Raw genomic sequence first — 70,374 nt, 5'->3', positions numbered from 1 at the left:
CTCTAGGTTTTTCCGAACGAACATCTTGTAATATCTTTGTGTATATATATGTTATTAAATGGAAACGTGACCTTTTGCATGATATGTGTTGTATGTATGTATTATATATATATGTATGTGAGTCGAGACCACGACTCGAGACCACTCGGTCTCGAGTGGGCCTCTTGGGCCGTAACCGGTTTGAGCCGAAACCCCTTAGCCAATTTCAAAACCTTGTATATAAATCCCAACTTCCCCTCATTCTCCATTCTTTAGTTACCAACACACACACACCTTCTCTCTCACTAGAAACCCCAAACAACACCCCATTCTCTTCCAACTTTCGGTTCAAGTTCGGATCTCACAAGGAAACACGGTCAAGATCATCATCACTCGGACACTCCATCTTCTCGGTTCCTTTCCTTTGTTTCGGCTCCTTCCTCACAACCGGTTAGTGTTATTTTTATGTGTATAGGATTTATGTGTATTGAATGAACTAGAAAGTACTTAGTTAGTAATGTTATGCATGATTTTTCGGATGACTTGTGAGTTTCACCATATGTGTAAACCATGATATGATGCTTGATAAAATGTGCAAAGTGACTAGTTGAATGTGTAAACTAAATGGTAGCTTAGAGTATTTAGGGCCAACCTAACTATGTTTCATTGTTTCTTGCAAAATGGCCTTGTTAAACATAAGATTTTGGTTCAAAAATGCATGGTTATGTTAAGATGAAAACCCTAAAAATGATGAATATAGGATGAACTTGTTGAATATGGTTTGAAGATTTCAAAAAGGGCAATGTTTGATCTATTTTTATTAATGGTCAGATTAGGAAAACTGTTAGTTGAAACCTTATTGGCTATTACTTGATTTGGGCCTGATTACATAGTACAATTTAGCCTGATGTATCTGAATCAACACGTGAACAAGAAAAGGACAGCATTGCGACTCGAGACCACACGGTTGCGACTCGCAACCACAGCGTGACAACTCGAGACCACACGGTTGCGACTCGCAACCACAGCGTGACAACTCGAGACCACACGGTTGCGACTCGCAACCACAGCATGACAAGACGAGACCTCCTGGTTGCGACTCGAGACCACCTGGTTGCGACTGGGCTGTCCACCTTGGTTATTGGGCCATAATGTGTGTAATATGGGCTACCTGTTGACTGGACTATGTGTTGCTGTTTGATTGTGTAAATATTAGGGCCGGCCCAATAACCCTATGACTGTTTGTATGCATGCAACGTGTTAGTTATGTGTAGATTATACGTGAATGCTTGTATACCAAACCTGACCTACTGGTGACCATGCTAGGACGTGGTGACCAGCGTGTTTGACAAAGTAACCTAATCTGCCGAGCAACCCAAGGTGAGTTCACACACTAAAAGCATGCGTCCCGTGGAGGGACACGGACCAACTACCAACTTTGGGAAAACACTTTTGAACCATTACTTCCGGGGGAAAACAGAATGGGTAATTACTATCTCCGGGGGAGATACGTTTGGATATTATTTATGAATCACAACTAGCCATGCTAAACGAAACTCTATCACTTTAAGTCCCTGCTTACAGTACCGATTAATCGCCGGGGGCGAACGGGTTATTAGTTGATAGCGCTATTAGGTTTGACAACCTCACACCGTGACCGGGGGAGACCGGGCGTGAACTAGTAGACCTTGCAACATGGTCAATGACGATAGACATTGACTCGGGGCACAACAACTTTCCGTCAACAGTTTCGGTATCTACAGTTTAGTGAGCTTACAGATGGGGTAGCTCCCCACAACGTGATTATAAATGCTTTATCTAAACAACTTAAGTTTTTGGTAAACTAAAACTGGACAACTAGTGAACTCACTCAGCATTTTTGTTGACCCCCTTACTGCATGCTTTGCAGGTAACCAGTGACTCAGGAGCTGCTGCTTGGGGATGTGTAGTGTTCGTCAAAACCCGTGTGTTGGGTTTAACTATCTTGAACTAAGAACTATCTTTAAAACTATTTGGTTTATGCTTCCGCTGTTTTGTTTAAACTAATTATCGAACTTAAACTACGATGTTGCTAACTACTTTGGGTAGCAAATATTTCTACTATTAATCAATGCTCAGTATAATTAGTGGCTGGATCCTGGTCGGTCACGCCTCCAAGCGGTGGTGTTCCGCATGTGGTTTTTTGGGGGTGTGACAGTAACTTCGATGCTGTTGAACCACTCCAGCATTGCAGTCACCCCATCACTGCCCGTGAAAGGCTTAGGGTTGCAAGAGATAAAGTGTTTGTAGTTGAAGCTCACAGGCTTAGGTTTGTCTGCTTTAGAGTCGACAGAGGAGGGAGGAGTGTTTGATCCTGGATTTCAGTGACAATCTTGGGAACAATGTGTGCAATCTGGTCGGCCATAAAAGACATCATCTTTTTCTGAGTGTTGGCCTTTGACCTCTTGTGTGGGTTGGAAAGACGACTTGACGACATCTAAAGAATCAGAATAAGGATCGGGTGAGACTCGATCATAGTTTAACCATCATAGTTTCACAAACACGTAGCATAGCATAAAGTTTCGCATGATTGCATAAAAGACTCAAGTTATTTCACACACCCCAAAACGCTCAAGCAAGTGTCACATTGTTTAAATAGCATAAACGTTCAACATGTTTCTCATAGTTTAATCAAGACTCTTACGTAGCATGATACGAATGAGTAAAGCATCATAAATTTAGTTCAATCCTGAGAGGTTATCATTATTGTTTTAGATTGCGGAGATACGTGCGATTCGTGTAAAATTTCAAAACGAACAAAGTATCAAGTATAAAACCACATGTAAATCAAGATAACATAAAATATAGGCTCACAAAACATAGGATGGCTCCGGGTAGAGGAACGTTGACTAACCAAAGTAAATCGAACTTCTTTTGAAATAAGGTAAGGTGCCTTGGCTTACTTAGACAAATACGTCATCGATGTTAGGCCTACGATATTTGTCCTTTTGGTCACTACACATCCTTAATCGATTGGAAAATTCGGATACTTTGGCGAGATGGAAAACCAAAGAGTGGGACTAGTTATCAAGATGCGAATTTCACCTCTAACTTGATAACATCGTACCCTAATATTGTCGGTACTTATCAAAAGATAAGACCTACTAGAGGGTAAATTTCGTGCAAAATACAAACACTGCTGAGCGAAAAGTCATCATCAAAGGCGGGAATCACCCCTGTTTTGATGAGTCATTTCGAGAGTGTTTTCAAAGTATCCAAGTGTGTATTGTGTTAGCCTTAGGAAAGGCATGTAATGTTTAACAGGGAAGTGTTGCTAGGGAGCATGTACGGTAGAACTCATAAGTCTTAAACAACATATAAGAGTCAAGTTTCCTAGAACTATAGACTAGGCAAAGCATTTCTACTTTTCCTAATTCCCTACAGTTATGGCTCTGATACCAATCTGTCACACCCCAACTGATGGCGGAAACATCAGAGCTCGACACTAAGCGAATCAGATTGCTCAAAAGATTCCACAACACTAAATGTTTCGATAATTGATTAATCAAGTTTCATAAACTGTTTAAAACATCAATCACAACTTACAACCACAAATTATCAGATAACATAACCATTCAAACATCGTCAATTTCCTAAATTAACTAAGATGAGTTTCTAAGCATCATCCTAGCTTGTTTTCTTGAATCCCAACTAGTATCAACCTGCAACATGTATTAAAATACTATCAACAAAATGTTGGAGAGCATACAAGTTTGAATACGTAGCATAATAGTTTAAAAGCTCATATCCATCATAAAAACATATAACAAGTTTCACCATGCTAGTTTTACGCAGTCCAAGTGATAGCCCAAGTTTCCAATGCGTTAAATGCCTTTCCCAAAGACTAACGGGAGGTTAAATGTCTCATCCTAACAATACCCCAAAGACTAACAGGGAGGTGCATTACCCCTATAGCGCTACCATTGTTAAGGCAGAACTACACACAAGGATTAAACGTTCGCATAGCATAAAAGTCTCAAGTATCAAGTATCAAGTTTCATGTTTAATGAGGATAGAGTATGTTTAAAATAAGTTTCAAGTTTCCAGTGTCAAGTGTCTTGATATAGAATACATCTTGCATCCCAAAAGTGTTTAAAACAAAAAGGGATCGAGTATACTCATAGTGGGTGCTTAGAACCAAACACTGTTAGATTGGATCGAATGGAGCGTTGGATCAGCCTGCGTGCGGGGAACAGAGCATAAGTCCTCTAAGTGCTAACCCGGTCGGGAACAGAGTGTCGAATGGTGCGAAAATCGAGTAAAAGTGTCTGATAGAATACTTGAGCTGATAGTCATCCGGATGGATGGTCATCCGGCCGGATGACCATTCGAACAGATGGACTCCATCCAATCGGATGGTCATCCGGACGGATGGCCATTCGAACGGATGACCATTCGAACAGTGGTTTAAGTTTGCAAACTGTTAGAGTTTCTAACGTTGTGATCATAGTGTCCTTTAAAACAAACAAGTGTCAACATAATCAGATCATCTGGGCGAATGGTCATCCGACCGGATGGTCATTCGGACAGACGATCAGTGTGTGAAGTTTCGTGAAATTTTCTAAGTTTCGAGTTAACAGAGATGGTGCAACGACGCGTCAAACAACGGAAACGTTCCAAACCCAGCTCGTTCAGTCGGCTGGGAACTACCCCTGCTCGAACCGACGAACTGTGCCTGGTAGTGTTTCATGTTTGGACCCGTCAATCGGTCCGTTTTCCGGTGGAATTCAGTCTTCTAACCAGGATTCGACTAAGGAACGAGTCGAAAGTCTGTTTGAATCCAATTTCACCCATATTTTGTACAAAAGTTAAAGAAAAGTTCGAAAATCAAGTGTAAAACATGATGTTCATCAGATCTGAGCCGGAAACAGGTGAAACTTCGTCAGATCCGGTATAAAAGTGTGAGATTCTTTAGTATTTGTATAAAAGTTGTGAAAATCTGTTAGATCTAGGGCCGTTCTTGCTTAAATGGTGCTTTACAATACTTTGTACCAACTTCTGAGTGGAAACCACCTTCAAGAGACCCCAAATCAGTCGATTTTCATGTAAGTATTGAAGTGTTTGTGTGATTTTGATGAAGAGTCTTGTGTAGAAGTGATAATTGATGAAAGTTGTACAAGAATCGGGGATGAATACTTACGATTTGCCTTGAATCTTGCATAAAATGACTTAGAGTTTGTGTGGTCATATGACAAGGAGTGAAAGGTGAGAATGAGAGCACAGGGGGCCTATTTATAGGTGATAGGGACAGCTAAGGCGGTGCAGTGTGCAAGGGGGTCGGATGTCTATTCGGTAGAATGGTCATCCGATCGGATGTCCATTCGGACAACCGAGCCCCGTTTGCTAGTTTTCCGACTTTGGTTCGTTTTGTGAGCTAGATCAAGTGTTGCGTTGCGTATTATTTTGAGTAACCATTACATGGTATTATTATACAATGACACAAAAGTTTCCGTGTTTCGAGTCTGCGTTTAAACTAGTTTCCCGTTCAATAAGTATCAAGTATCAAAGTTTCTCGTTTAACCATGCATCAAAGTTTCTCGCTCTATAAGTATCAAGTATCAAAGTCTCTTGTTTAATAAGTATCTAGCATCACAAGTGTCAAGCTTCAAGATTCGAGTATCAAAGTATCTCAAGATTCTAGTATCACAAGAGTCAAGTATCACAAGAGTCAAGTATCGGAAGAATCATGATTCATAAAGTTGCGCAAAAGCATCATAGAGTAAAAGTTTCACATAGTTTAACATAGTTTAAGACTCAAATAAGTATTACAGGGACGAGACTTGCCAAAAGATAGAAGTTTCAAAACGCAGGGCGTTACAGTTTACTTTTAGTTACCATGTTTACTTGAAACTTGAACAATCATTAACTCATGACAGAGCCAAGCGCATACGTCGGTGGTATTACTTGAAACATGACGGAATCCCACTCCTGTCACATTTTTTCACATGTATTGGGAGAACACAGTTTTGTGAGGGTTGGGATAACAAGAACTTTAGTTATACTTGTATGGCTAAGAAGTAATATGACAATTCTAAATCTTGGTTGAGTTGGATAAGATGATTGTACCTTATCATTCATCATACATGAGAAATATGGTAGGGCCCTTGTCGCTACATTGATTCTAGTTTAGGGTGAGTGTTCATGTTGGGGACTACATCTATTTAAGGCTTTATTGACAATTGGGATCATATTGTTGAGATCTTCAACAGAAGATTATCGGTTTGGAAAGCAAAAACTTTGTCTATAGGGGGGAGACTTACTTTAATTAACTCTGTTCTTGAGAGTCTCCCGATTTATTACTTTTCTTTATATAAAGCCCCAGTTGGATTAATTAAGATCCTTGAAGGGAAGATGAGAAAGTTTCTTTGGGCGGGGTCTAGTGAAAATAAAAAATTGAACTGGGTTGCTTGGGATAGGGTTACATGGCCCAAGAAAAAAGGGGGATTAGGTATTAACAGACTAAAAGAGGTAAATGAGGCGCTCTTATATAAGTGGGGTTGGAGATATAGGGTCGAAAACCAAAACCTGTGGAGGAAAGTGGTGGAAGCTTGTCATAGTAGAAATAATCAAAGAAGCTTCCTTCTGCTTAATGGAAAATATTCGGGCTGCTGGAATAATATTGTTAAGTTAATTTCCAAAATTAAACTAAATGGGAAGGGTATAAATCGGGCGATTATAGGTAAAGTGGGGAACGGGGATGATATTCGGTTCTGGTTAGACACATGGGTGGGTGATCTTCCTTTCGTGGAAAGATGGCCACATATTTTTGGTTTGGAATCTTTCAAATCTTGCAGGGTTTCAGATAGAATGAGAGCAGAGCAGGGAAATGAAGGCTATAATTGGAAGTGGGTCAGACAACCCGAGTCTATTGCAGAGCTTAAGGAATGGCAAGAATGTCAAGAAGTAATCAACATGGTGAGAATGTCAAATGATAAGGACACATGGCTTTGGAAAGTTGAAAGACAGGATGTTTTCTCGGTTATGGCTGTGAAAAAGGCTATTATTTCTGATAGGGGAAGTAGCAACCTTCCCAAATTCGAATGGAGCAAATGGGTGCCAATTAAATGTAATATTATGGCTTGGAGAGGAAACTTGGATAGACTGGCTACCAGAGTTAATTTGAGAAGAAGGAATGTGGATATTCCCTCGGTTATGTGCCCTTTTTGCGACGAATACGAGGAAACGGTGGAACATTTGTTTACAGCTTGTACGGTGACAATTCGGGTGTGGGCGACTATCAGTGCGTGGTGCAACATTCCGCCGATCTTCGCGTTCGAGTTCAAAGATTTAATGGATATTCATAATTCTATTCAGGGGGGCAAAAAATGAAGAAGATTATTCATGGTTTGGTAATTATTTCTTGCTGGTGCATTTGGAAAGGTAGGAACGAGTTGGTTTTTAAGCAGATCAATAAAAGTCCGCAAGATATTCTGATAGAGATTAAATCGAAAGGATTCATGTGGGTTAAAAATAGGTTTTTTTGTAAATATATTGGTTGGAAGGAGTGGTGTAAATACCCTATGTATATGTTGTAATTTTGCTCTTTGCCCGTTTGGGTCGGGGGTGGTGTTTTGTATTGGCCTTTTGCCCGTTTGGGTCGGAGGTGTATTTTTAATGAAGTTTAATTTTCAAAAAAAATCTATTTAAGGCTTTATTGTATGAATTTTATACACGTGTATATGCACAACATTCGATACTTTAAATTACATTTTTGTTTTAATCTACAAACTTACCAACTTGATAACTTTTTTTTTTTTTGAAAGAAGAACTTCATTAACCAGCAACACCGACCACAAACAAGCGGCGGCAAAACAAAACAGAGAAAAAGAACTCGTTACATATTTACGAAGCTACGCCACTCGGACCAACTAACTTCACTACCTCTAGATCTAGCATTGTACCAAAAAAATCCCAAAGACTTTAACTCCCGGACAATCCCTTCAATCTTCACCTCTTTGTTGTTGAACTTGACATCGTTCCTGGCCTTCCAAATGCACCAACATCCAATTCTCACAATACCTTGAATCACTTCTTTTTTCCTACCTTTTAGACCGCCAACCTCATGCGCTTCAAGAAGGTCTTTAACCGAGAAAGCAAGAATATGAGGAATCTTGCACCAAAGACTCACCACAGACCAAATCGTCGAAGCAACACCGCAAGCGGTGAACAAATGTTCCACCGACTCGTCTTGATCACCACAGAGAACACAAGTAACGTCCCCATTATGTATATTCCTTTTCTTGAGAGCGTCCATTGTAGCCAACTTGTTCAAACCGAGCCTCCAAATAAAAACGCTGCATTTCCGAGGGATCCACTTGCATCTACTTGGGCAGTAAACCGCCGTAGCATTAACGTTCCGGAGCAGCAGCTCCTTAACCGAACTAACCCGAAATTGATTATCCTTGGCTCCATCCCATCTCCAACGATCACTAACTTCAGTAAATTCCACCTTGTGAATGAGATTACATAAACCGATCAGCTCATCAATCTCCTGCCCGAACGCCGGAGGCCTCTTCCAATGCCAAACGTTTCTTAAATTACCGTTGTTAGGAATAATTCTGTCACTGATACGACAATCTTTCTTACATTCAATCTCATACAAACCTGGGAAACGATCTCTCAATGGTCCGCACTCCAGCCAAAAATCAGTCCAAAATTGTAAACTGGTCCCGTTACCGACCTCACCTCTGATATAATCTTTAAACGACTTGCTGTCCAGCGACAAACCGTTCAGCACCTTCACTATATTACCCCAAACCCCTCCCAATGATTTTTTTACTGGGAAAACTTCCCCTCTGTTGTTAGAATTATGCACAGCATCGATCACCTTCACCCATAACTTATCCTTATCCTCTTTGTAACGCCATCCCCATTTTGTAAGCAACGAGATATTAATAATCTTCATCTTACTTAAACCCAATCCACCCTTATCGACAGGAAGAGCAACCCGATCCCAAGCCGCCCAATGCACTTTTTTACTCGCATCACCACCTCCCCAAAGGAAATTCCTAATTTTGGCTTCAATAATTTTTATAATCTGAACCGGAGCTTTATATAACGAGAAATAATAACTCGGAAGACTTTCAAGAACCGCCTTGATCAAAATAATCCTACCTCCCATAGATAACATAACCGCTTTCCACTTCGCTAACCTCGTGTCAATAATATCGATAACAGGTTTCCAACAGGAAATCCTATTCATATTACTACCGACTGAGAGACCGAGATATCTAAAAGGAAAGCTATCAGCTTGACAACCAACAATACTCGCCATGTTATTCAACTCCTCATTGTTGATACCGACCCCAAATAAACTGGACTTAGCAAGATTGATCTTCAAACCGGAACAAAGGTGGAACACCCTAAGAATACGGACCACATTTGAAATGTTACTCCTTGACCACTCCCCCATAATGATCGCGTCATCCGCATAAAACAGATGAGACACCACCGGACCATTCGACGGAGTTTTTATCCCCACCAAACATCCTTCCGAAATCGCCCTATCAATCATAAGGGACAAAGCCTCCATAACAATGATAAACAGGAAAGGAGATAACGGGTCTCCTTGTCTTAAACCTTTAGAGCATTTAAATTCAAACGTCGGAGCACCATTTACTAGCACCGACGATCTAGCCGATTCGACACACCCTTTAACCCACGAGCACCATCTAGGAGGGAAACCCATTTGCTCCAATAACGAGATCAGGAACTTCCAATTTACGTTGTCATAGGCCTTCTCGAAGTCTATCTTTAGGAAGAACACCTTTTTCTTAACCTTCTTACTCCAGTTGTATATCTCGTTAACCACCAACGGGCCGTCCAAAATAAAATTACCTTTCAAAAACGCGGATTGAGATTCCGAGATAACCGACCCAATAACACTTTTTAATCTATTAGCGATAACCTTTGAAACCATCTTACTTACAATCCCAATAAGGTTAATCGGCCTGTAGTTTTTAAGATCCACCGGATCTTTAATCTTGGGGATCAGAGTAATAAAAGACGAGGTACTTCCAATACTGAACGACCCTTGATCAAAGAACCAATCGAATAATCTCACAAAATCCGATTCAAATAAATGCCAAAAAACTTTTAAGAATTTGAAATTGAAGCCATCCGGGCCGGGGGCTTTATCCTCCCCACAGTCCGACAAAGCATTTTTAATTTCTAACAAGGAAAATGGAACCACGATACTGGCCTTGTCCATATCTCCCAGCCGCCGAATACCAGAACAGTCCATATGCGGTCTATCCTCCATTTTTTCCGCAAAAACGTTTCTAAAAAATTTCATAACTTCAAGCTTGACAAGGGCAGGTTTGTCAACCCAAGACGACCCAACCACCAAACCCGGAATACCATTAGAAGCCTTACGCATGTTAACATGAGCGTGAAAAAATTTAGAATTCTCGTCGCCGTCCAATGCCCACTTAGTTCTGGACCTTTGTCTCAAATCTACCATCTTACCTTTCTCTATCTCCATTAGGACTTTTTTATTTTCCAAAAAAGACCATTCTTCATCTTCGGACAAATCTCTGGACTCCATTAAGCTTTCCAGTTGTTCCAGCTCTTCTAACACCCTAATAACCTCTTCCCCTTCTTTCTTTTTCATGACGCTCCTCCATTCTTTGACACCTTTTCTAATAACCGCTAATTTTTGAATCAGCATGGAATCCGGAGGACCCACATAATTAAAGTCAGCTAATGAATTTTCAACCACTTCCTTGTAATCTCCTTTGTCCAACCAGGAATTAAAGACCCTAAAGGGTTTAGCACCGTAATTTCTCAACTGAGTTTTTAATATGACAGGGCCATGGTCTGAATAATTAACAGGCAGAGCTCTGAAGGTCGCGTCAGGCCAGCGGTTAAAGAATTCCGAACAGACCAAAAACCTGTCAAGTTTGCTCCACTTTTTGCCATTGTTCCTAGCACAGGTGAACCTGCAACCTTTCAGATCATATTCTAACAGCCCCGAGTTAAAAATGAAGTCGTTAAAATTACTTGCACACGAGTTGTTGAATCTAGAATTCCTCCGTTCAACGGGATCCCTGACCGAATTAAAGTCTCCACCAACAACACACATACCTGACAGAGACCCTAAATTCGTCGAAAGCTCATTCCAAACGACCTGTTTTTCCCTAACCGATTGCGGCGCATAGACGTTGATCACATTCATCTCAAGGCCACTGCCTTTCAGTTTACCCGTCACAGTAAGAAAATGTCTGTTCTTTATCACAGATAAGCTGTCAAACCGCCCCGTGTCCCAAATGCTGATGATACCACCAGACATGCCCACAGAGCTAACATAATCCATCCCGAAGCTCCCTTTCCCCCATAAACTGCTTATGTTCACACCCGAGAGATCCTCTTTCTTAGATTCTTGAATTAACAAAAAATCAATATCGTGTTCCTGCCTCAAACTCCTAATCCAACCATCTTTTACTCCCCCCCCCCTAACCCACAAGCATTAATAGAAAGGAAGTTCATTTATAAACCACATTATTACCTTCCGTTTCAATCGCCTCCCTAACCAAAGAACTGAAGTTGCCCAACTCGACCCCAATACTCTTTCCGAGAATCACCGTGGCGTTGATTTCATTCAATAAATCCGCTCCATCTTCCTCAGCGGCCACCGAAGTCTCTTCCGTAACAACCGGCAAGGTTTGAGGATGCACCGTAGGAATCTCGCCCCTGACCTTATCCACTCCTGAGCTTGATTTTCCCCTAACCTCGACACCATCGGAGCCAGCATCGGAAACATTCAAATCGAAAGGTCTATTGGTATCAACGCCTAAAAAACCCCCCTCTTCACACCCATTCTGAGACTTATTACAATTGGGTCGGCCCAAAATACCGAAACAATCAAAAGACTCTTCCAACGACACACGGGACCTTTTTTTGGGCCTCACAACTTCTGGGCTAACCGACTTGGACTTGGGCTTATGTTTATCCCTCAGAATATTGAAAGGTTTTTTTCTGGTCACTCCAGTAACTTTAGGAACCGACAGAAAAGGAAAATTCTTATCCTTGTTGACTTGGGAATCCCCAGCTTCAACTGACATAAATACCTCATTATTACCACAGTTATTTTCTTTTACTCTATTACCTTCTCTCTCCTCACACATGGGGATAAATTCTGCATGGGAATTGCCCATATCATAATGAGGCGGCGTTTCTTCTTCCCACGTCTTTCCCGGATGACCCGAACCGGCATCATCCAACTTTTCAGCTTCCGACATACTAGCCACCGGATAGGACTTCGGCGAAGATTCCGACCCCGAGCTAATCGGCTGGTGGATCGAGTACCCCAAACAATCCGGCACCCAAACATCCAGTTCCTCTTCCACCAGGACTCTGAAATTCCTGTTTTTCCATGACACTGAAACCACTTCCTTTATTCTACGCGCTTCTCCTGCTAGGACCCCTACCCTGACAAACGAAAGATCATGATCTTCGTCCAGACCTTTAGGGTAATGTAAAACTTTTCCAAAGAGATCCCCGATTAGAGAGAATACGTCAACATCTAAAAGATGCAGGGGGATGCCAATCAATCTCAACCATGCCACCCTCTCCAAAGGGAGGGACTGACCCTTCCAGACTTCCACCTTGGTAAACCACGGTCCCCAAACTTCCTTGTTATCCAAAAAACTGGTGGCCGAAGCCTCATCAACGAACGAAATGAGAAGAAAAAGCCCTCCCAAATATTGAATTCTGGAATATGATACCTTTGCTATACGAAGAAGTTTATCAAAATCAACCAACGTCTCAATGTTGACCGTTCTAGCCACCACGGAGATCCCGTATAATTCTTTGAACGCCGCCGTTCTATCTGGCACCACCACTACCTTTTTTTCCGAATCTGTCCCAGAAAAACCAGAGGACCTTGGAGAAGATGCCTTTAGATCCGCCGTCTTTTTGAACAAGTCACTGAATGATCGCCCACCACCTCGATTAAAAAAGGCCTGACCCAATCCAGGAACTTGTTGAGCAACACCATTCTGATCTTTATCGACTCCTTTCCCCTTATCATGATACGAGGCCCCAAGCTTATTCGAGTTCTCAGACGCGAACCTAGCAATGTTAACTTAAAGTTTGGATATTCCCATCTTCGTCCCGTTTAAAGACTTTTCCAGTTCCACGGCATCACGAACATCTTTAAAGCTGATGAAACCAAACCTGTTGCCGGCCTTATCCTTCTTCCTGGCGATATACACACCGGAAACCTCTCCGAAACCCTTAACGAACTCCGATACCTCCCACGGAGTACATCCCAACGGCAGATTCGTCACAAAGAATTTTGTGATGGACCCCTTCCCAGAAGAATCGATAGGGAAACCTTTCTTGCGGCGGTGGTGCGGGTCCAGCCATGGACCTCCACCATCTTCAGACTCCATGAAGCAAACCAACCGAAAAAAACCCAACCCGGACGGCGAAAGGAATGAGAGAAGAACACTGAATAGAGATAGAGGTAAGATCAAGACTCACTACCCAGAGGAATCGATCAGACCTCGCACGCTAGACTTTGTTGATCTCCATCGTCGAGCACATCCGGCGAAGCGGAAAAGTCCGGCGACCTTTGGTTTGCTCGAGAGAATCTATTTACCAACTTGATAACTGATGTTTTCCATCTGGAGCATGTTACACATTATTTACTTCCTGAGATGTGAGACCAACATTACAACATTAAATGAATTGGATATAGACAAACCTTCTAAAAGACTTTGGTTTAGCTTTAGTCTTCATGGACACTGAATACTTGGGAGATTTAGACTTTATCATGGGGTTATAGTTGCATATTATGTAATTACCTTAGGGTGTAAGGGGCACTCACCTAAAAGGTGAGTCCCCTCTCTTACGCCCAACCAATCAACTAGTGCCACGTCAACTCCCCTCTTAAACTCCCCTAACACCCCATTTTGATGGCGGCACTCCCCTCTTAGGGGAGTTGGGTTTTTTATTTTTTATTTTTTTGTAAAATTATGCATGTTTATAAATTAAAAAAATATTAATAAAAATAAAAATTAAATAAAAGACATTTCATTAAATTTAAAAAAAAAACATTCAAACTAGAAAAATAAAAATCACATTCAAACCAGAAAATAAAAATTACATTAAAACTAGAAAATTAAAATTTTAGAAATCGCATGGCCACCCGTACTTGTTAGCGATTTCGCGCTTTCGGGCGAGGATGAACGGCAACATACTTGGCGGAGCATCGTCGTGCAGCTTGAGGAATGTTTTCATATCTCGATCGTAATTGTAGTTTTTCATCGTCTCGCGTTGTTCCGATATGAGCTCGCGAGCCTCCGACTCTCTTTTTTTCCTCAATTCGATCGCCTCCAATTCTACCGCTTGCTTCGCTTCTTTCATGGCGGTGTACTCTTTGAATTGTGCCGCCAACTCGGCCGAGCTTCCCTCGGACGATGTAGCTTGACGCTTGTCTCGCCGTTGTGGTCTTTGTGGCGAGGGGTCTTCGTTCATATCCGATATCGAAGGGTCCACGTCAACGGGCTTTCTTTTATGTGCCGAACCTTCACCTTCCTCACCCAAGAATGGGACTTGGGCCCATTTCTCGTGTCTTCGAACGACCTCCCACGCCTCGACATGTTGAAAACCGTTCGGAAATCTATCTTTAAATTCTTTTAACGCGACTTTCATCACGTCGAGATCCTTACATCCGCTTCCTCGTGTGCGATCCTACATATTATAAAATAAGAAAAATATACAATATTAAATAATAAGTGTTAAAAAAATATGAACTTAGAAAAAAAAATTAAAAATATACAATGTTAAAAACATATAATTTTTACCGCTTGTTGGTATAGGCCGTTGAAAAAGTTTATTTTCGTCATCATCGGGTTCCATTTAGACCGTACTTGATGAACGGTTCGGTTACTTCCACCGACAGTTTTGTTAAAATGCTCTAAAATCTTACGCCAAAAACTATCGTGGTTTTGTTGATTGCCCTTCTTTTTGTTGATAGAGCAATGTACCCACGCCTTTGCCAACGCCTCTTCTTCGACCTTTGTCCAATTCGTGCTCTTCGTTTTTCCCTTTTTTTCCCGAGCGTCATCTTCTTCGTTGCCCGCGTCTTCATCCACATTATATTCATCTTCCTCGTCCTCGTCGCCCAAATTTTGAGTTTCGGGCACTACCTCGTCGTCCTCGTCGTCGTAAATAGGTAGAGGACGTTCGACATTTCCTCGTGTAGATGGAACTTGTGGGGCACGAAAAGCATATGGGTCGAAGGCGGGGGATTAAGGAGGAGCGTCCATTGATAACAAATTTTGAAAATAGCCGAAATTGGGTTGTTGGGTGTTGTAAAACGAGGGGTGTGAAGGTTGTTGGAAAAAAAACGGGGGTTGTGAAGTGTATCCGAAAGGGGGTTGTGGTTGAGCACTTGCACCGTTCGAACCACCACGAGACGGTTGCGAGCCCCGTCCCTTAGTTTTTTTCTTGGCCTCGCGGGGTTGGTTCTCCATTGCTCGGTTTGAAGTGGTGTGGTTTGAGAGTATAAAAAATAAAGTGAAGTGGGTGTGGTTGGAGAGTATAAAAAATGTGTGAGTTTGATATGGTTTGAGTATAAAAAAATGGAGTGAATGGGATGGTTATTTATATATGTTTTAAAAAAGTGATTTTTTTTATTTAAAAATATGACCGTTGCAATGTATCCGTTCCTCAATTCTCGTGCAAAACCAGCGGTGAGTCCACACCGCGTTGATGGCGGCGGTGTTCCCGATCGGGGACAAGGGTCACCGAATGGCCTCCCCGCGAACGCCCCGTACACCCTTATAGACTTGACTTTTACTTTGGGGTTCTTAGTTGACCTAGGGTCCTAGACATTGACTATTTATTTTTAAGCTTAGACTTTAGTTTGCGCTCCTTAGGTTTGCCCTAAACATTAGGTTTATCTGTCGTTAATACTCTTCGTCTCTCACATTTTAAGTATTAACACTTTTAGTACAACTCACTAACTCTGTTAAAAATATTCTATTATTTATTGTCTAATGACCAAAATATCTTAGGTAATTAAAAAAAACTTAAATATCTATCTTCTTCCTTACTCCACCATGGCCAATCGCTGCCACCTCGAAACTGATGATGGAACCTTAAATACTTAAAGAGTTAATTGCTGTTTTCGTCCCCGTGGTTTATAAAAAATAACTATTTCAGTCCACTAGTTTAAAAATTGTGATTTCAGTCCCTGTGGTTTCATTTTTGTAACCATTTCAGTCCTTGTGGTTTCACTTTTGTAACCATTTCAATCCATTATTTTGTTAAGTACAGGGAGTGAAATGGTTACGAGGTGGACTGAAATGGTTACGAAAGTGAAACCAAAAGGACTGAAATCGCAATTTTTAAACTAATGGACTGAAATATCGATTTTTGACATACCACAGGGACGAAAATAGTAATTAACTCATACTTAAATATGGAGGTTCTTACTTAAAGACGAAACTCATGAGTTGTAGCTAGGCTTGCATGGCGTGTGACATGTCAAACAATGTTTTGTGGCGGTTGAAAGGGCATTTAACTTGAAGTTGTCCGATGAAGATAATTGTGACGACGGTGTTGTCAGGGGAGCTAAGAAACAACCAATTAGTGCCTTTAACAAGTTCAAAGATTAGAACTTTAGTATCTACTTTTAGTGTCTTAAGACATGATACAATACTACAAAAAGAGAAAACCCAACTCTAATACTAAATCCTAATGGGTTTAACCATGTTGTACGATATCTAATATATAAGGGTGAACGGGGTAGGTGCGGTGTGCCCTTTCACCGCGCGGCAACACCGCTGCCGACCCTTCCCTCACCGCGCGGCAACATGGAAATCGGGGAGTGTTCACCGCTTGTAGGGGAGAGGAGGGAAGAGTAGAGAGAGGGGTTCCAACCAATAACACATTTTTCCTCCTTTTATAAAATAAAGATATGATTCAATTCATTTAGTTTAGTATTGTATTCGTAACAACGCACACATTGATTATGTTGTATTTGTTAAGTGTGAAACACAAGAGATAATGATTAATGAGTAAATACTCACGATTATGTATGTTTGTGCGATTATCTCAAGATCACATGTATAGATTGAAGTTGAAGACTCGGGGAATTTTCTTAATTCAAACCTAATTGTGGGTGGGTGGTTTTACCTTGAATTAATCACCTTTAATAAAAAAGATAATAATGCAAGTAGCGTAGTGTAATATATGAAGAGCGAGCATGTGGATTATGAATGAATTGTGAAAAGAAAAGGACCGAGTCAGTCAGTCGGTCAAACTACGGACCCCAGACGCGGCCACATCGAGTTTCGCTGTTATCCACCACCAAACCAAGTGTCTAAGTCTAAACCCTTCCATATAATAAAGTCAAACTGTGGTTTGGTTTTCTCATGTTCCCATTCACCAATATTCCGTGTCACATTCTTTCTAAAAAACACTCTTACTTACGTACTATTCCATCTATTTAAATTTTTACAATTTGGGAAAATAATTCATGAATTGATATTTGACTTTCATCATTATATTATATAATATACCATACGATCACAATTAAACAAAATAACAACTGCATAAGGTCCGGTCATACTTATGACGTGAGAGGGGGATAAATAAATAACCTCCCTGCCTGCCTATATATATATTGATTTTAATATATAGAATATTGAAGTGCATGCACATCCGATTAATCGAGAATTTATGCGATAAATTTTATTTTATAATAAAAGACTACAAATAATACCACATGTCATTCTCTACTTCAAACTCATAACTTTTATTTATATTTATTTGATAATTTTTTAACATTAATATAAATTAATAACCAATATATAGATATCACTTATTTTTATTCTTATTTTTATCTAAAATTAATAAATAATTTTAATTTTGCAATTTAGACCCTTTGTTTTTTTACTTTTAACCCAAAGTTTTTCATCTTTTGCAATTTAATCCCAACTAGTCCACGATACTTTTCATCTTTCCCAAGTTTTTCGTTTTGTTCTAAATTTTATGAGTTAACGCACCGCAACGTGCGTGTGGGATTCAACATTTTTTCATATATTTTTTCCCGTTTGACTGGCCCGTCGCGTCACATCTATTTTTCTGTGTTTGACAAGTTCGTCCAACACGCGATTCCTGGATGGGCTTAGTTATGTTTTTATATGTTTTACGTTTCGGTTTAATTTCTCAGCAACAAGTGTGCGTGATTCAAAGATTTTACGTTTGTTTTTCGCTCGGCGTTATTTTTTTCCCGTTTTTATTTATTTTTTTTACAAGCTGTACCGATGTTGGTAGTCGCTGACAATGGTATAGTATTGCTACTACTTAACACAGTTTTATGACAACCGCTGCAACGTAGGGACTTAATACTAGTTTAAAATATTGAACCCGAATCTCATACTTAATCATAAAATATCCCTCTTATTAAAAATAAATAAATGTACGTCTTAGCATCATTATACGACATTTAAATCTACAAAAGAAATACTAAAATAAGACTATGGATCGAATCAAATATATATACTGATTAATTAATATTAAACAGGCAGGCATATGTATGTGTATATATTATTGGTCCAGTACCTGGGCCAAAAAGGTGTTGCAAGCCTCTATCTCAATATTGGTATGCAAGAAAATAAAATAAAATAAAAAAGCGATAAAAATTCAAAAGCAATAAAACAAGTGGTTGCTTAATCAATTATTTGAAAATTTCTTTGGAAAGAACCCTTCAATTCAATTCTCTCTCAACTTCATATAAATATAACCACCATATCACTTGTTCTTCATTTCATCCAACCCAACCCAACTTAATTATTTTTCTCTCTTCTCATCAACTCAATTCCAATAGTTAGTTCCTTCCTTCCTAGCTAGCTTGCAGAAGAAGAAATATTATCAATCGATCAATCGATCATGACCGTGAGTAAAACCGCAAAATCATTGTTTCCAAATTGTTTTAAGATCCAAGAGCCAATATCGAATAAACCGAAAAAGAAATCAGCGGTGGCATCGCATAACTCGTTTCCCAGAATATCGTTTACGGATTTAAGCAGCTCTACTCTCTCTGAGGACATATCCAACTCGCTTGCAGGATCTAACCTCCATGTGTTCACGCTGGCTGAGCTTAAGCTAATCACACAGTCCTTTTCTTCATCTAACTTCTTGGGTGAAGGTGGGTTTGGACCGGTTCACAAAGGATTCGTTGATGATAAACTTAGGCCTGGTTTGAAGGCTCAGCCTGTGGCTGTCAAGCTCCTTGACTTGGAAGGCTTACAGGGCCATAGAGAATGGCTGGTACGTAATAACATATAATAAATATAGTACGTACGTTACTAGCTTTGAGATGTATTGATCGATGAGTTTCTGTTATTAATTAATTTGTGACAGACGGAGGTGATATTTCTTGGAGAACTGAGGCACCCTCATTTGGTGAAGCTGATCGGATACTGTTGCGAAGACGAACACAGGCTTCTCGTCTATGAGTACATGCCTCGTGGGAGCTTAGAAAATCAACTCTTTCGAAGTAACTAACTTCCTTATAAATTAACTAGCATATTTTTCACTTTCAATTCAACTCATCGTATCACAGAATAATATATATGCATGCATGATTCATTTAATTCACTACTTGATCGATGTTGAAAAAGTCAATCATATTCGATCTGTTATATAATTGTTGTTTAATTAATACGTGATATATATAAAGTCGCTCTTGTTGTTTCGATCTTAATTAGTTGTAAGATTTTTATGGCTATCTGGATATTGTTTTTATATAGCATGGTGACAAAGCATATGCAATATAATATTTTGTATTTTATATAACAGGTCGTGTAAATGTTAGGAACAAGTAGCTTGAAATGAAATGAGCGTTTTTCTTTAAATGGTTGACTAATATCAAGGACTTGTTCATTTTGTCATGGAAACTTTTTGACTTTTAATTAATTTGTAAGGTAAGGTGGTACAACGGTTTACCCGTTCTAAGACTTGCATCTCATCAAACTCTTAAAAGTCAAATACATGTTATTTTTCAATAACTTCTTAATTAAAAGATATCCACATATATATGAATTTAATTTGTATTTGGAATTAGTAATAAATTCTTGCTTTCTCATTTTCAGGATTTTCGGTTTCACTTCCATGGTCAGTAAGAATGAAAATCGCTTTAGGAGCTGCGAAAGGACTCGCATTTCTTCACGAAGCAAAAAAACCGGTTATATATCGTGATTTTAAAGCATCAAACATTCTTCTAGATTCTGTAAGCATTCATCTTAAAATCAATACTCTCATCTCCATTTGTACGTATTTCTAATAATTCATTACGTACAGGATTACAAAGCAAAACTATCAGACTTTGGACTTGCCAAGGATGGTCCTGAGGGAGATGACACACATGTTTCCACCCGAGTTATGGGCACACACGGCTACGCTGCTCCTGAGTACCTAATGACGGGTCACTTAACAGCCGCAAGTGATGTTTATAGCTTTGGAGTTGTGCTATTGGAGCTTCTGACAGGCAGGAAATCACTGGACAAGAGTCGTCCTAACCGAGAGCAAAACTTAGCTGATTGGGCTAGGCCTCAACTCAAGTGTCCTCGGAAACTCAGCCGAATAATTGACCCAAGACTCGAAGGGATGTACTCAGAATCAGGTGCTGAAAAGGCAGCACAACTGGCTTATCAATGTCTTAGCCATAGGCCTAAAGCAAGACCTAACATGAGCACAGTTGTTAAAACTCTTGAGCCGCTACAAGACTTTAACGAAGTCAACGTCGCACCCTTTGTTTACACGGCTCCAAAACAAGAGCATAACCGTCATCATGACCATGGCCAAAGGCATAGAACGAAATTGCCCTTGTCCCCGCAATCACATTCGGACCCCGGTATAAATCTGAGGACTGGCCCCAATTCTCCAATGCAACAAAGATTTAAGAGAGGATAATAAAACATATACAAAGCTACGCAAATCAGTTCCGGGCTTTTTGTTATTAGGCAAGGTGTCATCAACCTTTGGACTTCTTTTTCCTTCTTTTAATTGATTTTTTGTTCCTTCCTTTTTTCATTATATTAGAGAATTGTATATGAGATGTAAAATTTTAATACCAATCAAATATAAACAATTTCCATATTGATCAGGTTGGAGATATTTCGTACGTCCTATGAGGAGGCTATGAGAGTAACATAACATTGTGACCTAGTGGTCTAGTGGTATGGTATTTACTCTCATAAAAGTGGTGTGAGTTCAGATCCATGCAAATGCAAGGTTAGGTGTATAAAATCCTAGCTCAGGTTCCGCTTGAAGTCTAACTAATCTAAATCTTGAACCGGCCGGATTACTTACAACTTATAAGCCCAATTTAATGTATATACATGTATAATTTTTATAAACAATGAGACCTACAGAAGGGGATAACTAGATAAGTGTACAAAAAATAGTGAAAGTCGTCTAAATCCGAAACTCGTTACCTCACATGTGACATTAAGAGTTCTTACCAACTTTTTCATCGCCATTTTGTGTTTAAATGTTGGATATAATAAATAAATAATAATTAAAAAATATGCTTATATGTAAAAGGAAAAAGAAAGATTAGATCGTGTTGGATTGGTAGGATGAAAATGATGGATATGAATACATTAATCCATATATTTATTTGTATCAACTACTACTCAAACACAATTATAGCATGTACCCGTTTATCTATACATACATGTCAAAAATGGGTGGGTAAACTAGTTGTTATCAGACTAGAAGGTCTGGGGGTCGGCCCTGCCCCGGCGAGCCCCGACACCGCACCCCCACACCGCCCTCCTGTGGTCCATCCCGTCCTCTCCGTCACCGAGCCGACGCCCAAGCTGGGCCACCTTTCTCTCTCTCTTTCATCTTTCTCTCTCCTCTTTCTCTCTCTCTCTAAAATCAAATATTATATTTTTTAATTGTTTTTATAAATAGTGTAGGGCCCATCCTCCACCCTTTTGTTCCATGCCCTTTAGACTCATCCTCACTCTCGATGATGTGGCGGGTAACGTGACGGCCCATCCCCTTGGGGATGAGCCGCACCATACCTACTAACCTCATATTGAACATGGGTGTAAACGGCGTGTGGTTGTATTAAAGTTGTAAAGGGCTTTAAACGCACTGACACACAATACAAGATGTTTATTAAACACACTAGGGGTCAACCTGGGTGACTCAATTTAATTACAGCCAACCTAAAAGCTAATATTTGTATTGGATGTTTGTCTCGTGTTTCATACAAACACATGGACTATTATTTTCCTTTGGTTTAGGTGTCCCAAATGTTACAAGAATAAATAAATAAATATTTATTATTAGAGAAAGCACTGCACATTAAATAAATTTGTACGAGTCCGTAGACATATACGCACCTGGTCCGTCATCCATTTGCATACGTTTCCTATAGTTGGACAAAATCAAAAAGAAAGCTTCGGAGTTGTTGGGCCCCTACGGAAGAAAATAAACAAGATTTTTTTTTCTTCTCTTTTCCAGAAATCATAAAAGTAAAATATTAGGTTGGACATTTTATAGTTTAACTAGAGTTATACGCCGTTACGGGGCTTTAAACCAAATATTTCTTAGTTTAATAACATGTACATATTTATTTCGGTTAGTTATACATGCTACTTATAACACAATATTAAAAAAGATACATCGAGTTAACGAAGTAAAGAAAAACACTATCATAGTTATGATAAAAAAAACTAAAACGATAGCAAGCGTGTAATTTAGAGTTGGGGGCAAAACAATAATTTGTCCGGACCAATTAGCGAGTGCTAGCTGCTGTTTGGCACGAATAAAAACTAAATTGAGTCAAACAAGTAAAATAAAACACGATCGTAGTTTTGCCCAAAAAAACAATGGTAAGGTTGCAATTTTTAGCTGGAGTAAAATCGTAATTTTAAACTGAGGTAAAATAATATTTTGAACTAAGGGTAAAACCATTTTTTTATTTTGAATTGTGGGCAAAACCGTAATTTTTTTTACTAAGGGCAAAATCGTAATTTTTAGCTGGGGAAAAAATTGTTTTGAACTAGGGCGAAATTGTAATTTTAAATTGGGAACCAAATTGTAATTTGGCTGTATTGTAGTTGGGGGCAAAACTATAAATTTAACTAGAGCAAAATCGTATTTTTTAACTGAGGGCAAAATCGTAAATTTAATTTCGAACTGGGGGCAAAATCGTAATTTTAAATTGGGGATAAAATCGTAATTTAGTAGGACTTATAAATAACTAATTTATGCAAATGCAAAAAAAAAAAAAAGTTGGCCGCCACTTTTGGCCAACCAAATGCCTTCGCTATTCCCGCGGACCAGTTTATTTTGTATATATTGTAAAATGTAAAATGGTCCCCCAGTTGACATTACATCTTTTCATTTTCATTACGATGCTTACATAAGTTTTCGAAGATAAATAACTGAATAAAGCATCTTTTAAAACCTTTCATGGTATTACGTAGCTTACATAAATTTTGGAAAATAGATATTTAAAACCTTTCATGGTATTACGTAGCTTACATAAGTTTTGGAAAATAGATAAATAAATAAAGCATCTTTTAAAACCTTTCATAATTCATGGTGGTTCGATAGTTATATATGGGCGAGCCCAAACTCCCAACTATATGTACATGCCATACGGCCATGTATAGTCGTCTTTCAAGCCCTAATGTCCCATATCCTTTAACTAAACCACAAACTTGTTAGTTATTGAGCCTTTAGTTTAAGAGCAATGTCATGAAGGGCCAAGATCCATTGAGAACCACCTCTAGGCTCCAACTATGAGAACTTCTATATCTCTTAACGTTTTTTACTCTCATATTTTGTATTTACTACTAAATAGAACATTTTAAAAAAACCTTAGCATTTTGTATTTACTACCAACTAGAAAGCGTGAAATTACATACAGGTAAGAGGTTTTCGCATTACATATATGTAATTTGTTTTTACGTATGTAAAAGTGTTTAAGTACATGAAAAATTCATTGTTTATGTTTTTTTTATTATGTATATGTAAATTTACGGTAATTTTGTTAAACTATTTTAGTCAGTAGTAAATACATGATTTGAGAAAGAAAATTTAAAAATATGCTTGGAGGATATGAGTTATAATGTTTCTCATAACTAGGGTGATTCTCAAATTATCTATCCCCATTTCATGAAATACTTATCGGCTTTTCTACATTCGCAATTCAACATTCATTTATGACCAAATGAATCTAAGCTAACCTTGAAGTACCAAAAATATTTATCGCTACCTTACAAAATATAGTTATTATTATGACTTCATCATTCAATTGGGTAAGCTATCCTTTGAATTTTAGTATTTTGTTATTTGCTGTATAAAACCCTTATATCATATAAGCGTCGTCTCAATGCGATGTTACACAGGTGTCTTTAAAGCCTCTTGCTTTAACTTGCATGCAATGGTTTAAAGCCCACATCAACATTACTTAATTATTTTTTTTTATTTATATATTTTATTTTCTTAATTTATATGCCAATCTATATCTATCTACCTATATTTATATGATAAAAGAAACCATGTTAGGGACACATGGCATTCTTTGAGGCGGTCTTAATTATTTTTCTAAATATTTATTATGGAAAGTCAATTATTGATAATATTAAATTTAAAATTTAAAATTTGTAGAAGAGATTTTAATGATAAAGACAAAGATAACTGATAATAATATATTAACTATTATAATCATATATTAATTATTAAAATCTAAAAAAATATATTAGCGTTTTAAATGTTTATAAAGATAAACATTTTATTTTATTGGTAGTTTTAATTGTTTTTATATTTTGATGATAAAGATAACTGATAATCACATATTAAAATAAAAATATTTATTTTAATCAACTGTTTCGTTTAAAGGATATACTAGGTTATAACCCCGTGTATTACACGGGGTTGAATAAATAAATTTTATATAGTAAATAATAAAACAATATATCTTTAAAAACTTCATTTATTGTACGGGTTGAATAAATACAATTTTATATATTAAACAATAAAAAATTATATCTATAAGAACCATATTATACGGGTTGAATAAATGTAATTTTATATACCAAATAAAAAAGTTATATCTTTAAAATCCACGTGTAATACACGGGTTGAATAAATGCAATATTGTTTACCAAATAATAAAATAATACATCTTTTAAAAAAACCTCATTTATTACACGGGTTGAATAAATGTAATTTTATATACCAAATGATAAAAAAATTACATCTTTAAAAATATGCACATTACACGGTTTAAATAAATGTATTTTTCTATAATAAATAAAATATATATATATATATATCCTTAAAAACCCCGTGTATTGTATGAATTGAATAAATCTAATTTTATATATCAAATAATAAAAAATTATATCTTAAAAAACCTCATGTATTACATGGGTCGAGTAAATGTTATTTTGTATAGTGAAAATAAAAATATTTAATATATTAATACAAAGTTTGGTTTTCGTGATAAAAATAGATTACTCTGTTGTTGCAAAATTTGTTAACGAAGTCTCAATAAATTTAACCCTTTATTTAAAACTCGTAAATGTGTAAATGATAAATAATATTAGTTAATTTTATTTTAAGTTTCGTAAAATCTATTTGATAGCAAATTAAACAAAACGTTCAAATATAATTAATTCAAATAAATAATATTATAAATGAGAAGGAGATCAAACTAAATAATAATTATCCATAATATATTAAACTAATAATATTTGGTAGAAGAGTTATCTATAATATAAGATATTAACTTAAATAATATTTTGTAGGAGGGTTATCTATTAATTAATTAGAAGAGATTAAATTAAAATAATAATTGATGGCTTAATATGATGACAAGCGTCCATAAAGTGGTTTCTTTTATTATATAGTATAGATTCAATACATTTAGAGTATATATATTTTTTTATACATGTGGTATATTTAGAATCATACTTCTAATAAAGGATCTCATTATCCCGTTTTACACTCTAGTGAAATAATAATATTAAATCATAATATCCAGCTTATCTCTTGTATATTTAATATTTTTTACTAAAATATTTTTTTCTTTTTTTTCTGCCGATTATCCAACATCAGGTAATATGTAAGTTTCTAACCTAATAATAAATAAATAAAAACAGTATAATGTTATAAACCATGTAATACACAACTCTCTAACCTAATAAAAAATAAAGTGAGATGTTACAATAAGTAAATAGTACCTCAAAGCTCATTTTGTTAGAAAACACATCTTGATGACTAAATGCGTTAACGATTACATTATTCGTCTAAGACATGTGTTTATTCAAATCGTGCAATACACGAGTTTTTAAAAGATGCAACTATTTTATTACTTAATATATAAAATTATATTTATTCAACCCGTGTAATACACGGGGTTCTAACCTAGTTTTATTTAAAACAAAATACATAAAATATTACAAAGTCCTTAAAAAAGGCAAAGTTACTTAAAAAATAAACTACTTGAAAATAAAAAAAAAAACTACATATATTTCGCTCGGATTTTTGCCTTACAAGCCTTTAAAATGACTCAGTCCTCCATTCTAAGTTCATGCTCCTTTTCCTTGATCGAGAGGAGCTTATTGAGTCTATGGTCTAACTCGTCCAACCTTGATGGGCCATCCGATGGCGTTGAAGAAGACGTGTCTCGTGCTCGTGCAGCTGCCTTACTTCTATCCCTACCATTCGGCCGTGGCAGCTCTTGCGGTTCTTCAAAATTCTCGAACTCATCGTTTCGATTAATAGTAGTACAAGTATCGGATTTGGATTGTTCGGTAGTCGCTGTTGATTTGGAGCGTTTTGACCTATGGGCGTTGGGTCAAACGGCGGTACAAGATGCCACTTGGGAGTTTGCGAAGAAGCTCCCACGAAGGTATCATCGTAAACGCATGCCCATGATACAATCTATAGTCGTGGGCGGCGGTCATAATGTCCACGTCGCTCGAATCGCTTCTTTTTCTATGATTGTTGACGAGACTATTGTGTATATTGTTGAAGTGGCTAATCTTGGTCTACATTGCGGTCCACTTGCCTGAAAATGAGTCGGCCGTACGATATTCACCACGACCGATAGCGGCGAAAAACTTCTAATGTACACGCCTCCAACATACATTTATATCTTGGTCGGTTGCTATAAAAATAAAAAAAATAATAAAAAAGTTAATGGAGAGAAAAATTACCAACAAGCGAATCCTCCGACACGTCGAGCTATGCTTGTAACAACGTAAGTTCTTCCCTGGGCATCCACTTCTCGATCGTCTTAGGAGCACGTGCTTCACTCTCACCCTTTCTTACGATGTCTTCCAGATCGTCCACCTTTTGAGAAAGTGGGTTGGGTTTCAGGTACAGTTTGGGTTTCGTGTACGGATTCGGTTTCGGGTATGTTTTGGGGAAAAAATGGCGGTTGGGAATAGTATTCATAAAAACCGGGAATCGGTGGCGTGGTCGGATGAGGGGAGGTTGGGGTGGTAGGTGGTATCGGATAATACCCAAGCTCACCCGTTCGCGGGTCTCCTCGGTAACGTTCTTCTAACTCGTTGTTGGGATTGTTTACTAAATTTGCCCAAAACGGATTGTTGGGATCCCACGGTTTTTGGTTGTTGGGAAACATTGTGTGAATATGAAAAAAAAAATTGTAAAGATTTTAGATGAAGAATAGATGAAAAGGAGATGAACATTTGAGTAAAGGGGTGGTGTATTTACAGTATTAAAATAAAAAATTAAAACTTATTTAAAAAAAGTTCGATTGTTGCCAAACGGTCTTTTTGACCAAAATCCTCGAAACAACCGCTATTTTGCTCGTTAGTGGGCTGGCGAGCGGGCTATAGCGCCCCTTCAATGGCGGGCTCGGGGTGGGGGTGGGGCGCCAGGGGGCGCTATTAAAGCTTATGTGGTCAGGGGCGGTATACCACACCAACCTATCACACTATTTTGAAGTTACATAAAAAGGAGTGAATTTCAAGGATTGTCCTTTATCTTTATACCCATTTTCAGGCGTTGTCCTTTAAGTTCAAAATTGACGAGTTTTGTCCTTTATGTTTCATATCATACACGTTTTGTCCTTTAGGCCCAACCCAGTTAGTTTTTTTTCAGTTAAATTTGGTCATTTGCTTTGCACATGAGGGCATTTTTGTCAATTCAAAGGTAAATTCAATGACAGATTTACAGCTCAAAGCTTCTGCAACCTTTGAATTGACAAAAATGCCCTCATGTGTAAAGCACATGACCAAATTTAACTGAAACAACTAACTGGGTTAGGCCTAAAAAACAAAACGTGTATGATATGAAAACATAAAGGACAAAACTCGTCAATTTTAAACATAAAGGACGACGCCCGAAAATAGGTATAAATATAAAGGAAAATAGATTGGATGATATTTAGGCCTAAAAGGAGTGAGTCGGCCCACCAACCAACCATAGAGAGAGATGCCCTAACCTAAATAATTGTTTGTGATCAAAGAGGGAAGGAAGAAGGGAAGAGAATCATCATCATCAAATTGAAAAAGTGATGGCTTCTGTGGACACGGATGTGACGATGGTTCCGGCAGGGGAGGGTTCAGGGCCTTCTTCTTCGACGGCTTCCACCTCTTCTTCCGCCAAGAAACCACCTAAGCGTTTTGAAATCAAAAAGTGGAACGCTGTTGCTCTTTGGGCCTGGGGTTAGTACTTTCTTTCTACTTTTATTATCTTATCATCATCATCATTTTTCACTTATTATTTTGCTGCCGCAGATATTGTCGTCGACAACTGCGCAATCTGTAGGAACCACATCATGGATCTTTGTAACTTCTAATCTTTCCTTCCTGTTATTACTTTCCTCGTCAGTTATATTATCTATCACTTCTTCTGGATAATCAATTTTATTCACATGTAAACATTATTATATAATCAGAATTTTAGAGTATCACATAACTGGGTAGGGGTGTGCACGGTCCTGTTCGGTTCGGTTTTTGGGTAAAATCAAAACCGTAACCGAAAGTTCGGTTTTTGATTTTTAAAAACCGTTCGGTTTCGGTTTTTTCGGATTCGGTTATTTCGGTTTTAACAACGGTTCGGTTTTTCGGTTTTTGAAACAAATTATGTAAGATTCAAAACTTAAAAGTATAATTCAAAGTTTAAGAATCTTTCTTAAATGTTTACATTTAAGTTAATATATTTAGTTTTTTAAATTAATATTATTCACATAAACCTAACCTTCTAATCTATCTTAATGTTTCTCCAAAGTTTTTGTTAAGACATTTTCTTTTATAATACTTTAAAAACCATTAAATTTTTATATTAAACTTTGTTAGTTCTTGTAAACAATGGATAATTTTAATGATAAATAAACATGGTAATGTTCTTATTATAAATATTTAACAAACAAGAATAAAATTAATAATTCTAAGTAGCATGGGTAAACACTTAAACAACTTAAACATAAAAATATATAGATTTGGTATACTACTAAAACTTATCGGTTCGGTTCGGTTATTTTCGGTTATTGAAAATGATTATCCGAAAACCGAACCGAAATCTCGGTTATTAAAAATCCGAAAACCGAACCGTCGGTTTTTGTTTCGGTTCGGTTTTTTCGGTCCGGATTTTTCGGTTATTTCGGTTTTCTGCTCACCCCTATAACTGGGTCTGTTTGGGGGTTGCGCTCTTAGCTTATCTGTTATAAAACCATGATTCTTCAGCGTTGATTATCACATACGTAAAGAAAGATCATTTGATGTGTGTTTGTTGTTTTCTCTCCTCCTGATGACTGGAGTTTCTTGTTTCAAATGGCTATAAAGAAATTCCATTGAGTTATCATCTACAATAAATAAATAATAGGATCTTTTAGTCTTTGCTGAATTTTAAGATCACTTGGTGTGTTACTTACTGCTTTCTTAATTGGCAGGCATTGAATGTCAGGCTAATCAAGCCAGTGCTACCAGTGAGGAATGCACAGTTGCTTGGGGTATGGAATTGCAAACTTTTCTTATTATTTATTCTACACAAATAATAAATCTTTCACAACTACCTTAGCAGAAAGGGATTGCATTATCTATCATGTTGTGCTTGTGTCTTAGTGAAATGATGAAATTCTTCTGCGTACCATTATCTGACCAGTTGGCATGGTTGGTTGGTTGGTTTACTTCATTTAATGGCAAAGCCTATTCAGTATTGCACAACTTTTTTGAATAAACCTCTTGACTACCAGAACCTTCTGCATTTTACTAAAGTTTAGGTAGTGCTTGGCAATGCTTGCATTTTCTATCCGTTTTTATGTTTCTACACTGTTAAATCGGCTTAGAATTTTCTCTCAAGTGTTGGTTAAATGTTCATTTACTTGATTTGGGCGTGCTCAAGACTTACATAGCCTTAAAGAAGCACACATTGACTATATGACTTCAATAGTTCAATGAGATTGTTGTTACCAATCAAAGCATCATAGTTTTCAATAGCGAATAGCGGACGATAGTGACAAGCTACCTATACGCTATGCATAGTTGTCAATAGCGAGCATAGCGATCGCTATAGCGCGCTACGTAGCGTATAGGTCTAGGCTCACTATTAGGGTTGTAGCGATAGATAGCGATAATAGCGACAATTTTTTTCTTCATATAATAGCATTTAAATATAGTTATAAAATAGCTGGATTTTAAGTTTTTTTTTAAATATACATGTAAAATAGCATATATACCAGGGCATTTTGATATAATATACATAAAGTTTTTTTTCCTAGTGTATCGCTATTTATAAAATAGCCACCCGCTATTTATCGCTATTCGCCATTAACAACTATGACGCTATTTAGCAATAGCGATGAAATAGCGGGCGCTATTTTAGAAATATTTTATATGTATATTTTTTCACGATACACTGTATATTTCATCTAAATACACAATTTATATTAAGTTGTTATATTAAAATAGAAAAGGCCTAAAATCCCGCTGTTTATATTGAAAAAAATGGAAATCCCGCTATATTCACGCTATGGAGTTTCTAATCAACAGATTGCAAGATATGGGCGATACAGTATTAGCGCGCCATAGCCAACAGTCGAACACTATCTTCGCTATTGACAACACTGCAAAGCACAAACTCTCTTTTATTCTGAACACTGGATTGGGACTTCCAGATAACATTCATTGATGAATTACGTAGACATATAGTGCTTCCGAATTCTTATTCAACTCGGATTATTATATAATATTAATAATTTTTATTCTTAGCGGATGAGTATTAGTATTATCTTAATTAGATACGTAGTCAAAGGTGAGCCCCTGGTCTGCCCAGTCGCCTTGAACAGATGCAAGGCAATCTTTGTGATCAGGCGCAAGTGAGACGAGCGCCTTTGGCCACCTTGAATCTAGACAAATCTTAGAACTTAGAAGTTATCTATTTAGGAGACAGGTATTTATTTTAGGTAAAGATTAGGAATTCCATTTGTACTAGGATTAGGATATCTTCTACTATAGTTAGGCATTAGGGTTGTAATTCTTTATACCTATCATGCTCAATATTGATTGGTTATTTTCTATCATTGAAAGAGCTGGTTTTCCCCTACCTCTCCCCGTGTCTAGTGTTTTTGTTAGTTGTATGAATCTACCCTTTTTCATTTAATTAAATTTGAGGCTTTGTTTCCAGGGGTGTGCAACCATGCGTTTCACTTTCATTGTATTAGCAGATGGCTGAAAACTCGTCAAGTGTGTCCACTAGGTATGCAAGCCCTCTTTCCTCATATGCAAGCAAGATTTAAGATACCGACGACACTCACAAGGTTTGTGGTTTGGTTGTGTTTACAGATAACAGTGAATGGGAATTCCAGAAGTATGGCCACTAGAAACTTTCTGCATTTTATTCTCCTATGACTATTTAAATATTTTGTATGGCCATGTAATATGAAGTTTAATATTATTCTGCATTTTAGGACGTGAGTAATGTTCAAAATATATATTGTTATTATAATATATGCTTGTTTTGGATGGGTGTTATTTTCTTCATTCGTATTTATTTTCTATTGTCAATTACGCAGACAATTTTACGTGACAAGGAAATAATGTATTTGGTGATATATCTTTCTCTAAAACAACGATTTTTGAAGGGGGGATGCTTATAATAATTCATAAGATATAGCATCAAAACCAAAAATGGGCTCTGTTTGTTTCTTTAGAGCCTGAAAAACTAATGTAATAGAATACATGCCTCCTAAGGATTGCAACTGAAAAGGAACTTGCCATTTTACATTAGCAGCAGCAGCAGCAGCACTGACAAGAGGAAGCAGAACAGCAGCAGCAGCTGTTTTGTAGGCCACAGCAACCACAAGTTGAACATTTTGGACGGCAGCACTTGGCTGGCCAACAACAAGTGCACTTTGGGCAACTGCAACCGGAACACCAGCATGAAGGGCACCCAGGTGACTTGCACTTTGGTAAGGAGCATGAACAACACTCTGGTAAAGAGCAGCAGCTGCTGGGTAGTGTTACACCAGAACAGTCATTCCAACGGCAGCAGCAGCAGCAAAGACAAGACATTTTGAAGCTGCTGCAAAAGCAAAAAAAAAAAAAAAAAAAAAAAACATTTATCCAGTTGACACTCAAGCAAGGTTATAATACTAAAGTGACTGGTAATTAAAATGCATAAGATACCTACCATAGCCACTTCCAGAAACCACAAGATTTACGGGTCTTCTTACGCCTGCTGCTGTTTAAACGTATAAATGATTGATGATAAAGTGAAACAAAGAAAGAAGGTAGATAATTAAGGTTGGTGGCTTACAGAGTGATTAATGGTTCTGGATTGGTGACCACATAATCAGCTACCCTGTAAGTAAACCAGGTTCCTCAAAGTTAAATGGCTGGCTAGCAGGAAAGGATAAACACTAGTTAGGTACTTACTCTTTAATGCAACAGGAAGCAGGTTTTAATGTTTCAATGGACTTCAATTCTTCCTACAGTTAAGAATAACAAACTCTACATATCAAGGGGAACAAGTAACAAATATGATGAAGAATATATTACAATGATACAAAAAGCCAGTCAGGTATGGTATGGTGTTTAGAAATTTGAACATTAGTATAATAACTAATAAGTGTGTATGTAAACTATGATAATTCTACATGGCTTTGAGAAAAAAAATGTGAGTAATTGGTTGCTGTTACAGTTTAGTTGACCATTAGCTTAAACAATCGAATGAATAGTCTTGGATTGTTTATTTATCCAAAACCGTTTGCCTAGTATTTTTATAAATCACATAAACAGAATTATAAAGTTAGTATTAAATAAAATAAAAAAAATAAGTAAATGAGCAGAAAGAAAGAAAGAAAGGAATATGAATGGGAGGTAAGCTTTTAAATATGAATCTGATCCAAGAAAAATGAGAGATGTATAGCTGTTATCACAAAAGAAAATCAAATGAAATGCTAATAATAAATAATAATACAAACACAAGCATTTGGTTTCAAGTCTAAATCACCCAAGCTCCCTCCAATCCTGTAATTAAGTTGAGACATCTGATTTGGTTTCAAAGTCAAGACGCACGCTTTTCGGCAATCAAACAATCTTGGGTTTGGGTTTGGTCCCACTAACTACTAAATTAAAAAAGAAATTAAGATAAGAGAGAGAAGAGTGTATAATGTATATTTAAAAAAATAGCCACATAGATAGCAAAGGAAGAGCTCGCTCGATCGATGTTATACTTAAAAAAAAAAAAACAGGATGGATGATGTATGCTATGCACACAAGTGAAGTGAAGTGAAGTGAAGTGTTTAATTTGAATGGAATGAAGATAAGAGAAGAGAAGAGAAGAGATTTATTATTACCTGAAAGAAACGGATTTGTGTTTCCAATATAGCCAACTCTCTCCTCCGTTTGCCACCTCCACCTCCACCTCCAGGCGGCGACTTAGGTCTTGGTCCTCCTTCCATACATACAATCAATCTTGTATGTTAATTGAAACAAGAGAGTGAGAAGAAGCAATGGAATGGAATGGAGGATGGATGAAAGTGAAAATGGTGATGAGTGGGCAGAAGAGGAGGTGGTGGCAGAAGGAAGGAAGGAAAGCTGTCTGCAGCCGCACGTGATTGCCTTGTAGGACAACAACTACTACTACTCCTACGTACTACGCCTCTTCATTTTCTATCTTTATTTATTACTGCTGCCTGCTCTCTTCTCTTTTTTTAATAAATAAATGCTGCCACTCAGCTCCCCACTTATAATAATCAAATCTCTTTTCTCTAACGTCATACAGAATATTAGTTTTTTACTGTCAATTCATAAGGCTTTGTCTTTCGGTTCTCACACTCTAGTTTTCATTTCCAAACTTAGGAAAACTCAACCCTTAATAATAAGAACACCCGTAATGTGCGTTCTTTTTTCAAAAATAATGTTTAATCACGCCCCTAAACGCTGCACATCCGACCCCCATGGCATGTTTGGGCATGTTTGATTGATTTTGTTGTTTGTGTGTGTTTAAAATCACGCTGGAGGAGCGAAATTTTGACCAATCACATTTAATTTTCATTTTTTTACCCAATAGCTTTTTTGGTTGGTTTTTTTTTTTTTTTATTTTTATTTAATTCTCTACACCCTTTTAACATAATGCCCACATCCCCACTACACCCATTTTAGAAAAACGCCCAATAATGCCCCTTGCTGACTGTACTGCCACATGGCGGAAAACGCCCAAGGGTAGGGGCATTATTCACCCTTACCACTACGCATGGTCTAAACAAGTTGAATCTACATACAAACTTCTATATAGAGGGTGTTTGAGATTACGTTTTGAAGTTTTTTTTTGAACGGCCAACAAACTCAATCCCGAGCACTCTCGGGGCACCCACTGGACAAACGGAGTACTCCGAGAGTAACCCGAGTCCACCACCAATTCCGGGAAAAACCCGGTAACCCACCCGCCCGTAGGCACGACGGTGAAATTACCGGTAAAACCCGTTTGGCTCAAGGATCCAACCCAGGTTTCCCTGGGTCTCCTATCATTGCCCACCAATGCCTCACTCTGCACCAAGTAGGTGTCGAACCTGCATCTCTCAAGAGAAATGCAAGCCCTCCACCACTTGATCTAGAGATCATTGGCGATTACGTTTTGAAGTGATTATTTGATTATTGCGTTTGTAAAACATAAATAATCTAAAAAAATGTTTGGATGAAAAAGTGATTATCTGCCTCTAAAACGCAGTTTTGGAGAAGCATGTACCTACATGCTTTTTCAAAACACGCATAATCTTTTTGAAAACGCAACACCAAACACCCCTATAATATATATTCCACCATTTATCTACATTATTATAACATAATCATCATACATGCTGAATTCATTAATTTATTTTCTTTCTTAACTTAGGTCCTGTTTGTTTACCACTGAATGAGAACCATTCAGAGGTCCACATCTGATTCAGTCAGATTGAATTGCATTCAGAGCGTCTGATTCCAAAAAGAATGATGTCTAAATGAGTGAAATAAGGTCTGAATGGTTCAGATTGTGAATGAAGCTGAATGGTTCAGACATGGATGTCTGATTCGGTCAGATCTGAATAAACCAAACAGGCCCTTAGTGTTATATTGAATTTGGTCAAAGTCACACAAAATAGACAATTAGAAAGCTACAAATAAGTCTCAGCCGGTACTTTTTGACACAAAAATTTATGTTTAGCCGCCACTTTTTGTTTAGCTGGTAAGATAGCAGAAGTCTATTTTGGAAAAGTCAAGGTCAACATTGTCTATTTTGGTAATTTTCCGATGCTTTTTTTTTTATTCTAATTTTCAAAGTTTGACTTAATAAGTTTAAACATTTCTAATAGCATTTAAAAAATGTTTACACAATAGCTTAGTATCTGACACGCCAATTTTCCAGAATTAAAAATTGGATTATTCTTTACCCAGTGCACTCTAATTAAGGACTTACATTATGTCTAGAGATGAGATATTTTGTGATAATAACAATGTTTCTTGTACAATATGAAATATATCAGAAAGCTTATCCACTGCCCTTTGAATTCTCACTTGAAAATTTACTTATGATGATTCTGATCATGGAAAGTGGTTGATAACAAAAGGAAAGGATGTGTTATTTGAATTTGTACATTTTTGGTATCCTAGAAATATAAGAAACATAACTATAGTTTCTTTGCTATGTGTGAAATTATCTGGGTCTTTCACACATAGCAAAGAAAGAAGATTTTGAAACTATAGTTATGTTTCTAGGACATCAAAGTACTTTTAAAAAATGTACAGATTCAAATTGGAGAGTAGAAAGGGTTGCCAGGCAAATGAAATGATCAACAATGAAGGACTGTTATGCAAACCTTGGAACTAGTCCTGCTGCAGCATATAAAAGCTCATGTCTCTCTTTTCTGAGTTGAAACACATGTTTATTATACCTTATAAATCTTAAATTGAAATTCAACATTTTAAGAGATCAGTTGCTTGCTGTTTTGATAACCTGGCTAGCTACAATACATGTAATTACCAAACGTATAATATCTCGTTTGAACTAGACACTACATTTTACTCCTAAATACCACCTAATCAACCTGCACTTTTGGAGGGATTTGAGCTCACACCACATTCGTGGGGGCCGGGGCAATGGCAGACAATACATACTACTACATAAGCAAAGCTATACAACATACGTACATTCAGTTTATTTATCTTTCTAGCTTCACCAGCGGCCTGATCACCTAGCTACTGTTTAGCAACAACAGCCATCCCAATTCTCAAACCCAAAAACAGCAAGTAAATACCAATAAGTCCCAACCCCAACAACTTGCTAGGCTGCATTTGGTTTCTAGGCAACACAACCAGCGCCCAAACAAGCCCCATTACAATAAACCCAAGATTACACACCAACCCACTATCACCAGATATACTGTAAGGATTCGGTCTCTTTGACCATGACCCAATTAACATTGAAACCCCTAAACCCACAAGCGTGTTGAACATTGGCCCTGCATAGCATCCAGATATCGCTATCTGCACCCCCTCAGCTCCATTTATTGCAAGCGCAACGTTTGACATTAAATCTCCCATTGAATTTCCCCATGCTAACACAGTTAACCCAAGAATTGCTGGGTTCACTCCAAATATAAGACCAAGTGAAACCAACAAAGCAACTAGCTCATTAGCAACCATGTAGAACCAAATAATGCTCATAAAGAACCCTCCCAGGACCCACCCAAGCAAAAACTTTTGTGGCGGTTGGTCTGCTCTAGTGCATGTAAATGCAACAACGCCTAGCACACACCCGATTACTGCACTTCCTATATAGATCAGCTCTTCGCCTGATGGATGTTGACTGTTCCAAAGGAAGGCTAGAAGCAAGGGTGCAAGAGTAACACTGGCTACAGCATAACCTTTTGACCATCTTTCTTCTTCTATGATTGGGATGGTTAACAGTCGTGGTAGCATTAACGGGAACTCTAGCCACTTTAACCACTTGGAACACAAAAACCATGAACCCGAATTCTCATTCTCATTTTGTGTTTCTTCATCGATCCATCCCCATTGAGGCTTCTCTTCCAAACCATGACTATTGACCTCTGAATATATCGCCACATGTGACGCCCACATCCAATGCGGGACCTTAGATTCAACGACTGCCACATCATCCGGCTCTCTATCTCCAGCAAGAGGTAACAACGGTGCATACCCTTGTATTTTAAAATTTTCATTTTTCTTCTTGACAATTTCACTAGCAACAACGAAGGTCGCATAGACAACATAGATTGACACAAACGCAATTGCGCCACCAACACTAACCTCACCCACAAACAAGATGACCGCAAGGATCACGACAGCAAACAGAAACGTGCACACGTCTCTCACAAAACATTTCTTATCAATACACACTTCCTGATCAGCCACACATAGTGAAATGGTCCCAACCACTACACAAATGATGAAAACCGCCCCACCGGAAATACTATTTAGTCCCACATCAGCATTACCCACAAAAGCAACGATGCTAGCGAAGACATCAGGCGCACCATTCCCCAATGGTAGCAAGGTCACCCCTGCTACAGTTGGTGACAACCTTAACACATTTGCTAATTTCTCAAGGCAACAACAGAAATAATCGGCAGACGTATTCCCTAACAGATAAAACAAGGCAGCCACCCATATTGCAAGAACAATATAAGCCAAAGCAGCAAAATCTTGACAGTCACAGTAGAAAAACTTCAAATAATAAAAATAGGCATCGGATTTACATTGCGGATTAGCTTTCAAAAACTCACATTGGTTTTCATAACCCTTGTGTTGATTCAGCCCGGAACACTCAGACGGTTCTGTAATTACCATGCTTGTCAAAGCTGTGTAACGGTCGACACCCGACCTGTAATTGGTGATTTGGTTACAACAAAGAAGAATAAATATAAGTGTACATAGACCGTGAAAACAAGCTCGATAATTAACCGCTCTCCCATGAAAAATTGTCGTGAATTGTCCCATCTACAAGAAAAAAAAGGAACCACAATTTGTAGGAGATGAAGAGATTAGGGTTGTTAGTTATGATCAATAAACAAAGAAAGAAAAAAAGAGGTAATATTTCATTTAAAAGAAAGGATGATGAAACAATGAAAGTGAAGCAATAAAGAAAGAAAGAAACAAAAGAGAGTTTGGAATGAATAGAAGAGGTTGGTTGTTTGTTTGTTAAGAAGATGCGGGCAGATATTAAAAGGAAGGAAGGAAGGGTGGCGGAGGAGACGTGAGTGGTGGCTGGCTGCTCTTGTTTTGTATCAGAATATGTCAAACGTGTGAAATACCAACCGTAGCCAACTGTCGTGTCGGACGTCACACCATCATCTTATAACCAACCAAAACTATATTTATTATATTTCTCCAAACACGTAATTTCAGTTAACGGACATAAACACCGCGTTAAGATCTGAAAGTTGTTTTTTTATAAATATGATTAATTAATGTTTTGAAATCAAAGGAGGAGACGACTCAAACACTGTTAAAAAAGGATTAAAGACTCTGTTTCTTTCTGTTTAAGAAAAGGTTATTGTCATCTGGCCCCGTGATTTAGCCCAGAAAAGGTCACATCATGAGTGAAGTGAAGAAGAGGAGAAATTCCAATCGTCTTTGTGTAAGGCCCGGCCCACCAAACTCTACCCTATCGTTTAACTTAAAACTATGCTAAACAAAATTATATCTCATTTTAAAAAACCTCTTATATCTCATCCAACTTTTTTATTTTTATCTTACTCGCAAACACTTGTTTTATTATATTTCTTATCTTTATACACTCACAATAATTTGATAGATATAAAAAGTATATAGTAGTTCTAAGGTGAAGTTAAAAATAATCATCTTTACACATTTAACTTAAATTTAGAAAATAGAAGCTATTTTAAATGTGAACACCCAAGGCAATTTAAAAGTCAATATGAAATCATGCCAAATATTTCAAATGTTGACCTTAAATAAAATTCACATTTCATTGTTTGTAGAATGTGGGGTCCCATTACTTTGGTTATCAAAGCAACATTTACTATAATGTATGTAGAAATCAAAACTATAATAAATGTATCAATGTATAAATCAAAAGTACGACTTAGAAGAATAAAACAGATAGGAGTAAAAAATGGAAGTCTAAAAATGAAGAAAAAGGTAAAGAGGGTTTCGCGAATCTATATATTGAAAGTTAGCCCGGATCTAGCTACCGCACCGCACCGCTTTCTGGTTTTCCGAGGTTCCCCTCCCTCTGCCCGCCCGCCCGCCCTCAGGTATGTATGTATGTATGTATGTTTGTAGTAATTCCTCCTCAATGCACATTACCCAACACAACATTAAGGAGATTAAACCCTATCTATGGATCCTCGATTACTTTGTCTGTCGATTACAATGTTGGCTATTTCATATTGTTCTTTTAGATTTAGATCCCGATGGCCCATTTTAGCCTCCGATTCAGACCAGATCTCGCCTGATTTCAATAAGGAAATATTTCATTTTGTGTTTGCAGATAATGTTATTATTATTATTATTGGATTAACTAACTAACAAACAAACAACTGTGAGTGATGAAAGGAGGAGGAGGAGGAGGAGGAGGTTACTTGTATAATAAACATGGGCTGAAAATGAAGCAGCTTTCTCTCTTCTTTATTATTTTTGTTTGTGCATCTCTTGTTCTTTGGAATTGGGACAAAACCCCTCATCTTACAGCCTTACTTCCCCCCGATGATCAGCCACTTCATCTCTTTCCAGGTTTGCATTATCATTCATAATTAACTAACTAACTGTCTTCTTTTTCTACAAATTCCTAAAACTTGTTTCTCATGACAGTTGAAGTTGAAAGGAAACAAGACACTCGAGTAAAACCAGAAGCCGAACAAGCCCCTCCATCACTCTCAACAGACTTCAACACTCCACAAACTTCTCACCTTGGTATGTATATATATATCTTCTTAACACTTACTTTACCATCTCATGCTTATCTTTTTATACCTATTCTGAGCAAGACTTAGATTGCTGCTTCTTTTTGTTGTGCAGTGTAACTCATCATTTGTTTCTCACTTATTCATGTAACATTGGTGCAGAAAACACAAAGCTTCTCGTTGACAACTCTATTTCTGAACCAAAAGACTTGTCGGAAACGGCTAAACAGCAGTCAGTAACTTCTCAAAGAACGGAATCAACTGTCATCGACACTCCAATGGCTAAAGCAGAAACAAAAGGTTTGTCTTACTTTCATTTCTTTGCTTTAGTATAAATTACATAAATGATTCTTGCTGTTATAGTCAGCAAATATGCAGCAGAAACACATGTGGCCCATAGTTATTAAAGGCTCTAGGTGCAAAAAAGAAAGCGAGGGCCTGAGAAAAAATAAGCGCACAATGAAAATATATCATGTTTTAGAAAAATAATACTATTCTTCAACTAAAATAAACAAAAGCTATTTTATAACATTTAATATCATCTATTTAGTACCAAAAGCTCTAAAATATTAGTGTAGAAAAGTAGTTTTCCTTAGATAAAATTAGAAATTTGGTTGGAATCTTGCCGGAATTTAGAAAATTCGGCTGGAAACTAGGAATCTCGCCGGAATGTGCGCGTGAATCATCACCTAGAGAATTAAAGCACAATTGCCTCGCCTTGCCTGGAAAATGGGCCTAGGCGCAAGAGGCGATGGCTTTTAACAACTATGATGTGGCCTGAATTCTGTTGGATTTATCCATCTAGGTCAATCATATGCAATACACTAATAACATCATTTAGTCAGTAGTCATTATCGTCTGTTCAAAGCTCATGTATTTTCAGTAATACTGAAGTTTTCTCTTCTAAATGCATTACAAGTCCAAATTCCTTTAGATTCCAAATTCTAGTTCCTTTGAAAACATTATGCGAACCAAACGCATCCTAAGAAACATGATATATATCATCTCTTTCCAAAGGCATGTTATTTAGTTACCTTGCTAGGGATTTAAATTTTTCTATACTAATCTGTAAGCTCCTAAGACCAAGAGATAACTATGCTGCTTAGATAAGAAACATATAGTTATCAGTTTTCTGAAGCCCTTTGTTTCTTCTTATAAGCTTTCATGAAAAAAAGTGGTCGTAAAGTAGCATGCACCCTATGCTGTAGTTTTCTGAATAAAAAGTCAGAACGACATTTAGAGTTCTGTCATGCCGTATGTGAATATGTGATTTCTAAGGCTCCAACACGAAGTAAATGACATTAGATGGTGTAACCATAAGACATATATACTGAATACATATGAAGTCGTATACGATGATATTCGACTCAGGTTGCAATTTTTAGATCTTAATCTCAAACAAAAACCAGCGCACATAGATTTCGATGACTAGAGGTGACTAAAAGTAGTGCAATTCTCTTTAGCTAATTAGCTTAGAGTTATTTAATATCAATACTGATTACTTGTTTGCCTATTGGTTTATACGCCTATTCCAGCATGCAACTTTGGTAAAGGGAAGTGGGTCCCTGCTGATAATCGACCTCTCTATTCCGGGTTTGGTTGTAAACAATGGTTGTCTGGGATGTGGGCTTGTCGTTTGACACAACGCACAGATTTTGGGTATGAGAAGTTAAAATGGCAACCAAAAGATTGCAAAATGGATGATTTTACAGGAGCTGAGTTCCTTAAAAGGTATACATACTGCATACATATATATAGCTGCTGGTGATTACCATTTCACTAATTGTTATGCGTACTCAGAATGCAGGACAAAACATTAGCTTTTGTTGGGGATTCTTTGGGCCGCCAGCAGTTCCAGTCTCTAATGTGCATGGTGACAGGTGGCGAAGAGATGCCAGATGTTGAAGACGTTGGAAAGGATTTCGGGCTGGCGAAAGCCCAAGGATCTGCCCGGCCCGATGGGTGGGCTTACCGATTTCCTACGACTAACACCACCATCTTGTACTACTGGTCCGCGAGTCTCTGTGACATAGAGCCCATTGACCCCACAAGTGAAACCACAGATTATGCAATGCACCTTGATCGGCCACCAGCTTTTTTGAAACATTTTCTTGACCGAATTCATGTTCTTGTCCTCAACACGGGGCATCACTGGAACAGAGGGAAGCTTAACGCAAACCGATGGGTTATGTATGTTGGAGGGAAACCGAACACCAATAGGAGAATTGCGGATATCGGCGGGGCTAAAAACTTTACGATTCACAGTGTTGTCAGGTGGGTGAACGCAGAGCTACCAAAGCACCCAGGATTAAAGGCTTTCTTGCGGTCAATTTCACCGAGACATTTCTTTAACGGAGAATGGAACACCGGAGGTACATGTGACAGCACATCACCCGGGTCATTGGAAGTGTTGCAGGACGAGTCTAGTGATCCGGTTGCTGCAAGTGCGGTTAAGGGAACAGATGTTAAGCTGTTGGATATAACGGGGCTGTCTCTGGTGAGAGAGGAAGGTCATATATCAAGATATTCGATTCGCGCAGCTCCAGGGATGCAAGATTGTTTGCATTGGTGTTTGCCGGGTGTTCCTGACACGTGGAACGAGGTGCTTTTTGCACAAATTTGAAATCGTTGTAAACCTTGAATGTTAATTTAGGTTCCTGGAGTTGTAACTAGGATGTCACGTAAGAAAAGAGTGTTGTTTTGTTTTTTTTATATACGAAATAGAATATTTATACATCATCACTTGTTGTTCATTATACCAATAAATGTGATTGGAGAGCAACAGGAAGTTAGCTGGTTTCATGTGAAAATACTTAATATATTTGGTTAAGACCTATTTAATACCTTTTGTTTTCTTTGTTTGTTTCTCTCCCCTGATCTTTTTAGTGGTGTCAGAAAACGTCACCTTTAGTTAGTTAGGCTACTCGGTGTGGGGGCGTCCTACGCCAGTCGAGCCCCGGCACCGCCCCTGCCCCTGTACACCATTTCCACAGCCGCGGGGTCGTCATGACCGTCTTCCCAAAGACGTTGAGGCCGGGCCGCCTCCTTCTCTCTCACACACACACACATATGTTTAGGCCTATCCTCCATTTCCCTGATCCATTCTTGGAGGGGCATCCTCCTTGGATGTTGACGCGATGCTGAGATGGAGGGGCATCCTCCAAGGACTTGTCTCCTCTTACACCAAGTAGCCTTATATCACGTTCACATGTAACAACACTAATTCGTTGAATCTGTCCATTGTTGTTGTCCATGATCACTGTCATTAATTTTAAAAAGGTTTTGGGTTACATATTCGTCCACTGATGGTTTATTCCACGGCATATTGATGCCAAACAAATGTCTCTCGTTTATTCTTTGCTTTGATATGATGCTGGGCAATGGTTCTGTTGCTACAACAAATATAAGACCAAGGATAGTGACTGGATTGGTTAGGGAAAAGGGTTCAACGGTTTCGGTTTGCATAACACAGGTCGTGGGGTCCCCCCACGTATGCAATACGTAGGGTTGGATCACTTTGTTATTGCTTGCTTCGAATTTTGGGTTGAAGAATATTCAACCCAAAATATTTGTGTGCAATGTGATTGTATTAAAGTGAGTGAAGAATAGAACATGAAAGGAGCAAGTCCTAGAGAGGAGAAGTGAGATTTCCGGAATGGCCAGCTGAATGACAAAGTGTTGTCATTTATAGAAAAAGGGCTGGCTATAAGAAGAAACCTTTGACTAGTGATCCATGGCTGCAGTGGAGGGCTTGCCCTTTTTGGTAGGTTAAAGGCTTTGGACATGCGGGTAAAAGGATGTATCTTCCCACATGCTCCTTTTGCGGCTGAGTGGGAGAGTTCACACGTAAAGTGTGATGTGACTTGTCATTCTTTTGTGCTTTTTGTTGTTCACGACAGTTGGTCAATTCTGAACCCTTTTACCTTTCAACCATTCAAGCTGTATTTTTTTCGATAAAATTAATACTACAAACGAAAAAAGAGGGGGCGAGGACCCCCTGGCCTAAACAAAGCACTGACCATGATATTAATAACAGTGGTAATTATAATAATAGAAATTAAAACTATAAAGAAACGACATATATCAGTAAAATAATGATAAAAAATAAGATAAAGTCAGTGAAGGCTATTTGTTCAAAACGATAGGATGACTAGCGTAATATCCGTATATTAAGTAGGATTCTTGTAAGTTGGCGTAAACTAGGGGTGTGCATGTGTCGGTTTTGACCAAAAACCATAACCACGATGTTGGTTATTGGAAAAACCATAAGCATAACCGATCAGTTATGATGGTTATAGTTTTTCGGTTTTGATGGCCATAGCGGGTCGGTTATGGGTGGTTAACTGTGTATTTAGCTTAGCTTAAAATAGCTTAATTATTTTAACATGGAATAAATTGTTATTGCATATTTATATATATTACTATATTACATAGTATTAAAAAAATACATATAATCTATAATATTAGTACCAATTATTATCGAATATTCAAATAAAGTGATATGATACATTTCATAAATTCAAATAAACATTCAACCAAAACCACAAAATGATATCAAAAACCAAAAGGTACTAAAAATCTTGGGTCAAAAAAATCAAATATTAAAAATATAGTGAAAAGTTCTAAATCCTACAAAGATTTATTACATGTCGGTTCGGTTCGGTTATGGAAAAAATGATAACCATAAGCGACCCATTCGGTTTTCAAAAAAAACCATTAACCGACCCACCGGTTTTTTATTTGATTCGGTTTTTTCGGTTCGATTTTATCGGTTAATTCAGTTTTTTGCACACCCCTGACGTAAACCTAAATAATGAAAATGTAAAGTATGATATTAAAAGAAGCTTATTATTTAATGCAAAAACTAGGATTACGACCCGCCGCAATGCGGCGGGGATTCTTTATTTACAACTAAGTCGATCTACGACCCACACGTTATGCTAAACCTGTCAAACGAGGTAAAAATAAACGATGTAAAAACGTTCACCCACACACGCACGTTGCGTCGTGTTAACTCGCAAAATTTAGAACGAAACGTAAAAACGTTAAGCCAAAGACGCACGCTGTGATGTGTTAAGTCACAAAATTTAGAACCAAGCAAAAAGCACAAAATTTGCGGAAAATAAAAACTATAAAGGACCAAGGTTGAAAGTAAAAAACGTTATGAGGATAGATTGTAAAAGATAAAAAGTTTTGGGTTAAAAGTAAAAAAACAAATAGTTTTGGGTTAAAAGTAATTTATGAAATACTTTTGGGTGAAAAGTAAAAAAAAATCAACTTTTTTTTTGGAAAACCCCCCAAAACCAACGTTACGACAACCATACGCATAACAATTTTTTCTTTGAAAAATCCCCAAAGCACACCCCGCGTTGCGGCGGGGCGTAAAACGGTGTCAAATAGTACTAATGTCACACAACCGTCATCGACAACCAACACTGACTCGACCTATAATATGTGTATTGCGACGAACCTGTCAAACATGGAAAAATAGAGGTAAAAACGTTGAACCACACATGCACGTTGTGTCGTATTAACTCGAAAATTTTAGAACCTATTCGTAAAACGAAAATTTGCGAAAGATGAAAAGTATAAGTGATAAAAGTTGTGAAGTTAAATTGCAAATAATGAAAAGTTTTGGGTTAAAGTTAAAAAAACAAATTATGTAGGGTTAAAATTGGAAAATGTACAAACCTTTGGGTTAAAACAAAAAAATCAAGTTTTTTTTTTTAGAAAACACCCAAAACACAACTTACAAGTCCCTATGCACAACTTACAAGTCCCTATGCACAAAAAGTTTGCTAATTTATATAGGGGTAAATTACTTTTTGAGTCCCTATGTTTTAGTAGTTTTAACTAGTTGAGTCCAAAAGCAAAAAGTTTAACGACCTGAGTCGCTATAAGCAATTTCTTTAACCATTTGAGTCCAAATTTCTAACTCTGTTAGCATTTTTTTGTTAAATTTTGTTAAATGACCAAATTACCCCTATAACTAAAAAAACTAATTTATTTTTAGTTTTCCCTTTCTCTCACTCTCATTTACCTTTCTCAACCAGATCTTTCTCTCTCATATTTCATTCTCTCTCTCTAAAACATAAGCCACCTCCATCCCACCACCACACCTCCACCATCAACACCACCTCCGAGAGACTAAATCTTGTTACAGATTGTTGTACAGAAGAATCTGAGAGACTAAATCTTCAAAGTTGTTTTGGTGATTTGGCTCCTGAAGCTTTGAATAACATCAAACGGTTGGAATCGGAGCTATCTATCGCCCAGAAGGTGAGGCACCGTGTGCACTTTTCTTATAAATACGATGTCACTAACCCTGAAGACTTCTGTGGCTGCTTATCTGACATAACAATCTGTTCAAAACAATCAAATTAGGGTTTCAAAAATCGAGTTAAACCCACTGTTGCAAACATAGTTAACATCCGTTTCAAAAATTGAGTTATACCCACTGTTGCAAACATAGTTAACATCCAAACGGTAGTAATAAAAGTGTAAAAAGTAAAACACACATTAAAATTTTATACAGAAAAAAGAGAACAGAGGTAATTGGTCACCTGCGTATCCTGGGGTTTAGGTTCCCATGGATGTTTATGAGTCTTTTTCCTTGTTTTTTCCTAAAGAAATGGTTTGGTTCATGTGTAAGTCGAAAAAGAAACCTTAAGAAGAAGTAACTGAAGGTTAACACAGAATGATTGTTTGGTGTGGGATCTTTGTTGTTAAGGAGGTTGATTATAGGATGATTTGGTGGTAGTGGTGGTACCGGTGTTGGGTGTTTGAGAGAGAGAAAGAGGGATGAGAGAGAGTTGAGAGGGAGATAGTGCAACAGGGCTAGATCGGTGTTGATAGTAGAGAGAAAGTTGTGGGTGTTGTGGTGGTGACGGTGGAGGTGCAGTGGCTAGGTGGTGTTGATGGTGGAGGTGTGGTGGTTGGTGGAGGTGTTGATAGTAGAGAGAGAAAGTGGTGGAGAAATTTGGTAATGAATTATGATATGGAGGATGATCTGGATATGAATATATGAATAAGGAATATATATATATATTTAATAATAAAATGGCTTTTTAATTAAAAGGGTAATTTGGTCATTCAACCAAAGTTAACAGAATAATTTTAACAGTGTTAGAAATTTGGACTCAAATGGTTAAAGAAAATGCTTATAGGGACTCAGGTCGTTAAACTTTTTGCTTTTGGACTTAACTAGTTAAAACACATAAAACACAGGGACTCAAAAAGTAATTTACCCTTTATATAGGTTTTAATTTAAGAGTTAATTGCTCGGATGGTCCCTGTGGTTTCAAGTTTTTTCACGTTTAGTCCCCACCTTTTGAAAATAGCAGGTATGCTCCCTATGGTTTGTCATTTTGTTACTCGGATAGTCCCTGAGTAGATGTTAGTTAGTTTGAAAATAGCAGGTATGCTCCCTATGGTTTGTCATTTTGTTACTCGGATAGTCCCCAGAGTAAATGTTGGGGGACTATCCGAGTAACAAAATGACAAACCATAGGGAGCATACCTGCTATTTTCAAAAGGTGGGGACTAAACGTGAAAAAACGTGAAACCACAGGGACCATCCGAGCAATTAACTCTTAATTTAATTAATTTTAATTTAATTTAATTTAATGTTTGATAGCGTTGGACTGGTCTTTAACTCATATCTTGGGTGCGAGGACGGCAACTGTACCCTTTACTTGCCAGGGTGGATTGCACGTTAATTCGTTAGTGCACTCTTCATCACTTGCCAAATAGTTCCCTTTACTTTTTACAAACGTCAATTTTTGTCCTTCTTCACCTTCTTTCTTTATATTAAAACTCAATATGTGCCTTTGATAATTAATGGAATGACTTTAACTCCAAAGCTAGGTTGTAATATACTTTTATAAATAAAGATGAATCAGAAACTTTTTTTGCTATTTAAACGAGGCTTCAATTAAAAGGTATATTATATATATCTATATAACTATATTGTTTTACATTCATTCATGGAGGGAGGGAGAGAATGAGGTTGGGGATATTAAAAGCAAGTTCTATGAAAGTCCAGGAGGTTTTATAGGCTATAAAAGTATGTTACCTTTATGGTTATTAATCTACACAAAGAAATTAAATGAAAGAGAATATATATAGAAAAGATGGTCTCATGACCTAGTGACATCATATGTTTAACCTCATTATTAATCATGTCAATGCAACATGATCCTCAAAAAAGTGGGGTTTCGACCAAACCACTGATGCTCGTTCGCCATAAGGAGAATATTTGTCAACAAAGAATGACACTTTGTATCGCATCAACACAGTGGATGTCAGTGGTTAGTTACGTATGGTCCATTGAAAAAGAACTTTAGTAAGTTTGATATTGTAAATTTAACCTTTCTTAATGGGTCAGTTCAATATAAAACCCTGTATTAAAATACAAAACTAAAAAAAAAAACAAAATTTTAACAAGTAGAATAAGTTGTCATGATAACATAGAGAGAGAGAGAGAAAATTAAAAGAATGATAGTTTGATGATGTAGAGAATAAATTAGCATGGGGGTACCACGGATCCCATGCCATGCCATGAGGGAGACGGTAGCATTTATTTAGTTTTGATAATAAAGTTTGGATTCGATTGGATGTACTTAAAGGAGAGAAAACAGATAGTTAAGGGTAGAAATAGTAAATAAATTTGGAATCCAAAAGTGGACTGAAAGCAAGCAAAGGCGACATCTAAATCGTCGTGGACCGTTGGATGTCACATTCTTCTTTTCTTATTATTATTATTACCAAATCGTCGGCACAGGCACAAGAACACGCACAAGAAACGGAGATAGATAGATATTCAAAAACCTCACCTCTACGCTCCCTTTCCTCTCCCCAAACCAAACCAAACCAAACCCTAATTTGAGCACAAAAAATGTCCACCACCACTGATGATTTCACAAGAGGCGTTGAAGACGGCCTCAGGCTGTCGAAACGCATTTACTTCGGCAAAGATCGATCAGTAGCCCCACCTAAACCCCTCATGTCCATGGAGAAAGCCAGGAGATCCTTGTACCCCGTCTCACCTATGCTTTATGCGGTTATCTTTAATCCAGGCATCGTCGATAACCCCGACGTCCCCAGCTACCAGCCTCACGTGCACGGCAGGTGCGATCCCCCTGCCTTGATTCCTCTTCAGATGAACGGGATTGACATTGATGTCGACTGTTGTTTAGATACAGCTTTTGTTACACTCACTGGCTCTTGGCGTGTTCACTGTGTTATGGGTAGTGCTACATGTGATTGTCGTCTCGCTATTCCTATGGGTTTAGAGGTATCTATCTACCTATTTGCAAAATTTTCATTCTTATTTGAGTTGAGTTGACTTTATATATATATAGTAAGTAATTTAGCATCATATGATTTGGCTAACAGGGTTCCATTCTAGGTGTAGAGGTTGAATTGATTAGAAAGTCATACAAGACGCAGCTAGTTGTGGTTGATGAAAAGGGGGACACCGAAAACAATGCCAAGCCTGAAGATGGGGGCTTTCTCAAACCTCACATCTTTACTTTGACCATACCACAGGTTAAATAAATTATCGCTTTCTTATTATCATTCTCAAAGTGGAATCTAATCTAATTTCACTTGCTTCATTTAGGTTGATGGTGGTTCAAATATTTCGGTCAAAGTAAGATGGTCGCAGAAGTTAATTTATAAAGACGGCGATTTCACGCTGGATGTTCCTTTCAGTTTCCCTGAGTATGTCACTCCAGCGGGAAAGAAACTTACCAAAAAGGAAAAGATTCAACTCAGTGTTAATGTCGGCTTGGGTACACAAGTTATGTGTAAGGAACCAAGCCATCCGTTGAAGGTGTAACTTGTATCTGATTTAATTTCTCATATTATGGCTTATTTATCTTGAAAAGTGAAAACTAATCGTGCTTTATTTTTTAGGAGCAAAAACGGGCAGTAGGGAAATTGGTTTTCTTGTATGAAGCAGAAGTTCTTTCATGGTCAAGTTCTGATTTCGTGTTTACATACTCTGTAAGATTCTATCTTGTTGTTTAAACATGTATTATCTTTTGACATAAGTTGAATTAAATGTGCTTGAGCTTAGGACATTCATCCTCTTTCAGGTTCCTACAAGCAATGCATTTGGGGGTGTCTTTTTGCAGTCTCCATCATCACTCGCTATTGACCAGAAAGAGATGTTTTCGTTGTATCTATTTCCAGGGCCGGATCTCAGTAAAAAGGTTCGTTTTAAATGTTTGTTTCTCTTCCGTTACGTAACTGAATGCGATGTATTTTTTTTTTTTTGGGAAGGCTAATGTTTGCTATTCGTATAAAAGGTTATTAAGAAGGAAGTGCTTTTTGTTGTTGATATAAGTGGAAGCATGAAGGGTAGGACAATAGAGGCTACAAAAAGTGCGGTTATTGCAGCACTATCAAAGCTTGATCAAGAGGATTCGTTTAGTATATTGGCATTTAATGACCAGACTTTCTTATATTCATCAACTCTCGAATTGGCAACCGAGGAAGCCCTTCAAAAAGCTACGGATTGGATGGGCATGAATTTTATTCCTGGTGGTGGTACAAACATGTCAATTGCTCTTGATCAGGTTATTTTTCTGATGATCATTTCCGTCCTTTTAATGCATATATGTCCTTTGTTTGTGTATTAGATAATTGTAATATAGGTTTGGTTGATTTTTTATTGGTTTTTTAATGATCCATCAGGCTGTAGAGATGTTATCGGGTACCAAGCGATCAGTTCCAATGATTTTTTTTATAACTGACGGTGCAGTTGAAAATGAGAGACAAATTTGTGAAGTTATGATGAAGCAACTAAAAAATCAAGGATCAGAACTGTGTCCACGCATTTACACATTTGGTATAGGTAATGTGTTCGGTGGTAACCTCTTGTTTTCATCTTACGCTTGCACCCTATACCATTACAGGCTACATAAGCTTTGTTTTTGTTTGTAGGTTCGTTCTGCAATCATTACTTCTTGCGAATGCTTGCAATGATTGGCAGAGGCTATTTTGTGGCTGCTTCTGATCCAGGTAATTCATAACATAATGGAGATTTGTTGTCCAGAAAGTTAACTGTTTTAAAGCTACTCGAGTTTGAGACAGTGAGAAGTTGCTGATGGTGTATATATGTTTGATCAGATTCAATCGTATCTCGAATGGAAGCTTTGTTTTCTAGAGCTTCTTCAACAGTTTTGCTGAACATCGCAATTGATGGCTTAGATGATCTTGATGCTCTTCAGGTATGTTATACCAATCACATTTTAATTATCATTTTACATGGAAGTCTATATAATTTAATTTCGTAAGAGATCTAATTCTAGTCTATCTTCATCAGGTTTATCCTTCGGTTATTTCAGATCTTTGTTCGGAAGGGCCTCTGATTGTGTTTGGGCATTACAGGGGTGGTTTTTCGGACACCCTGAAAGTTAAAGGGCTTCTTGCGGATATGAGTAATTTCACTATTGACCTTAAGGTGCAACGGGCGAAGGATATACCTCTTGACAAGGTAGCCCTTTTGACCAATGTTGTTTTTGATTCTACTATATATGTAGTTATACTATTGTTCTGTCTCCCTCTTCCCTTTGATGAATATGCTCTTATTAATCCTTTTGATCAAATTCTTTTTCATTTTCTGCTTGATTTCATCTTGGTCACTAGATCCTGGCGAAGCAACAAATTGAACATTACACCTCACAAGCATGGTTTTTACAAGATAAAAAGCTCGAGGAGAAGGTCAGTAACTTGAAATCTTGTATGTTTTTCCCATATTAGGAATAAGAGTTAGGTAGACATAATGTAACTCTTAATTTATTGTGTAAATTTGCTTTCAAGCTTCAGAGTCTAGGGGTGAGCAGAAAACCAAAAAAACCGATTTAACCGAACCGGAAAAAAACCGAACCGAAATTTTCGGTACGGTTTTGGTTTTGCAATATAAAAACTGAACCGATCCGAATAACCCACAAAACCATTTTTTTATGTTTGTTATATATTGCTTTAGGAATTATCAGTATTATTCTTGAATGTTAAGTATTTATAATAAGAACGTTAGCAAAGTTTATTTATCTTTGAAATGATTTATCCATTGTCTATAAGAAATACAAAATTTAGCATAAAAAATCAATGATTTTCAAAGTATTATAAGAGCAAATTTCTTAATAAAAACTTTGTAGAAACATAAAAATAGATTAGAAGGTTAGGTTTATGTGAACAACATTACTTAAAAAGGTTAAAAATATTGACATAGATGTAAACATTTAAAAATGAGTCTTAAATCTTGGATTATACTATTTATTTTTGAATTTTATGCAATTTTGTTCTAAAAACCGAAAAAACCTAAACCGAACGGATTTTAGAAACCGAAAACTGAACTTTCGGTTAAGGTCTCGGTTTTGCCATAACCTCTACTCCACACGTTGTGCATGTAGGCTTGTATCAAATCTATAGATTTTAAGATTGTTGGAGCTTTATGTTTTAATATCAGTTTCATGATATTTGCATACTTATGTGGGTGGGCAGGTAGCAAAAATGAGCATGCAGAGTGGTGTTGTTAGTGAGTATACGCGCATGGTTTTGTTGGAGACGGTACAAGTACAAGAAAAGCAAGCCTCAACATCATCGGGGACTAAAAAGGTGAGATACCGGATTTATACAATTTGTTTTCTGAGCGTAACAGGGATGTGATTAGGACTGTGGGTTCTGAATGCAGGGAAAAAAAGAAAGTGTTGAAATTAGGGAAAAGGTTGAAATGATAAAGGTGTTGCAGCGGGTGGGTATGGGGTTTGGTAACTTGATTGCGACTGTTGAAAACACTCCTCAAGGTTATGAACCGAAACTACCGGATCAAGCGGAAATGTTGGTGAGAGCAGCTGGGAACTGTTGTGTTAATCTATGTGGCAAGTGCTGTTGCATGTGCTGCATTCAAGCCTGTTCAAGGATCAACGACCAGTGTGCTATTTTGGTGACCCAGATTATTACTGGGCTAGCGTTTTTTGGGTGCTTTGCGTGTTGTGAACTGTGCTGTGGTGGAGATTGATGACACTGACTGCAGTGCTTTAGTGTTTATATGTTATCTGTAAACAGGAAAATGTGATAAGCAAGCTAAGAGTCTTGGATCCATCCATATGGATGTTTTTGTCGTTTGTGATATCTGCTACATGCGCACAAACATGTATAATTTATAAGTTGCTTTAGTGTTAATATGTAAACACATATATACACGTGAACACACAGAGATGTGTTTGAAAATATTATCAACTAACAAGTAACAAGGTTCCCCAATTTTCAAGACAGCTGAAATGATGAAATCAGACTGAATTCAAGTGGTGAATGCTAAAACAAGAAATGTTTTTAAGACCATCCTTCAAATCTTTAGCATCCCCAATCCATTTTTTTTTTTTATTTTTTTTTACAACCATTAACCCTTTTCTTATACTAATCAAGACTTTCTTTGTTTGTTGTTCAGACTCTTTGTGTATTATTAACTTTACATTAATAACCCGAAAAGAGCAATTCAAGTAGAGGTGTACAAAACTCGGTTTGGGCCCAAACCTATCAGGTTTTTTTTTTTAGTTTGGTCTCAAATGGTTCAGATTAAGAACCGGTTTTAGGTTTGGGAACCCCAACCCACCCAAATCGATTTGGATCAGGTTCAAAACTTAAAACTGTTTTCTTTTTTTTTCTTTTTTTTTTTTCCAGTTTTTTTAGGCTGGCTCATACCGGTTCGAGTTAGAACCATTTTCAACACAAAAATCTCAAAACCTGTTACAGACCTCTGGATCGGGTTGGACCCAAACCGTTCTTTTTATTACACCTCTAATTCAAATGCTCCAACTAACAGATGTCAGTCCATGAATAGTGGGTCTTTCATCGGGATATTGTACATTAACCAATAAAACTTGCACTCAGAGGTGGAAATTAAATACATCATATATCAATTTTTTTGTTTCTTTATATATTTTATACTGGTGACAAGGTGTCTACCCTCTATTCAAAAGATGAAGAGTTCAAATCCTGCAAGGTGGTGTTGGTATAGGTGGTTAATAGGAAGGGATTAGGAGCCGTTCTAAAAAAAATTAGCTTGCTAGCTCATTCTTTGTTACTAGGGAAATGGAATTAAATCAGTGCTAGTGGGATTTAAGTATGTTACAGATGACTGATTTTGGGTACCTAGTACTTAAGATGGACGATCAGACATTGTACCATGAACATTTACAACACAACCATTGTCCAAAACTTAATGAATGTCGCCACACAATTGCAAAGATATAAAAGATAACTTTATTTCTTTAGGTCACAGAAAAGATAAGCAAGCAGCAATCAAACAAAGCATGATTACAGTTGAAAGAAACCTGTTCTGCAATTCAAAAACAACAAAGGTACTTGCAAACCTAAGATTGGATTGGATTTATTTTATGCCACCAGAAAAGAGACGTCGAATCAAATTCAATCCTAGCAACCTTTCTTTGTAAATCCCTGCAATGAAGTGCCCAACCCTGCACCCACAGCTTCCGCAAAATACTTCACCTGAAAACATTACCCAAAATTAAACATTAACATTCCAAATGTGTATATAAATAATATCACCAACAAGAGTTAGACAACCTCTTGAAAGGTCTTCTTCAAATCAAAAGCGTCTCTGACTCGCTCATTTAAGAATACCCAAGTATCATCAAAATCTGAAAAACACCGCCACCATCATCAATCATCGCTACCATATGTAAGCAACAACATTTACAAATTTACTGTTGTTGGCTTTGAGAAATAAAAGAGAGGAAAAGAAACCTGTGGAGTTATCGGTTAGCATGTAAATTTCAGTCGTGGAGTATATCCCACCAACAATACTGCGTTTTAGGTACCAATCGACACCACTTCCTTCATCATTTGAGGCATGGCAGAATTCATCAACCAGCATTGCTCGTTGTTTAAAGCTTGTTGAAATATTTGATGGTTGCGCCTATTATATGATTTTTAGTAAGTTACTAGTAGTACATTAGGAGGTTTGGTTATCTAAGAAACATAATTAAATGTACCTGAATGCTAAGAGCTTGAGGCCACTTTGATATATATGGAGCTTGCATTTGTAAGCGAGCTTTAATAAGCTTGGCAATACGCTCACTTGCTACTAAATCTTTTAATTGCAACTCATCTGAGTCGATCATATCAATAAGTTTTTGCAAAGACTCGTCCATAAAGTACTGTATAAGGAGGGCAAGGGAACGTCAGGGGGTAATAAAATAAAGAGGAAAGAGTTGTGAGATGGTAGTAAGGGAGGTGAAAGTAAATACCTCTACGAGTGCAGCTTCTTTTCGTGGAATAGCTCCAACAATGGAAGGGGAAACAGCAACATCCCTAGCACCAGCGATCATGGCTGCCTCACTCCATCCCAGTCTAATCTGCACAAGTCAAGTACTTGTCTTGTCTTGGTGACTAAATTAACTAACCTAAAAATGTTAAAAGAAGCAGCTGCTGCTGCTGCTGCCTATAACTATAACTGAAACTATGGATAAGTGCAGTAATCAATCCTGAGAGTGAGAACCCTAAACAAACCCACATGCCTGCCTAGAGGACAGGACCTGATGAATTTCTTATACTAGTGCAATCTAACACTAAACCTAGGTAGGGAGGAAATCGGAATGATTCATGAATAGATGATTATACAAGTAACTATTCTATTGAATTGAATTGAATATTAGGAGGGATGGAGGGAGGGAGAGACAGACGTACCACGTGGTGGAGAGATGCGGCAAGCACTCGGGTTTGTTCTTCTTCGTAAGTAGCCCTAGGAGGTGTTGTTGGTGTAGTCCTTCTTGTTCTTGAGGTATCGGTATGGGTATGGGTATGAGAAGTATCATGATGATGTGTGGTGGAGGTGCGGGTATTGAAATCAGAGAAGGGCGGTTCAGATGAGAGAAAACGTAAAGGAGATCGAGAATGAAGAGGGGTCCGAATTGGAGAGGTTCGGTTAGCACAGAAGAATGAATAGTGGAGCAACCGCTTCGCTGCCGATCGATGCATTTGCAAGAAATGATGACGACGATGAACAAGGAACAGAAGGAAGAAGAGTATTAGGGGGGGAGGGCTTCTTGCTTCCACGTTGCCACAATTTCTTCTTTTCTTTCTTTGCCAAACATCGTAACACACGAGATCGCCAACTTTTTCGTTAATCCCAAGGGTAAACTTAGTCAAAATATCACATACACTTCAATCTTCATCTAAACATAGTCTCTCCATTAGGGAGTTGAGAGTACTCATTCTAGGCCCAAATTGACCTACATATTAAATTATAAACATAGTCGTTCATTCGGTGTTCATCCGTTCGATCAAGGGCCTAATTTTCCAACAATTGGTATCAGAACTCTCGCTCTTAACGGTTTTGAGAGTCGTTTTCTGAGAAAGGGGAGTAGCTCCTCGCAGAGCTACAACAGTGGCGAAACCCTTGAAGACAAAGATAGAAAGAAAAAGAAGGAAAAAGGGGATCAAGAGTTTTAACGTGATGTGTTAATGGTGTACTACGGGGCGGTATGGGTGGTGACCAACTATAAGCTAGCAACGGTTCAGTGGCGAACCAATGACGGTGTGGGTTATCAGACGAGACATCAACATCGGGTTTCGGGGCTGAAATCGGTTGTCTTTGGTGGGTTCATAGCGGTTACGAACAATGGTTCGGGTCAGCGGGTGTCACGGGAGTATCGTTGTGAAAACGATAGTGACACGTGTAGGAACCGTTCGCGTAAATAAATAAAATAAACAAATTTTTATTACTGATTACAATACAAAGAAATAAAGAAAGCAAAATTACAGTACAATTACAACTGAAATAGAATAAAATACAAGAACTTAGATGAAGAAGAAGGCTGAGGCACGTGTTCAACACGCTTCCCTTAAAACAAATTCTGAGTCTCCCAAGAGTACTCGTTTTGTTTCCCAGGGTACAACAGCCGAAGCTGCGTACTGCCGGAGATAGCCTACAACCCGAAGAGTACCTTGAAATTGCAAGAGAAAGATTAGAAAAGTTGTAGAGAGAAAGGTTGAAATGCTGTTGTGTAGCTGGTGTCCCTCTACAGTGGTGGAGATGTTGTATTTATACTACATCTTCATCGAAACGGTCAAAAGAATTAAAGGAGAGGTTTAAATTGCATTAAACGTCTTCAATGCAATTTAATACGTCATTTAATTCTTAGTCAAAGACCATTGACTCGTCAGTTTCGAAGTTGAACTGTAACTGCACTGTCATTCAATGCTGTAAGCTTCTGCGCGCGCGCGCAAGAGACACTGGTGCGCGCGCACGCTCATGCGCGTTGCGTCCAACTGGCTCACTGCCATGCGCGCATGCGCCACACTGGCTCAGGTCCACGCGCGCGTGCGTCACGTCACCTGTGAGCCTCTACGAACACGCCACACAGTCGCGCCGCATTGGCTCACTCTGGTGCGCCGCGCACGCACAACATGACCCATGCACCATGCGCAACCGCGCGCCTTCGTGCCACCTGTACTCGCGCGCGGACTGCCACGTCACGCGCGTCGAACCTGCACGCTACTTGGTCCTTGCAGCCCCTGTGATCAACCACGCGCACGTGGTCAAAAATACAAAGGCGGCTCTCAAGCGGCGATGCGAAGTGCAAAGTGCAAAGTGCGCCATCAAAGCGCCACATTGCGCCTCATCGCCCACGCCACGCGCGCGCGAGCGTGTGCGAGTTAGAGAGCACCCTTCGCGAGGACATTAGTGTGTGCTTCCATGAAACAATAAGGATGGAGAGTTCCACCTTAAATACCCATTTAAGTTCCATCTCTCCTCCGATGTGGGACAAGGTGCTACTTTCCCTTTAGTTTCTGCATTGAATGTTCCAAACACCCAACTTTGAGCACTGATATCTCATTCATCTTAGCTCCGTTTTGGACGTGGTTTAGTTCGTTGCGAAGCTCTTCCAACATAGAACACAAACCCACAAATAAATATATAAAACCCGCTCATTTTATTATATTTATTTCTAGTCCAAAATAGGAAAAAATCATTTTCCTATATTTGTGAAAAATGCTATTTTCACCTATTTTTCCAACAACACGTGATCAGTTCAGTTTGTTTCGGTGGTGATAAACTTCGTAGCATTAACATTTCTCAATCCAGGTAATATCATCACCTTGTCCTTCCAGCCAAGGATAAGAACTGAAAAGCTGGTGTTCATTATTCTTATTGGCAGAAATATCCGATTGGAATTTGTGGGTAGACAAGCGGAAGAAAATTCGTTAAAGCGGGATGGCTTTGAATCTTGTCGTGTCTAGCAAGGAAAGAAGAAAACAAAAGATGCGGGAAGCTTGTTTTTTCTTTGATCGGTGGTCAAGAACGGGGTTGTTCTCGTGACCCGGGAAGAGGGATGCCAAACTTGATTAAGCAATTAAAGTTGTCGATAATGGTGTAGATGCGAAGAGGGTCCAAGTTAGAATTAAGGGGGTGAATGAAGACATAACTCTAATTTGGAGGATTATCCTGAAAGTTTAAATGGGTTAAAGATAATTCTAGTGGGTTCAAGATAAATATATATTTCGGTTTATTTATTTAAGTAGTTTGGATTATCTTTTTATTAGATAGGTTTATTTAATTGGATTCTTGCAATGCAAAACTACAAACACTGTACCAACCTCTCTACTCCTCTCTGTACACCACCCCCTTTTTCTCCCTCCGTACACTTTTTAATGTAAACCTGGTCAATCTCCGACCAACCTCCGGTCAATTACCGGCAACAGGCAACGGTAAATCTCCTAGCAATAAGCAACCGTAAATCTCCGACACCAACCAATGGTAGATCTCTGAGCAATCTCCGGTCAGTATTAAGGTTTGCTGTTGATTTTGATTCTCTCCGACGGCGGTACAACCCTCCGGCGACCACTTTTTTTCTCTCCGACAAGCATTCCTCTTTTCTTTCTCCGGCAAGCATCTCTCTCTCTATCACCGCCGGCCATCCACAAGTTTTGGTCTTCGATCAGATCCACGAGTCTTGTTCTTCGACCACATCCTAATTAATCGTATGTTTGTTCAATCAGGTCGTATTCTTCCACTTTTTAGTTGTTCAATTCGCTTCTGATTGATTTTGTGTGTCGATTTTTGTGAATTTAGGCAGCAGGTTGAATGTATTTGTGAATTTAGGCTATAATTTGTTGTTCAATTCTGACATAATTAGTTTTTTTTCCTACACAATTCTAACAGAATCTGACTAAACCTGTTTAGTCTTTTTCCTACACATTTCTTACAGATACATTTAAAAAAAATTATGAAAAACAAAAAATACCTATTTTTTTCCGGCTGAAAGATGCATATTGATAAATATGATTCAGAATATAAATTTAACAAAAACAAATAACATAAATTCGGAGCACGTTTAAATTATAAAATCATCCATTGTTAAACATAAAGATTCAGAATAAATAACAAAAATTCCGAGCTCGATTCAATCATAAAACTACCGTTGTTAAACATAAAGATTCAGAATAATTAAAAGACTACTGCTAATGACTAACGGGAGACTGAAATTTTTTCATAAACTCTTCAATTTGTTTTTGTCTTTTTTCTTCATTTTCTTTCATTTCTTTTTCCATCTGTTGCATTCTTTGCTCCAACTCTTGTCTAGCACCCTTTCATTTGCAAGTTCATTTTCCATTTCAATTCGGACTTTTTCAACCTAAATTGTTAAAACGGGTTAATAACAACAACAACAACAACCATACCCAGTAAATCCCACAAATAGCAAAGTTACTTATAGGGTCTGGGGAGGGTGGGATGTAGACAGACCTTGCCTCTATCCTTAGGGATAGAGAGGCTGCTTCCAGAGAGACCCTCGGCTCCAAAACGAACAATAATCTAAGTTATTGTTTTCTACTAATTAATTGTTGAAAATTATATAATTTATACAATTGCAATACTTTGATAAGAAGTAAACAATACCTCCTTTTGCGACCTTATGGTATCAAAATATAATTTAGATTCGATAGATGTAGACAATTTCCCAGTTATCACGAAACTAGGATCCGGAGATCTTTCCCCGATCATTCGATCCTTTCTATCTCCTGCCACTCTCGCCCACACATCAAGATCATCCGGATGTTGGTTGAGATCCGACCCAATGCAACTTGATCATATCACTTTTGTACCGTAACTACAATTTATGGAAACAAATTGTTAGTGGTTGTACTAAAACTTAATACGCTAATGTTCTAATTATTCAAAAACGATAAAGATAACTTACATATATTTTTCTTGATTTTTCAGAAATAAACTTAAATCCCTAAAGATTATTAATGTCCAGCTCTCTCGCCCAATACCTTTTTTTGCTTTACTTTTTGAGATGGGTATCAAAATAAACTTCAATCCACTTTACTTTTCGGCCATATCTTCTTTACTAAAAAGCATTTTCGTAATACATTTGAGTACAAACAATTATATTTTTCAACCCCACTTTTTACTAATTTATATAAAGATGATTAGCTTACCAAACGAATGTGATGCTCGTCAAACCCTATGGATCAACGGGTATGTCGGGATATACCTTCACCACTACCATTGCTATTGCGGTTTGTTCTCCTGCTCTCTGACTTTTTTATCCATTTTTGGGTGTTCCAACTCTGAAAACGATATATATATATATATATATATATATATATGTATATATGTGTGTGTGTAGGCTAGACTATATGCCACGTACAATATAAACCACACATATATAGAGCAATATAATATATAAAAAAAAGTAGTAATAATAGTAATGTAAGTCCCATACCTTACACCGCAGTTGGTGGATATTTATAAATTATGTCGAATCCGGGCTTGTTTCTTATTATAACATGTCCAACGTCTCTGGCTTTGTCTTTAGATTTTTCTCTCAAGTCCCTCATAGTGTCTCTATAATATATATTTTTATAAATAATAAAACTTTATATTTTAATATCAGTAATTTCATTATATTATGATGATAAATTGGATTCCTATGCATTTCGAACCGATGATTAAAATGAAAACGGATTCCATAGGAATTCCGTCGGGAATTGCCGACACTTTTCCTACGCATAATGATTCCTACGAATTTCCGACTAATGGTTAAAATGAAAATGGATTTCGTCGGAGATCTGTTGGAATTTTCTAACACTTCTCCTATGCAAACCAATTTATCGTTTTTTGCGTTTTTTTGTCACAAAACTAAGACCCTTTTCTTATACGTCGGAATTTCGTAGGAAATGTGTCAGCATTTTCGTTCGTATGAAATTTTGGTAGGAATAATAGCAGTTTTCTAGTAGTGATATGATCGAATGAGCTTAAAACTTGAAGAATAAATGAGTTAACGAAGCCAACTCTTGTGTAACTCGTGGAATGGAATGATGCTAAGCAGCCTCGACAATAGACACAATGGGTTGCTTCTTGAATTTCCAAGAAATCAGTCTTCCCCACATAGAAATGAAATGCTCACTAAGTAACATGCTGCCGCCATGTGATTCGTATGAATAATAACTTGTGAGAAGGACGGAAACATGGTTTATCATTGAAAATAAACCCTGTGAACAAGTAACCTTCACATCGATCTCTAAGAGTATGCATGCATGCCAGGCCAGGTTGCATCCCAATTAATGTGGAACTCGTGGATCACTTTTGAAATTGAACAGCAAAAGCCAAATCAGGTCTAGTATGTATGTATGGGTTAAGTTCCTAACTAGTCGTCGTCGTAGACAATTCATAGGTTCATCTTCATGAGATTTAAGTTGTAAATGCAATGAGAGAGGGGAATGGAGCATGAAATTTAGTCAAAAGGTCCTTGGCAAACACCCAAGAAACAGACCTCGAAGAGAGCTAAGCTAGATTCGTTGATTTGAAGTGTGGATTAAATTTTCAAAATAGACATTTTCTTTTCTTCGTTGTATGTTAATTAGAAGAAAGAATATCATCCACATATCATATATGAGATACGTATACATACTAGCGTATTGTGTGTAGTTAATATTAATGATCAATATTATTAAATATGAAACTTTGACTAATTACCACTTGAGGGCATGGCATGTGGTGTTTACGTAAATAATTATAATCACTTTTTTTTTTATTTAAATACATATTACCGACAGTATTGATCTCTAGCCATGATGTATGTATTTTATTGTTACAAACCCATCACCAGCTACTTCGTCTTTGTTGGACAAAAGTGAAAATAGAATGCAAAATAAACAAGATAAAACACAGTCGAATGATTCTCTTTGCTGAATGCTTCAAAAGGCTACAAAGAAAAGGAAAACAAACTGTTGCTTTTTCGACTGATTTATTCTGCAGCTAGGCTGCCTATTTATAATAAAAAACTGAAACAGAAAGGACCTAATGAACAGGTCTTATTCCAGAAATTGCTCAACTAAAGCAACGTCTCTTTTGACTGAACTCACATGCACGTTTTTATTCTGGCTCCCATCTAACTCGGTCACAATAGAATGAGTCAACCACTAATTATCCAACACTCTCCCCCTTAGTGTTGGCTCCGTTCTTCAGATCCTCGACTCCGACAAGACTCCTCATTTCATCGAACTTGATCCGAGGCAATGCTTTCGTTAGTGTGTCTGCCTTTTGCAATTCGCCACTTACATGCTTGACTTCGATTTGTTCCCGCTCTACACATTCTCGTATGAAATGAAATTTTGTATCAATGTGTTTACTTCGCCCGTGAAAGACGGGATTCTTCATTAACGCAATCGCAGACTCGTTATCAACTAACAACAACACCTTTTGAGTTTCTTTGCCGGTTAACTCGCTGAGTAAACTTCTTAGCCATAATGCTTGACACGCCACCGATGTCGCGGCCATGAATTCAGCTTCACATGAGCTAAGAGCCACTGTTTTCTGCTTCTGAGAGGACCACGTAATCAGATTTCCCGAAAAATAAAACGCCGTACCAGTTGTGCTTCGACAATCTTCACGGTCGGTTCCGTGGCTGCTGTCTGAATAACCCACTAACCGACCGTCACCACCTCTTTTGTATTTTAGTCCATAACTTGTGGTACCCTTTAGATACCTTAATATTTGCTTCACGGCTGCAAGATGAGATTCTTTAGGTGACTGCATAAATCTACTCACGAGCCCAACCGAGTAACTCAAGTCCAGGCGAGTGTGGAGTAAATAACGAAGACTCCCGATGATTCTTCTATACCCAGTTGCATCCACCACCTTGCCTTTCTCATCTTTTGTCAGTTTCAATTTGTGATCCATGGGCCACTTAGCTTCATTACAACTTTCCATGCCAGCCATCTTCAGCACCTTTATGGCATACCCTTCCTGCTTCACGATGATCCCATCATGCGTTTGGTCTACTTCTATACCCAAATAATAACTCAACATACCCAGGTCACTCATGTCAAAAATTGTCTTCATCTTTTGTTTAAACGCCGCAATATCTTTTTCACTTGAACCCGTAACTATCATGTCATCTACATAGACGCCAACTATTATAACTGAGTTGGAGGTTCTTAGCTTATAAACGGCCTGCTCTTGATTGCACCTACTAAATCCAAGTTCCTTAAGTGACCTGTCGAGCTTGGTGTTCCAGGCTCTCGGAGCTTGCCTCAAACCGTAGAGTGCCTTATGTAACCTGTACACCATATCCTCTTTTCCCTTGACTTCAAAACCGCTCGGCTGTGTCACATAAACTTCCTCTTTTAGTTCCCCGTTTAGAAACGCTGACTTGACATCTAGGTGATGCACAAGCCAGTTTCCCTTCGCAGCCAACGCAAGTAACAGCCGGATAGTTTCCAACCGTGCAACCGGAGCAAACACGTCGTCAAAGTCGACACCTTTCTGCTGAACGTAACCCTTCGCGACTAGCCGGGCTTTGTGCTTGGTTACACTTCCATTCGCGTCTTTCTTTAGCTTGAAAACCCACTTTAGTCCGATTGCCTTGTGATTGCTAGGCAAATCGACTAGAGTCCATGTCTTGTTCTTGATGATAGAATCAAGTTCAGTTTGCATTGCCTTTCTCCAGTGGACGTCGGTTGCGGCTTCACGATAACTTGTTGGTTCGTCATCAACAAGGAGGAGTTCCTCCCCTTCATACAAATCTCGTACTTCTTCCTCTGTGAACGACCTTGTATTTTGATAAACTTCTTCCAGGGGTCGGTACTTACAAACAAGCTCTTCATCTACATCACTTGAAGAGGGGTTAATTTTTATGGAACTAGATGAGATTTCTTCACAGCTTGAGGTCTTATTGTGGTTTGGAGTACCTGCATCTTCTGTTGCATGCTTTGAAATATCATTTTCTTCATTTTCACTTGCATGCACATGTGTATTAATGTGGACCCTTGTGATGGGGTTAGTGACAGTAGAAGCACTATTTTGTCCCCATGCCCATTTTTCTTTTTCATTAAACTTCACATCACCTTCTCCTATCACCACTACTCTTTTATTCACTGGATCATACATTTTAAAGCCCAAATTCCCAGGTTCTACTCCTAGGTAAACTAGAGGTCTACTCCTGTCCTCTAGTTTAGTAACATGACCTTTCAACTTTATTGCATAACCAATGCAACCGAAAATCTTCATGTACCTCAAGTTTGGTCGTTTTTTCTTCCACATTTCATATGGAGTTTTATCTTTAACAGCTTTTGTGAGAACCCTATTTAGCACATAAACCGCATGTGCTGCAGCCTCCCCCCAAAACTCATCAGGAACATGCATAGTTTTAAGCATAGCTCGTATGGTTCCCACGACTGTTCGGTTCCTTCGCTCCACAACACCGTTTTGCTGTGGAGTGTAAGGTACCGTTTTCTGTCTTCGTATCCCTGTTTCTTGACAGAAATCGTTAAAAGCTTGTGAGTTGAACTCACCCCCTCTATCCGTTCTTAACATCTTTATTTTAAACCCACTTTCTTTTTCAACTTGGGTCTTGAAAATCTTAAATTTAGCCAGAGCTTCCCCTTTAGTTTTTAGTAGGTAAACCCACATATACCTACTAAAATCATCCACAATCAAGAAAAACTAATTGTTACCTCCTAATGATGATGGAGTGATGGGACCACACAAGTCAGCATGCAAGAGTTCCAATGGTTGAGAAGCTCTCCACTGTGCCTCCCTTTTAAAACTGCCCCTGGCTTGTTTGGATACTAAACAACCTTCACAAAGTTGTCTTGGATGAGAAATAGTTGGAAGCCCCACTGCATGCTCCCCCTTCGACATAGCTTCAAGCACTTAAAAGTTTGCATGCCCAAAACGAGCATGCCAAACCCAAGCATCATCGTCGAGTTTGGTTGCTAAGCATACGGGTTTCGAAGGACTTAACACAATCTTGTAGAGCCTGTTAATCGACCTTCGAACATTCATCACAAGTGTTCCCCGTGCATCTCTAATCTTCAAAAACTCGTGCCTCATAGATATGTCATAACCGTCTTCCGTCATTTGACCGAGACTTAGGATGTTGCTCTTCAAAGCCGGTATAAAATACACATCTTGGATCATCAATTGATCTCCATTCTTGCACTGGAATAAAAGTGATCCTTTCCCTTTGATCTCTACCCTTGAATCATCACCAAAACGCACATACCCCGTCACATGCGTGTCTAGTTCGGCAAATAGATCCTTCTCGCCCGACATGTGGTTACTAGCTCCATTATCCAGGTACCACGTGTGTTTATTCTGTTTACACCCTTCTTCATGTTGTAGGAGTACCTTTTGCTCATTCAAAAACACTTCTTTGTGGGTTTCTTCTCCATGCACGGTTAAAAGGAGAGTCGGTTCATCATCATTTTCTTGTGTTAGATGGGCTTCCTGATCTTGTTTCTTTCCACTTTTGCACTCTGCCGCATAGTGTCCAAACTGTTGACACTCGTAGCACCCGAACGGTACTTTTATCTCGTGGTTTTCTTGAGGAGTTGGCACCTTCTTGAGACAACTTGCTCCCATATCTATCGCCTCTGCCCCTGCCTCCACCACGACCTCCCCTAGACCCAGATCTTCCTCCCCGTGTTCCAGGCCCAACACGGTTCTGGTTCGAGTTACTTTTGCCACCTTTGTTACAATTCGAGCCTTCCTTCTTGGTGAATAACAACGAGCTATCACCGTTTGAACTACCCAAACGAAGCCGGAGCCTATCCTCATAGGTCTTCAACCGACCAATTGCTTCCTCGAACGGCATCTTCTCCACATCTGAATATTGTTCCATTGACGCAACGAGATGGATGTATTTATCAGTAACCGTATCGAGAAGCTTTCTAACCAACTCTGCATCTTCTAGTGTTGCACCGACACTGCTGTACTTCGATATCATGCCAGATAGTTTACCCGCATACTCATCAATAGTCTCGCCTTCCTTCATTCGGTATCCCTCGAACTCGCTCTTCAACGTATGTAAGCGAGCCTTTTGAACCCGCTCCGCACCCACGAATCTTGTCTTCAAAGACTCCCACACTTCTTTCGCCGTCTTCTTCTTCGCTACTTGCATCAAGAGGTCTTCCGGTATCGCTTGGAAGATAAAAGCTCGAGCCGTCTTGCTCTTTTTCTCGTCTACAGCCACACCGACTGCAGGTTCAACGGACTCCCATAATCCTTGGGCTTCCATTATTGCTTCCATCTTGATAGCCCACGTAGTGTAATTAGAAGCTGTGAGAATGGGGCACTGAAAGGTAATCGGGTGTTCTTTTGGAAGGTTCTGAGTATTGGTTACAATCGACATCGGTTCTGTTTTGATGAATTCTGGCATAAACAGGAAGAAAAGAACCAGGCTCTGGTACCAAATGTTGGACAAAAGTGAAAATAGAATGCAAAATAAACAAGATAAAACACAGTCGAATGATTCTCTTTGCTGAATGCTTCAAAAGGTTACAAAGAAAAGGAAAACAAACTGTTGCTTTTTCGACTGATTTATTCTGCAGCTAGGCTGCCTATTTATAATAAAAAACTGAAACAGAAAGGACCTAATGAACAGGTCTTATTCCAGAAATTGCTCAACTAAAGCAACGTTTCTTTTGACTGAACTCACATGCACGTTTTTATTCTGGCTCCCATGTAACTCGGTCACAATAGAATGAGTCAACCACTAATTATCCAACAGTCTTTACCACCAGAGTCGAACAACCAACTACCACATCAAGTATAACCGGCGAATTCGTCTTCAGCACCACTGCAACGATCAATTACCACATCAAGCAGACTTCGCCCGAGCGACCTGCTCACTTGAAGGAGGTTTCTAAGCATTCTAGTACGTGATCAACTAGTAGGCCTGGCGAAACCAACCCGAATGCCTAATTTTGGGTCTTTACGATGACCTCCTGGGTCATTTTGGATGGAGGGAATATTGAGTTAGAATGTTGGTTCAGGCCCCTTTCACACACTCACTATTATATAGATGTGAATATGAATTGGAGAAGATGAATAAATGAGGCAGACGATTTGCTGAAAGAAAACAAAAGGCTACATCTATTCATTAAACAAAAAGGGCTTTAAATAGCCATACATTTACAAAACGCGGGAATAAGAAATAAAGAATATACTCCATATTCTACTAAAGATCCACTACAAATCATGACTTCTTCTCCCTCAACGTATATCTCCTTGTGAATCGGTCAACACTTACTTTTCATTATATGCAGCATGCAACTTAACACTTAAACTATTAAATAACTAAATTATAAAGCCACACATGATTTGCCATGCAACTCACGTGATTATATCAAGCCAAGCTTATAATTTCATACGATAACTCATCGCATTGGTGACCCGTGACCCGCTAAGGTGCTAACCGTGTGACCCGTGAACCGTAAACAACCGATTAATCCAACATAGAATTGGTTGGATTGAAACTAGTAAATTTTTAAAACGAGTTAGAATAGCTTGACTTAAGACCAGGAAAGTGGTTAGAATGAGCTCTCTAGCACTTTTCTATGGACCACCTAAAGAAACAGTGGTTAACTAGGGGATTAGTCCACGGGTCGAGTCTCGTCAAGTAGGGTTAATCCCTTATTTGCTCGATCGATGACTGAGTCGTCTCTAATCTGTCACCTGCACTGCACAGTAAAACACATCGTGACTTGTAACAAGGAGAATGGGGTGAGGGTTGCTCCTTGTTACCATCCTCCGGCGTGAGAATAAGTATTTGTTTTAGAAGCAAGATAAATGTTTAAGTAGTAAGTGTGAGTGAGCAGATTAGCATTATCTTAAACCTGGTTCGAAGTTGATATTTATAGCCGAAGAGTGAAGGAGAAGGGCCAATGGGCATCTTGATGGGCCTTGGGCCCGACTGACAACTTGCAGCCTTTCACAGGCCTAGCAGTAGCGTAGGCCGCAGAGGTGTCGCCACGTGTCCTGTTGTCTAAGTCGCATGAAGGAACGGCCACCACGTGGCCTGCTATGGTTGTTAGTCTGTTTATCAGCTTTATGCAAGTGGATTAGGTAGTCGCGTATTGGGCGATCAGCTGACCGCTGTTGTCAGTGTTAAGTCATGTCGGTTGTCCACAGAAGTCAAGGTGACAGTTCCACTTGCATTATTTTAAGATGTTGCCCTTATGCGTGCGTCCTGCGGGCTTGCGCAAGCTCACAACATGCGGTGGGTAAGTTGTATGTGTATAGGTCCACACATCTACGCATTACTCTGCACTTCCTTCGCCGTCTCCGCACGGGACGCAACATGGAAATGTGTTTGATAGAAAGTGAATGTAGGAACACGACAGTTGTAGAAGATGTGGATTCAGATGATAGTAATAACTATCATCTTTAGTAACAATCACCGCATTCTGCGTATGTTGCCTAAAACAGCCATTTTCATACACAAAGTGAGATTCTCATCTTTTCCCGAGTGGGAAAGCAAACCGGGTTCACGCGTGCCCGCACGAACTGAGGCAAGTTTTTTGTCGATTGGGACAATAAGCCGGGTGATGGTCACTCACGCCCAAGCTTGGTGCAAGATTTGGGAACCGAACCGAAGCAAACTAAAACTATTATAATTGACCCATTTTGAACCGAACCCGTTTTGACCCAAATCCAATTTAACCTATTACCCAACCCAACCCAACCAGTCTATTTTGCAAGGCCTAGTTACTAGTTTCCAAACTCTTGGTCTAAAGTTATAGTTTCTTAAAATTTGAGACTAAAACCGCAATTTTATGAAACCACAGGAGCATCCATGTGAATGCCTGTCTATTGTGTGTTTATTGATTAATAAATGGATGAGAGAGTGGGTTTATAGAGGAGGACAAAAGCTTCTTTTTCTTTTTTTGTGTGTAAGAAAAAAAGAAAAGAAAAGTAAAATGGGGGGCAGGTGGGGCTTAGGAGTAGACGCGTCACAAATTGAAGTCCATACGAATAGGCATAATTTCCTCGTGCTGAAAATGAAACAGAAATGTAATAAATAATAATATCCTTCCTTCCTTCCTATTTAGAAATAGAAAGAAACAAGAGGAGGAGGAGATAAAGGAGAAAGTAAGTAAGTATGTCTGAGATTGTAGATTCCGGCAACAAAGAGTCCACCTTCGCACACACTGTTAATCTCCTCAGTCACTACTTGAAGGAAAACGGTACCTACTACTTCATGTATTATTTATTTCTCTTTCATTCCCATTATTATGTAAATACTACTTGAGTATTTGTTTGTTTGTTGTTTTATCAGGTATGGGTTCAAGGGGGGCAAAGGAGAATCGAATGACCATCATCTATGGGGGGCAGGTGGTGGTGGTGGATGATTTCCCAGCCGACAGGGCTAAGGAAATCATGATGTTGGCTAGAAGAAGAGGAAATACGCCCGCTGATTGGATCCGAAAACATTCCGCACACAACGATTTAGCCGTTGCTGCTGCTGCTGCTGGTAACTAACAAAACATTTCATTCATTCATATTTCTGTCTTGCCTTGCCTTGCCTTGTCTTGTCTTGTGGTTACCAGTTTAATTAATTAATAAGTGATTGCTTGCTTTGTGTTTGTGCTGCAGATCTTCCACTGGCGAGAAAGGCTTCCCTCGCCCGGTTCTTGGA

At 38.2% G+C, this 70,374-nt stretch overlaps 8 protein-coding genes across 12 annotated transcripts in view; 5 read left to right on the top strand and 3 right to left on the bottom strand.

Annotated features, from left to right (window-relative positions):
* Positions 1-18,795: 18,795 nt before the first annotated feature.
* LOC110893697 (serine/threonine-protein kinase RIPK) lies at positions 18,796-21,135 on the top strand. The gene is made up of 4 exons (XM_022140801.2): positions 18,796-19,305; positions 19,399-19,534; positions 20,130-20,266; positions 20,338-21,135. Exons 1-4 carry the CDS (start codon positions 18,925-18,927, stop codon positions 20,947-20,949), a joined length of 1,266 nt encoding a protein of 421 aa, XP_021996493.1. The 5' UTR covers positions 18,796-18,924; the 3' UTR covers positions 20,950-21,135.
* Positions 21,136-28,428: 7,293 nt separating this feature from the next.
* LOC110893699 (RING-box protein 1a) lies at positions 28,429-32,012 on the top strand. The gene is made up of 5 exons (XM_022140807.2): positions 28,429-28,706; positions 28,779-28,829; positions 29,933-29,992; positions 31,666-31,737; positions 31,824-32,012. Exons 1-5 carry the CDS (start codon positions 28,556-28,558, stop codon positions 31,859-31,861), a joined length of 372 nt encoding a protein of 123 aa, XP_021996499.1. The 5' UTR covers positions 28,429-28,555; the 3' UTR covers positions 31,862-32,012.
* A 116-nt stretch (positions 32,013-32,128) lies between these two features.
* Positions 32,129-34,140, bottom strand: LOC110893698 (guanine nucleotide-binding protein subunit gamma 3). Of its 4 annotated transcripts, none has more exons than XM_022140802.2 (5): positions 33,839-34,140; positions 32,916-32,968; positions 32,797-32,841; positions 32,671-32,721; positions 32,129-32,562 (listed from the first exon to the last, which is right to left on the bottom strand). In XM_022140802.2, the coding sequence occupies exons 1-5, from the start codon at positions 33,941-33,943 to the stop codon at positions 32,265-32,267; spliced, it is 552 nt and encodes a 183-aa protein (XP_021996494.1). In that variant the 5' UTR covers positions 33,944-34,140; the 3' UTR covers positions 32,129-32,264. The 4 variants fall into 4 exon arrangements, with proteins under 4 accessions (XP_021996494.1, XP_021996496.1, XP_021996497.1 ...); XM_022140804.2 differs by having other exon boundaries at positions 32,129-32,559; positions 33,839-34,133; XM_022140805.2 differs by having other exon boundaries at positions 32,671-32,718; positions 33,839-34,122.
* A 2,567-nt stretch (positions 34,141-36,707) lies between these two features.
* On the bottom strand, positions 36,708-38,874 carry LOC110893700 (cation/calcium exchanger 4). The gene has a single exon (XM_022140808.2). The coding sequence runs from the start codon at positions 38,478-38,480 to the stop codon at positions 36,717-36,719; it is 1,764 nt and encodes a 587-aa protein (XP_021996500.1). The 5' UTR covers positions 38,481-38,874; the 3' UTR covers positions 36,708-36,716.
* Positions 38,875-39,703: 829 nt separating this feature from the next.
* LOC110893701 (protein trichome birefringence-like 16) lies at positions 39,704-43,249 on the top strand. Its single transcript, XM_022140809.2, has 6 exons — positions 39,704-39,760; positions 40,062-40,238; positions 40,317-40,418; positions 40,571-40,708; positions 41,944-42,139; positions 42,209-43,249. The coding sequence occupies exons 2-6, from the start codon at positions 40,112-40,114 to the stop codon at positions 43,029-43,031; spliced, it is 1,386 nt and encodes a 461-aa protein (XP_021996501.2). The 5' UTR covers positions 39,704-39,760; positions 40,062-40,111; the 3' UTR covers positions 43,032-43,249.
* A 5,939-nt stretch (positions 43,250-49,188) lies between these two features.
* On the top strand, positions 49,189-53,677 carry LOC110893702. The gene is made up of 13 exons (XM_022140810.2): positions 49,189-49,703; positions 49,805-49,957; positions 50,031-50,243; positions 50,327-50,416; positions 50,509-50,625; positions 50,722-50,991; positions 51,110-51,269; positions 51,359-51,436; positions 51,545-51,645; positions 51,741-51,911; positions 52,064-52,138; positions 52,922-53,035; positions 53,112-53,677. Exons 1-13 carry the CDS (start codon positions 49,305-49,307, stop codon positions 53,436-53,438), a joined length of 2,268 nt encoding a protein of 755 aa, XP_021996502.1. The 5' UTR covers positions 49,189-49,304; the 3' UTR covers positions 53,439-53,677.
* Positions 53,678-54,663: 986 nt separating this feature from the next.
* LOC110893703 (ubiquinone biosynthesis protein COQ9-B, mitochondrial) lies at positions 54,664-56,574 on the bottom strand. Its single transcript, XM_022140811.2, has 6 exons — positions 56,129-56,574; positions 55,690-55,797; positions 55,435-55,599; positions 55,187-55,358; positions 55,007-55,080; positions 54,664-54,928 (listed from the first exon to the last, which is right to left on the bottom strand). The coding sequence occupies exons 1-6, from the start codon at positions 56,417-56,419 to the stop codon at positions 54,854-54,856; spliced, it is 885 nt and encodes a 294-aa protein (XP_021996503.1). The 5' UTR covers positions 56,420-56,574; the 3' UTR covers positions 54,664-54,853.
* Positions 56,575-69,742: 13,168 nt separating this feature from the next.
* The window catches only part of LOC110893704 (protein TIFY 11e), a 1,057-nt gene continuing 425 nt past the window's right edge, over positions 69,743-70,374 (top strand). Inside the window, exons 1-3 of one of the 2 annotated variants that reach the window (XM_035980699.1) lie at positions 69,743-69,922; positions 70,015-70,205; positions 70,331-70,374. The exon at positions 70,331-70,374 is cut by the window's right edge and continues 15 nt beyond it. In XM_035980699.1, the coding sequence (XP_035836592.1) occupies positions 69,838-69,922; positions 70,015-70,205; positions 70,331-70,374 (320 nt within the window). In that variant the 5' untranslated portion in view covers positions 69,743-69,837. Of the gene's footprint in view, positions 69,923-70,014; positions 70,210-70,330 lie in introns of both variants that reach the window. The other variant, XM_022140812.2, reaches the window with a different exon arrangement.

The sequence above is a fragment of the Helianthus annuus genome, chromosome 12, assembly GCF_002127325.2.
Source record: "Helianthus annuus cultivar XRQ/B chromosome 12, HanXRQr2.0-SUNRISE, whole genome shotgun sequence".
Classification (NCBI taxonomy): Eukaryota; Viridiplantae; Streptophyta; class Magnoliopsida; order Asterales; family Asteraceae; genus Helianthus; species Helianthus annuus.
Note: the sequence above shows the minus strand (reverse complement) of the source record. Positions and strands in the feature narration are given on the sequence as shown.

Bases quoted from the DNA above. Each gene is read 5' to 3' on its own strand.
- LOC110893697 (XM_022140801.2), top strand. From the start codon at position 18,925: ATGACCGTGAGTAAAACCGCAAAATCATTGTTTCCAAATTGTTTTAAG. The intron at 19,306-19,398 runs GTACGTAATAAC...AATTTGTGACAG, and splicing joins AGGGCCATAGAGAATGGCTG to ACGGAGGTGATATTTCTTGG. The intron at 20,267-20,337 runs GTAAGCATTCAT...CATTACGTACAG, and splicing joins CAAACATTCTTCTAGATTCT to GATTACAAAGCAAAACTATC.
- LOC110893699 (XM_022140807.2), top strand. From the start codon at position 28,556: ATGGCTTCTGTGGACACGGATGTGACGATGGTTCCGGCAGGGGAGGGT. The intron at 28,830-29,932 runs GTAACTTCTAAT...CTTAATTGGCAG, and splicing joins GAACCACATCATGGATCTTT to GCATTGAATGTCAGGCTAAT. The intron at 31,738-31,823 runs GTATGCAAGCCC...TTGTGTTTACAG, and splicing joins TCGTCAAGTGTGTCCACTAG to ATAACAGTGAATGGGAATTC.
- LOC110893698 (XM_022140802.2), bottom strand. From the start codon at position 33,943: ATGGAAGGAGGACCAAGACCTAAGTCGCCGCCTGGAGGTGGAGGTGGA. The intron at 32,842-32,915 runs GTAAGTACCTAA...GTTTACTTACAG, and splicing joins GCTTCCTGTTGCATTAAAGA to GGTAGCTGATTATGTGGTCA. The intron at 32,563-32,670 runs GTAGGTATCTTA...TTGCTTTTGCAG, and splicing joins GGTTTCTGGAAGTGGCTATG to CAGCTTCAAAATGTCTTGTC.
- LOC110893700 (XM_022140808.2), bottom strand. From the start codon at position 38,480: ATGGGACAATTCACGACAATTTTTCATGGGAGAGCGGTTAATTATCGA.
- LOC110893701 (XM_022140809.2), top strand. From the start codon at position 40,112: ATGAAGCAGCTTTCTCTCTTCTTTATTATTTTTGTTTGTGCATCTCTT. The intron at 40,419-40,570 runs GTATGTATATAT...ACATTGGTGCAG, and splicing joins TCCACAAACTTCTCACCTTG to AAAACACAAAGCTTCTCGTT. The intron at 42,140-42,208 runs GTATACATACTG...ATGCGTACTCAG, and splicing joins GGAGCTGAGTTCCTTAAAAG to AATGCAGGACAAAACATTAG.
- LOC110893702 (XM_022140810.2), top strand. From the start codon at position 49,305: ATGTCCACCACCACTGATGATTTCACAAGAGGCGTTGAAGACGGCCTC. The intron at 49,958-50,030 runs GTTAAATAAATT...TGCTTCATTTAG, and splicing joins TTACTTTGACCATACCACAG to GTTGATGGTGGTTCAAATAT. The intron at 52,139-52,921 runs GTCAGTAACTTG...GTGGGTGGGCAG, and splicing joins ATAAAAAGCTCGAGGAGAAG to GTAGCAAAAATGAGCATGCA.
- LOC110893703 (XM_022140811.2), bottom strand. From the start codon at position 56,419: ATGCATCGATCGGCAGCGAAGCGGTTGCTCCACTATTCATTCTTCTGT. The intron at 55,600-55,689 runs GTATTTACTTTC...CTCCTTATACAG, and splicing joins AAGAAGCTGCACTCGTAGAG to TACTTTATGGACGAGTCTTT. The intron at 55,359-55,434 runs GTACATTTAATT...ATCATATAATAG, and splicing joins CTCAAGCTCTTAGCATTCAG to GCGCAACCATCAAATATTTC.